The 72,089-nt window shown below is 38.4% G+C and overlaps 2 long non-coding RNA genes across 4 annotated transcripts; both read left to right on the top strand.

Moving 5' to 3' along the window:
- The first annotated feature begins 18,559 nt into the window (after positions 1-18,559).
- On the top strand, positions 18,560-21,250 carry LOC149173363 (uncharacterized). Its single transcript, XR_016259673.1, has 3 exons — positions 18,560-19,525; positions 21,012-21,083; positions 21,218-21,250. It is a non-coding gene; the product is annotated as an uncharacterized LOC149173363 (long non-coding RNA).
- Positions 21,251-21,529: 279 nt separating this feature from the next.
- LOC149173364 (uncharacterized) lies at positions 21,530-25,744 on the top strand. 3 transcript variants are annotated; one of them, XR_016259675.1, is made up of 5 exons: positions 21,530-21,872; positions 22,114-22,208; positions 22,543-22,916; positions 25,188-25,258; positions 25,393-25,744. It is a non-coding gene; the product is annotated as an uncharacterized LOC149173364 (long non-coding RNA). The 3 variants fall into 3 exon arrangements; XR_016259676.1 differs by lacking the exon at positions 22,543-22,916; XR_016259674.1 differs by lacking the exons at positions 25,188-25,258; positions 25,393-25,744 and having other exon boundaries at positions 22,540-22,672.
- The last annotated feature ends 46,345 nt before the right edge of the window (positions 25,745-72,089 follow it).

A 72,089-nucleotide genomic window follows, 5' to 3' on the forward strand; every position in this document is an offset into this window, starting at 1 on the left:
GCAATCATGGAGAAATTGGGTTTGGACATCACTAGAAAGTATCATGACCTTTATTACTTTGATTCTAGGAGAGTGAGATGCATTGGTCTTATTAAAGATTTGGTTGTCAATTTGGATCAGATTCCAGCGAAAAATGTTTTGATGGATGTGGTTGTGGCTGATATTCCTCCTACATTTGGCATGCTTCTTTCCAAATCTTGGGAGCAAAACTTAAAGGCACATTGCAGCTTGATTTCTCCTATGCTACTATTCTCTTGTTTGGTCAGTTAAGAAAATTATACCTGGAGAAAAATATGAAGTACATGATCACTAGCAAGGATAAACCAATAAATCATCCAATCAACTATGTACATACTGATTTAGAATCATTTGTTCTATATTATGATAGTTTTAATGATGTAAATAGCCAATTAGTTGAAGTAGAAGACATTCCAAAGATCACTGAAAATTTCAAAGATGTAGTAAAGCAATAAAAACAAAGGCTTGATAGTACCATTGAGCAATCAGCCTTTCGACAGCAGCAAAATATTGATGGACAACAAGAAAAAGTAGAAGAGCAAACAGAATTTCAGCATTTTGAAGAGGATGAAGCCATTTGTGGAGCATGGATTTTGATGGTGCAGTAGGAAAGGAAGGCACTGGAATTGGCATTTATATACGCAGCCCTATTTTCTCACCAAACAAAGTGCCAAATAATGTAAGGATTTGTTCATATAAATTGGCTTTTGATTGTTCATAATGAGGTTGAATATGAGGCTCTAATTGTTGGTTTGAAAATCCTTAAAAAGTTAAATGCTAAAAGAATTTCAGTATATGGCGGCTCCGAGTTAGTTATCAAGCAAGTGAAAGGGGAATACCAAGCTAAGCATCCTCGAATGCGGCATACCACAATGCGGTATTAGATATCTTGAGATTGTTTCCAGATTACACTTTGACATGTGTCCCTCGTGTACAAAATGTTATTGCAGATTCACTTGAAACAGTAGCAAGTAATTTGAAAATTCTGATGAATTCAAACAATAGGTTTGAAATTAATGTGAAACATCACCCAGCTGTCCCTGATAATCAAAGGTATTAGCAGGTGTTTCAAGATGATAAAGTGATCGAAGAATTTCTGCAAAATGAAGGCAAGTTCAAAGACACAGATATGGAAGTAAATCAGATGGAAGTTTTGCAGCTGAAGGACAATGTCATTCCTAAAGGTCTAATACCTTTAGAGGAGTTGTTTGATCAAGATGATGTAGCCCGAAAACCGAGCTTGCTGCCAACCGAGAAAGGAGTTGAGGATGTGAACATTGGATCAGTGGAAAATCCTAAAATGGTGAAGTTATCAAAGGCGTTTCCTCCACAGGTAAAAGAAAAGTACATCAGTTTATTATCCTCATTTACTGATGTATTTGTATGGAACTATTCAGATTTAAAGGCATATGATAAGAGCATAATTCAGCACATCATTCCGATCAAGCCAAATCAAAAGCCATTCTAACAAAAGCTAAGAAGGATAAATCCAAAGCTTCTGCCCTTAATAGAGAAGGAAGTGAATCAATTGTACAAAGCTGGTATACTCATCCCCATAAGATTTTCAGATTGGATTTCTAATTTGGTGCCCATGCGCAAGAAAACAGGTGAGATTCGATTATGTATTGATTTCAGAAATCTGAATAAAGTATCTTTGAAAGATAACTATCCATTGCCAAAGATGGATCACATACTTCAAAGAGTAGTTGGAGCATCTTGCATGTCTCTACTTGATGGGTATTCCGGTTATAACCAAATTTTGGTCCATGAGGATGATAGGGACAAAACAGCGTTCACTACTCCATGGGGAACATTCCATTATGCCAAGATGTCGTTCGGATTAAAGAATGTTGGTGCGACCTTTTAGTGGGCTATGAATATTGCATTTGCTAATGAAAAAGATGTATTTTTAGTTGTTTATATTGATGATTTGACAGTTTTTTCTAATTCAGATGAAGAGCACCTTTATCATTTGAAGATTGTATTTCAGTGGTGTAGAAAGTATGGCATATATCTCAATCCAAAGAAGAGTTTGTTTTCCATGGATGAAGGCAAGCTTCTCGGTCATATCATATCCAAGGAGGGCATCCACATCGATCCAGCTCAAGTGGAAGCCATTCAGAAGATTGATTTTCTACGAAGTAAAAAGGAGATCCAAGCATTCAATGGTAAGATGAATTTCTTACGTCGTTTTGTGCCCAATTTTGCCAAACATTTGAGGGAAATCACAAACATGTTAAAGAAAGATAGTGTAGTGAAGTGGACCAAGGAAGAAATTAAGTCTTTCAATTTGGTAAAGTTGGCCCTTTCTTCAGCTCTAGTTTTGATCAGCTCGGATTATTCCCAAGATTTCATTTTGTTTTCATTTGCTTCAGATCATACTATGGCAGTGGTCTTAATGCAGAAAAGAGACCAGCTTGAGAAAACAATTGCTTTTTTCAGCAGAACCATAAGGGATGCAGCTTTAAAGTATAATATTATTGAAAAGCAAGCTCTTGCTTTGGTAAAGGCATTGAAATATTTTCAAGTTTATATCTACATTCTCACATCCTTGCTTATGTCCCTAACGATGTCGTCAAAGATGTCTTAGTGCAAACAGATCCAGAAGGGAGACGAGGTAAATGGATCGCAACCTTGTTAGAATATGATGTGGAGATCAAACCGACAAAGCTCATCAAAGGACAGGGACTAGCCAAGCTAATGGTGGTGTAAAATTTGCATGCCTTGGACATTAATCTCATTGCTGCTATGTCTGAAGAAGATGAAGAAAGTTGGTCTGTTCAAGTATCAGAAATTTTTCTTCTTTCTCCTTGGTATTCGGACATCATTTATGTGCTCCAACATCTGTCACCACCACCTGGAATGGCTAAGAACAAAAGTAGGATCCTAAAATTAAAGGCTGCCAAGTTTTGTATAATGAATAATGCACTCTATTGGAAAGATCCCGACGGTGTCTTGCTCAATTGTTTGGTTGAAGAAGAAGCAAAACAGGGCATGGAAGACTTTCACAAGGGATATTGTGGAGGTCATCTATTTTAGAAGACAACAGCCAATAAAATTTTGAGAGCGGGATGTTATTGGCCAACCCTCTTGGTTGATGTGTACAAAACTGTTACAAGCTGCCACGAATGTCAGATTTTCAAGGTAGGAGAAAATTACAGCCTTTACCACTCAAGCCAATTGAAGTAAGTGCTCCATTTCAATAGTGGGGTTTGGACTTTATTGGCAAGATCCATCCTACTTATTCAGCATAGCACAAGTGGATCCTCACAGCGATAGACTATTTCACTAAATGGATTGAGGCGATTCCCACTAGGTAGGCCACTGATTTGGTAATCATTCAATTTCTTGGAAACAATATTTTATCTCGTTTTGGCTGTCTAAACAAGCTGATCACTGATAATGCAACAGCTTTTAAATCTAAAATAATGATTGAATTTTTCAATAAATATCAAATTACCTTGGGGCACTCAACTGCATATTATCCATAAGGTAATGGATTGGTGAAATCCTCAAATAAATCATTGGTCAATATTATCAAAAAGCTGTTGGAAACAAACAAGAAGAGTTGGCACAAAAAACTTGTTAATGCACTTTGGGCAGATAAAGTAAGTCAAAAGAAATCTATAGGCATGTCCCCTTTCAAGCTCGTGTATGGTGTTGACACGGTATTCCCGACCTCTCTCGCAGTCCTGGTGGTTAAACTTCTGCAGGAAGCTGGCAGCGAGGATGATCATTTGCAATGAAGAATTAATCAAATGATCCATTTACAGCAGACTAGAGAGGAGGTTTTTCAGAATACTTTCAAGCTGCAAGAGAGAATCAAGAAAATATATGATCGAAAGGCAAAGGTGGACAAGTTTCAAATAGAAGACATAGTGTTGAAATGGGATGCTCGAAACGAAGACAAAGGTAAGCATGGAAAGTTTGAGAATCTATGGAAAGGTCCATTCAAAATTGCTACATATCGGGGCCAAAATGCTTTCCTGCTGAAAGAAATGAGCGGAGAAGATTGTCCAGGTGGGCCGGTCAATGGTTGGCTGCTCAAACGGTACTATTTCTGAAATGTTTTTTGTTGTCATATGTATCATTGTACATACTGGTTTATTTTATTCATTGCAAGTGTGTACTATCATCATTCATTCAGTTTGGGGCCCGAAGTGAAGGCTATAAAACTGAAGGTCTAATTTCAGTTTTGGTTTGGATTACTTGAGTCAGTTTTCAGTCAATTTCAGTCTTGAAATTGAGTTAGTTTTGAGTCAGATTTCAGTGCTGAAATTGATTCAAGATATTGGTTTTGGTTTGTCGAAGGTATTGACTCCATATCCCAATGGACGAAGGAACTTCCTACTTTCCCAGAGATCTGTAGTTCTTGGCACCTCCAAGGAGCTACCATCCCCATTGGAGCCAATGTTAGTGTCGGTATCTTCATCCCTCCATCAGTGATCAAAATTCTCTTATTGCATTGCATTTTAGGTGTCTCAACCGATCATCTGCATTCCATTAGGATCATGCATCATCTAATGGTAATGCCATTTTATAAATTTTTCCCTCATGATCTTTACCTGTTGGCCCATTTTCAGGTCATTTACAGTCATTTTTGTCTTTACATCTGCAAAAAGTCATTTTTAGGTTTTAGGTCTCATTAGGTCTAGGGTTTGTCCATAAGGTCTTGTAAAAGATCAATAATGGTCAGCAGGTGCATGAGGAGGTCAAATAAAGTCTCAGAAACAAAAATTTCAATAATCACATGCTCAGTGATTGATTTTTCCTCAAAACTCTGTTTTGAGGAAAAACAGAGTTTTTTATGTTTTATGTATAAAATTTTATGTAATTTCATTTTTCCTATATGTAATAATTTCAAGATGCAGCCCTGGTCACTTTGCTAAGCTCCTGCATTCCAGCCCCTACAAAAGAATCAAAAAGTCAAAGCATTTAGTCCATCAAAGGCAAAAAAGCAACTCAAACTACCAAAACAGAGTTTTAAAACAGCAAGTGAAATACAAACATTAGGAAAGTGGGTTTTCATAAGTGAAAAATCAAAATCATTTGTATATAAAGTATTTTCATGTCAAAGAAGCTCATTTGTGTGCCAAAGGAGAAAGAGCAAGTGCTAAATAATGTTTTGGGAGCCAAAGGAGTGAGTTGGCTGCAAATAACGAGAAATTCTGAGGCGGGCGCACCTGGGTCAAGGTGCAGCACACCGAGCCAGCGCGGTGCACAAAAATCCCACTCCACGTTGTAATTTATAACTGGTGCGATGCACCAAAGAGGCGCGGCACATATGTGAGGTGGCACGGCGCACTAGTCTACAAGGCCCGAAATCGTTCACATCTTCCTCCAAAGGCTCTCAAATTGTAAATTCCTCATTGCACAAGTAAGTTCACACTCCCATATGCTCAATGCATGAGTTTGCTTCAGTTTTCATGGTGATTCAATAGGGAAAAATTTAAACCCTAGCTCTTTGCACTGTTTGTTGAAAAAACACTGCCTAGGGTTTACAAATTGTTGTTTTTGCTACTAAATCCTACCCCTATCATTTTCACTCCCTCACTCCCTCACTTCATTTTCTCCCTCCCTTTTCATTCATACTTACCCATTCCCTATTCCCCACATCCCTAAAACTACTAACCCTAATCCCTACCTTCACTTATCCCAAACCCTTCTATTCCCCAAAAACCCTACTAGCAGCATCCCCAATCCCTCATACACAGTCCCTCCACAGTCCTTATCATCAAACCCTTTTTTTAGCAGCAAATACCCATTGACACTATAAAATCTCTTCATACTCATCTAAGTAAAATCAAGCATTGGCAAACATGGAGTCAGATTCTTCTTATGACAGAAATGAGGAAACAGTCAGTGACTCTTCCAGAGAAATTCATGCACCAAGGAGACCTCATAAGAGTGGAAAACATAACTGGGAGGAGCCTACTTCACTTGCTAAGTTGTTGGCTTGTCCTCTTGTTGTCACATGCTTCCAACATCAATCTTGTTACCAATTTTGTGAGATGGTGGAAAGAGTCAAATACCACCATGAGCTTGCCAGACTGTTTGTACTCCATCTTCACAATGGCCAAGTCAATTTGGCAGGTGTGACATTCACCTTGACACCTAAGACTATAGCTCAAGCAACCGGTATTCCGAATGTAGGTGAGCAGTGGAATAAGGGGCAGCTGGTAGACAGAGATCATTATGAGCCTTATATCAAGGCTAGTTTTTAGAGGCAGATTAGTAGATTTTTCCCTTTCAGGTACCTTTAGGACACATATGCTCCATTAATGAAGCTCATAATTAAATATTTCAGCTATGAAGGCAGATTTTCTCGCCTGTATGCCTACCACATCAGATTATTAATGCATTTCACTAGGGTGAGGATGATGAACCTCCCCTATTTCATTTGCCGGAATATTGAGAAGATGACCACATTGGTTCAAAGGAAGCCTCCTCATCAGTAGTATAATAGAATCTATTACTTTTCACTAATCAAAATTGTGGTTTTGCATCAACTTAGTTTATTGAATGTTTCATGGGAGGATTTCATTTCACATGAGGTCTTCATGGGCTCTCAAGTACCCCCACCAATTTTTCATGAGGTAGGAGAGCCTTCACATCGGCAAGAGGTGCATGAGATTCAAACCACCAGTGTGCCAGTGTTTGTCACATACCAAAAGGGAACTAGGAGATTGTTTGCAGTAGTGAGACGAGTACTATCTCCACCCGGGGTGGAAGGGGTCTCGCCTCCTTCAATAGCAAAGCAAGTACAAGACAAGGGTAAGCAGACATTGCATGATGAGGGGCCTTCAGAAGGTCAAGAGAGAGATTTCATTCTCATTCAGGATGATGACATTGATTTGGGCTCTCAAAGCTCAAGGAGATCATTCAGGAATAGCAAGATGACATGCATGATTTGTCTCTCAACCTGGAAAGAGCCAAATGGATAATCAACTATCTAGAGTAAAGGAACAAACAGTTAGAGGATCAGCAAACCATCATGGAGCTCCAAAACATAAGAGAAAACCAGCAAGCTGCCAAGAGGAGGAAACTCAAGTTGACACCACTTGAACAAGAAATTGAAGTTGATCATGAATCTTGCCTTGGGAGGGAAAATATGCACTTGGAAAAGATGCTAGAGAAGTCGAAAAGAAAGAAAAATATGTCGAGGCACATGGCCTATGACTACTTGACGAGAAACAAGGTGTGCAAAGCAAGAATCAGGATTTTGAAGGCCAAGTTGAAGAAAGCATTGAAGAAGAGAAAAGAGCAAGATAGACTCCAGATCTTGGTTGAGGCTTCCTTAGCCCAACACAGCACTTAATGAAGGAAACTCACCCCAAATTTCAAGAAATTTGGGAAACGTTTTGCAAATTTTGAATTTTTGGCCTAAAAAACAAGTTTTTCTGCCTGGTGCACCGCGCCACCTGGCGCGCACTTTTGCTAGGGACCTCCTTTCAAGGAAAACTCGACATTTTGGATTCCTCATGGAAAAATATGAATGCCCTCACATGGCCAAGAAATTTTGATAAGTTTTGAGCTTCCAAAAGGGTCAAAAACACCTCAAAAATGACCTTTCTGCCCCTTTTTGGCCACACGAGAAGCAGTGTTGGGAGAACTCATTTTTGGAGGAGCAAATGGAGACCAAATTCGGAAATTCCACTTGTTATGAAAGGTAGGTAGGCAGAAATTTACAAAAAACCAACTTGGAGAAAATTTAGTGCATGGAAAGGCCTCCAAAATCAGCTCCAAAGTAGTGTAGTGCACAGGGACAGGAGCGCAGCGCACAGGATGAAATTTTGTCATTTTGGCCAAAAAACTCTATTTTTCGCCTAGTTTTTTCTCATTTTGACTTTTCTATCTCTAATAGTCAAAATCATGATGTAATTTTATATAACCTGATGGATTTTGATGTAAATATATTAAATTTTCACTCATAGAGGTCGATTCATCATGAAAAGGTAGTTTGCAACTGAATGAATTAGTTTCCTAGGTTTCGACCTGGTAGGGCTAGCTACCAGGTTAAGCGTGGTATGATGTTACCCTAAATTCTGTCTTTCTCAACCTGAGGTAGATTTAGGCCCTAACAGGTTCTACCTCTTATTTTTTGGATTCTACCTCTTCTTCTTTAGATTCTTCTCCTCCTTCTTCTTCTTCTTCTGCTTCTTCGTCGTCTACTTCTTGTCATCCCATCTCTTCTTCTTCTGCTTCATTGTTTTTTGCTTCTTTTTCTGGTTCTTCTTGTTGAACTGGTGCTTCTTCTTGCACTGGTGTAGGAGGGGATTTCACGCCCTGTGGGGACTGTGGTTCTTTTCCTGCAAAAAATAATTTATTCTTTTTCCGAGGATTTTTTATGAAATCTGCCAACAAAGCATCGTCTTCGACCTCTGCAAGTTTTGCTGCGTCCGTAAGGACTGACAAGTTGTCATTTTCGGGGATCTGTATCTTTGCTAGTGGCGTAGAAGGGGTCTCTTCAACTGGTGCGGTAGTTGTCTTCGTATTTGAAGATGGGGCCTTTTCTGCTTTTTCATATCGTTTCCTTTTTGCACTGGTGCAAGAAGGACTCCCCTTTTCATTTTTACTCGAGCCCTTGCTTGTGCTGGCAGGGTCCTCTATCTCCTTTCTAGTGGTTGTCTCTTTGTGCAGCTGTTTTAACAGTGCCTCCCATGCCATACCTTTAATTTCTAGTTGTTTCAAGACCAAAATTTTTATCAGGCCATGGTGATATAGCCTTGTGTCGGCTTGGTCTACCCATCCGTCCTGCACACTTTTAGTCATTTTCTCCAAGCTCTTGAGCAGAACATGGGGGAAATTCATCCTCCACCGGACATGTCAGTCAGCTTCAAAATGTTGCAGCATTCTAAAATGATATACCAAAGTGCGGGTGTATCTTCCCTTGCAGGTCACAAACTTCTGTAGGATGAAAAGGAGGTCTTTCCACTGACCCAGTAGGGCACTGCGCAAAACTCCTACCTTCCAGTCTACTTCTATCTTTTTTTCGACGACGAACTGCTGTCATCGCTTCCTTTTTAGCTTCTAATTTTTAAACCACTGTTCACCAGTGTTCTCCATGCCCATCTCTGTTTCTACAAATTTCTGCAACTTTGAATTTGAGAGGCCCAATTTTCACTTGGCCATTTCTGAAACTCCTAGCCAACTATAAATCCACTTCTTTATCATGCCCGTCAAACTTCTGCAAGAACTGTAGAAAACCTGAGTCTCGCAATAGTGCAAGACTATTTCGATACTCGGCAGTCTGCTCTACCTTACTGAGAGACGAGGGTTCGTTCTGAACAGGCAACATCGCTGCTTAATGGCTATGAACAGTTAAGAATTATACATGCAATACCAGGGAAATCAGTTCTTATAAAGAGATCCAACTGTCCACCATCCTTTCCACCTTATCACCCGTTCATTCACCGTAGATGCACGACAACTTTGAGGTCAGGCCGGATTGGTACTTGCGGCAGAATTTTAACGACTAGGTGAGGTAATCATTATGAGTGAAAGACATTTAAGATTATGGCGGAGAGGGGTAATTATGTCCAAGCAACGGTTAAAACATTTCTGCATTCCTTCATAATTCAAAAAGAGAACTTAGCATTCATTAAAAAAAATGATCATGATTTCTAACTTAAAAACACCTTGTACTTTAAATAATTTTCTCCTAGTTAGTATGATAACTTAGGTACTCATTGACTAAGTGATAAGACTTCATATAAGTTTTCATAATGACCACTTTCCTATCCCGTATGCTATGAAAAAAATAACTTGTACTATGTTTTTGACAGGGTGCATGCTTGCACTGATCTTCTTGCACCGCTTAAATTATGTTACTCTATTGGTACCATTATGCTTACTTTATCATATAGGACAACATGCTTGCACTAGTGCAAGCATAATATCTAAAAACAGATAATTTAAATAAAATATACGCTGGACTTCCACATGACTTCCTCAACTTATACTGAAAATTTTCTTTGCCCTTTCTTGATGCTTCAGAGCATATCCTTTTGCTCTTTGTGCGGGAGATCTTGCAATAAATTCATGAGGAAATAAAGAAGTGTTAAAAGGGGAATTTCATAATGGGAAGGAAATTTGTTACATGGATTCCAGGAATAGTACCAAAAGAGGGAATAAATAGAAGTGGGATAGGGAAAAAAAATTCAAGGGTAAAGTGGGATTTCTTCGAAGAATGTGGGAAGGTTAATCATTCTAGGATTGAAGAAGAAAACTGAGGGAATATTACAAAAGTGGAATATGAAGAAAGGCAGAAAATTTTCTAGAAGGTTTGCCTACACTGGTGCAAGAAAAAGTAACTGCAGCGAAAATTAAGCGTTACTTGAGTAAAATTATCCATGCTATTTACCCCAACTGTATAAAGGTTGGTTCTACTGAACCTGCTTTTACTTGGTGGTCGCTAGCATATCTAATGGTCAAGCAACATTTTCTTTTTATTAGAAATTTTTTATCTTCCTGCTAGCAAGCTTCTTTTCAGGTTCATTCTTCAACAATCATGTCAGCGAACTGATTTTCATAATTACAGGAAAATATTTTTTCTTTACTTTTTTTGTTTTAAGAAGAAAGAGAATTCATGTTTTCAAAAGGTTGGTATTACCATTCACCACTGCCGTCCAAAATTGTTGTTGGACTTGTTGTGTAAAATCTTTCCTGGTAGGTGGCTGAAAATACTTCTTTAACCTGTGTCCATTTACCAATAATACTGAATTTTTTCCTTCAATAGTTTTAACTTCTACTGCTCCATTCTCAAATACTCAGATCACTTCATAAGGTCCCATCCAACGTGTATGGAATTTCTCTTTAAAGATTTTAAATCTAGAATCATAAAGGAGCACCCAATCACCTGGTTGGAATTGCTTTTTCTTAATATATTTGTCATCCCACCTTTCACGTTGTTAGGTGTGGAGCCTGATTATCTTCTATATTCAAAGGTATCGCCACATAGGACTCCAGTTCGAAATGGGGGCGGCAACGCCGCTTGTAAAATATTCGCTGCAGGGGGGTTCCAGGGGAGGGCGGCTGCGACCTTTGGGAGCCCCCCCCTGGCGGGGGGTTTCAGGGGCAACGGCCCCGAAGCTAAAAACAGCTGTAAAATTGCCTTGTAAAAGTATAGTAATTTCTAGTCAATCTAGGTCGTTCATTAGGCGGATGATCTGACGGTAGAACTTATGTTTAGTTTAGGGTTTTTTGCCCTAGAAGGAAACCCCTCTCTTTGTATGAGGGTATTGTATTTGAGGCTGTGTGATAGATGTGTATTCTGTGAGTGATAAATAGAGAGGTGAGACTGTGAGAGAAAACAGAGGATATTACAGTGGATTTGTTGTAGGTTGTGTCTCTTCATTTTGTTGGATAATAGAAAGGAAGGACTGGCTGTTCGGGGTGGACGTAGCCCAAACTGGGTGAACCACGTATATCTGTGTCTCTCTTGTTTTGTGTTTTTTCTGTGTTTATATTTATGCAATATTTTATGTGTTCCATTGCTCCGTAATATATAATTTTCTGTTGCTACTGAATTAGTATGTTCTGCTAAATAGCATCCCTACGAAATTCATCTAACTCATTTAATTGGAGAAGACGTTGTTGTTGTACCTCAGAGAGATCTAGTCCCAACTGAACTGCAGCTCTGAAAGTTCTGATCTGGAATTCTATTGGTAACAAAACCTGTTTGCCATATACCATCTCATATGGTGTATGTCCCGTGCTATTTCTCCAAGTGGTTATGTATGCCCACAAAGCCTTTGGGAATCGTTCAGCCCAATCCTTGATGAGCCCCAGAAATGGGTAGCTATATGGGCTCATTTTGCCTATGATTTTCATTTAATCCACCATTCTCCATATTTTTGTGCATGTTTTTGAAAGCATTTATGTCAATTGAGTGAATGGGGATAGTCACTTTGCCACATAGTCTAATGAGTGCTTATTGTAGATTTTTGGACAATTTTTGGACAAGGACCAGGCATTTATGAGCAGAATGGCAGCCAAATTCCAGGAAATAGGGCTGAGGACTTATAAGAGGGGTGTCTCCTTCATTAATGACCCCTTCCTCAAGTTCTCCAGCAGCAGCTCGGAGTACAAAGGCCACCACATCAATGATTCCAAGGGGCAGTCGAGCAAGTCAAGTAGGGCTGCTATTATCTCCAATTTTAGGCAGTCGAGTTCCTTAAGTTTATGAGGACTGTTGGGAGTCCTCACTTGTATAAATAAGAAGGCTTCAAGCCTCAGTAGGTTAGCCATTTGATAGTCTATTTTCGCACTTTTGTGAAACCTTCTACTTAGCTCATTTTCGAGCTATTTTTGAAGACAGTTTTGTGATGTAACAACTATTTTTTTTATCAATGAAGATGAATCCAGTTTTGAACCAGCACTGATCTTTTCTAGAGGGCTGAAGCTCTTGGGTTAGGGCCCAACCCAAGTTTCCCAGCACCTCCTTTGTGTATTTATATGTTTTTTCTTGCATTCATAGGATAATTTCTGTTGTTTAGGTTAAATATTGCTTTGGTAAAATAGGTTACCTTTGATGGTTAAAATAGTTATTCTTGCTTCAAGTTGCTTAAGTATTTTGATGTAGTAATAGAGAAAGATCCAAACAGGCTACCAGCAGGTCTTGACCTCCCTTCTCCCTCCCTGGGACCATGATTTGAGGTCAAGGCACTACTGCTGCCACCAAAAACATAGTTTTTACCCTTTATGCAATTGTCAGTGTGATGTTTTGAGTTGGAAAAGTAGATAGCAGTTTGGATTCACATGCTTAGATCATTTCATGCTCATTTACCATGGTTTTCTCATATAATTTTCTGTTCATAAAGTTCTGTTCAGCACTTCTCTGTTTTTAGGTCATATTTTAGGTCAAAATAGACAAACTCTGTTTTTTTTAGTTCTTGCTTAGGTCAGTTTTGGGAAGTAAGTGTGCAGCTCACTTGTAGAACACTCCAGCTTATCATTCCTCCATAGCACAACCTGTACCAGTTCATCTCTCAAGATTTCCCCACTCATTCGCCTCATTTCACCAATCTGCCCTAATTTCTGTGTTTTTGTACAAAGTTGATTTCTTCCCCTTTGAACAAATCCAACCCTTTCTTTCATTCCTGATCTTCATTGACAGAGTCCTAGACCCTCCAAAACCTTCATCCAGCCATCATTCTGTTTCACCTACCATTTTTCCACCTTCAAGCGTCCAAAAACCACTTTTAGCCTCCTCCTGTAGATCCTCTTGTAGAACCTCCTGTAGATCCCCTGCAGCCTCCTGTAGAAGTTCATGCAAGGGATTTTTCAAAGTCTAATCACAATGGAAGTCTCCAGAAGGGTACGAGGGACTTCTTAGGACCTCTCCACACCTTCCTTATCTTCAGAAAAAGCCAACTCCATCTTCCTTTGCCACCAAACCTCTGCACAATCACAATCAGTCAAACCATAAGCATAATAATTCCACATAAAAATACTTAAAGTACAAAAAGATGATTTCTTCTCATCTCTCTTCAGAAGTAGCTTGAATAAATGCAATTTACCTTTTCAGAAGTTAATGGCACCCATTTCAATGTTTTCCATCTCTTTTCTTGCACAACTAGGGTTTGTTAGGGTTTGCATTTCATTTCAGTTTTCCTTCTCTTTCTGCAAGTAGAATAGCCTCTATAGAGTTAGCTTTCTTCCATCACAGTAAAACCTTCTTCTGAGAACTCATAGAAGTTGGCGTAAGCTCCTAGCGAAATTGTGTCAGCTGATCAAGTGACAGCCTGCAGTAAGATCTTGTACTTGTGCATACAGCATCGTCGCTTCCAAGTTTGTTACGAACTACTAAGTTGATAAAAGTAAAGAAGGAAGCCCCAGGAGTTGTAGCATTATTGCTACAATACTAGAGCTCACCACTCTTTTTGACATCGTTGTCGGGGAAGCGTCAGAGTATTTTGTGATTACTTCCTTTCTTCTATTTTCTACTACAACATTCTGCTAAGTAGTTTATTTCAGCAAGAGCAGAGTAGTTGTTTCATTTCAATTCTGCAAAAGTAGATTAGACATTTCCTGCTTTCATTTCAGGTCTACAATTTCATTTCAGCAAGCGTAGATTAGGCATTTCCTACTTTCATTTTAATTCTGCAATTTCATTTCAACAAGAGTAGATTAGGCATTTGTTGGAAATAATACTGAGAGGGGGGGGTGAATCAGTATTATCACATTAATAAAACTTTTTCATTTCCATAATCAGATTCATATATGCTAATTCCACATCTTCTTATGATTCAGTTAGTTGAGTGTATTAGAACATTATCAATCATATTAACAGTAAACTGGTGCAGTAAAATAGAACAGACCATCACACATAAGTCACACACATGAACACCATGATATAAGGTGGAAACCCAATGCGGGAGAAAACCACCTGCTGCAAGTCATCTCAATCTTCTTCTTAATAAGAAAATTCTTTTACAATATTTTGTACTGGTGCAGTCTTATACCAGTACGGGAGCTACAACCCCCTTTTCTCTTGTACTAGCCTATCCATTTACTAGTACGCAGGCTGCTACCTGCTACAATGCTCCAAAGATTTCCTTTAGCTCTTGTACTATCTTAGATACTAGTATGTAGGTGCTGACCTACAATCTTCTCTCCTCCAGGTACCACGTTTCATCAATTTTCAGACTGGATACATTGAAGCACAACACATAATTTGAAAGGCCACGTTTCATCCAATTTTCATACTGGACCCAACAACAACATTGAAGCTCATAATCAAACAACCTTCTGAATCACCCAATCACCAGATCAATACATATACAATGAGAGTTATCAACTAGATCTAGTCCACCAGATCATATAAGGATAAGTCATTATGAACCTGATCCATTCATCTATCAATACTGAAGCTAATCATAATCATTCATAATACCAAACATCACTTCAAAACCCAGAACACAACAATAATAAACAGGAGCAGCTAAATAGATTTCATGAAAAGTCTGCAGCTTCACCCATAGAACACCTGCGTACATCCGCACTGTTTCCAACTGCTTTCCTGCGCACCCACGCACTGTGCCTCACGGACTTCCTGCGTACCTCCGCATCTGCAGCGCTTCTGGGCCTGCGTATCTGTGCACCTGCAGCGCTTCTGCGCCTGCGTATCTGCGCACCTGCAGCGTTTCTGCGCCTACGTATCTGCGCACCTGCAACGCTTCTGCGCCTGCGTATCTCTGCACTTTTCTTTCGCTGCACTTGCGGTCCTGCGGGTATAGACAATTTTCAGACTTCAAGGATAACCCAGACTATCAGATCTACAGATATGATCATGCGCCGAGGAGATATCAACCCATTAGTAGATCCAACTTGTAACCCTCATGTTTCTCTAGAATTTCAGATCTAGCTTCTCTTAAGATCTTCTTCTTTCACAAGTGTCTAGCCAAATAATCTCCTTTGCTTTATATAGGAAAGCTCTTTCTAAAACCATGAGTTAATACCATAGATAAACAATACAAGGGGCCCAAAAACATGGGGCTCAATAATAATAATAATAATATAAAACAATACCACTGACCAAACCATAGGATCAAATACGTCGGGCTAAATACTATGGTCCACCATTGGATTCCCACGTGAGAATACTTTTTCACTGCATGAAAGTGCATGAACTAGGGTCCGCACCTTTTACATGGTGTACCTGCGGGTATGTATGCACTTTATCTATGATATTCCTGCGGGTCCGCGCCTTTTGTACTGTGTACCTGCGTACTTCTTATTTTCTTCATTATTGTGAGCTAATCATCAATCTCTGCTACTGACTGGTTGTACTGTGATCCATCACCTGTATGAGTTGCCATCAAGGACAACACTTTAGCCATAATGCCAACAATCTCCCCCTTTGGACTTGATGGCAAAGCTTACTTGTCATACTAAGAACTTGTCATTTGATTCCTTTGAACTGTCATGCATCCTTGAATTATGTTACATCTGATATCTCTTCTGTAGATTCATCTGAATGTATATAAGTGAGATGTTCTTCTATGAGTGGGTTGCCATCAAGCACAACACATGCATCATAATGCCAACAATCTCCCCCTTTGGACTTGATGGCAACAACACCACATTACTCTCCCCCTTTGACATCAAGGGCAAAGGGTTATGCTCCCCCTGACTATAAATCAGATGAGCTCCCCCTTTGTATATGCCATGGTGCACCAATCTAATCATGCTGAAATGACTGCTCTGTTATATAGTGTTGTTCATGCTCAAGCTCCCCCTGACAGTAAGCAAGGTCTGCAAAAAGATGTTCTACAAGAAGAACATGACTCTATACATCATAAATGACCTTCCTATCACCAAAAGACTCAATACATATATCCATCACCCAACCAAGTGAGGATCATCCACCCAACCAAGTGGGGATACATCAGAAATATTACATCTTCATCCCAGGCATAGTGGGGAAACCAACATAGGCCGTTACATGACCTGAAGAGATCTCATCAAATGACTACAATAGATAGAGACACACTATTACATCATGAGTCTTGATATGACCTTTACAGAGATCAGACACCTAAATAAGATCATGATAAACATCAGAAACAACATTGTATGATTTGCTTCATAGTATCTGTCAATAGCAATTAGTGCATGAATCATAAAGGTATGTCCACATCAACAGAATTTCACATTCTATGTGAGAAACACCATAGCCATCATGATCATCATTTGGGAATATCTGCATCAATCAACATATGTACGAAACAACCTATCATCATTTAGGTAAGAGCTCATCATCATCATGCAACTTTGAATAATCACCCATGTATCCAGCTAACAATCCTCATATGTGCCAAGAATAATACGAATCTTGCATCATAATTCTTCTTATCCTTATGAAGATCACCATGTAAGCACCAGATATGTAGCATCAGAGAATCAACCATAAATCTGATCTGAAAATCAACTATGTAAATCCAAGAATCATATGAGATGGACAACTCATAACCACATCATAGCAAGATATATCATTTAGCCATATAATCTTCATCACCAAGGACTATTAACCATAATTCCAACAATGCATTAAAAACATATGCTCCCCCTAAACTGGTGCCATCTGTCAGATCTTATCAACAAGAAAAGTCAGCCAATAAATGCCTTAAGACAGATCCGCAGTTTCTCATTATATGGCCTGCGTGGCTCCGCACTTCACCTTCCGCTCCTCTGCGTATCCCCGCACTTGACTTTCTGTGTTTCTGCGTATTCCCGCAGAGAGCCTTCTACTACAGCGCGTACCCACGCACTGTTTCTTCAATCATGCCGCGTACTACTACTGTGGCCACACACCCTTAGATGTTATCGGGCCGTGTATCTACACACCTGCGGCTTCTGTAGCGCCGCGTACTTTCACTGTGCCTCCGCACCTGAACCTCTATCACGCCACGTACCTCCGCACTGGAACTGTGCCTTCGCTGCGTATCCTCGCATTTTCACTGTGTATCACCTGCGTTCCTCCGCACAGGAACTTTCGCTCTGCTACGTGCGTCTGCACTTTCACTGAAAATCGTCTGCATACCTCTGACTAGAACCCAATTAACAGTCCTCCTCTGTGCCACTGACAGTCAGATTCGCAGATCTGATCTTGTGCTCGAGAGATCATACTTCATAGATTCACTTCCAACTTCACTTTCCCTACTGCCTTTCTTCAAACAATCATATACGCGATTGTGCAGTATCCAACTCACGTATATACGTGACTTTCCTTTATGGAGTTTGCATATGAGATTCAGGACACTGAAGTTTTGTACTTTCAACTCCCTCTGATTCTGGTATGTCTGTACGTTGTGATGTGCCGCCCTTTTCTGACTGTACTTCCTTTTTCCCCCATATCTTCAAACGTGATGATGACATTTTCTCCTTTTGATATGGTTCCCACACTTTGTTCCTGCATTCCTTAGCTATATGTCCAAGCTTGTTACATGCATAACATCTTACATGTTTCATATTCTTCTTGTAACAGTCAGCAGCTTTATGACCATACATACTGCAAGCAAAGCAATATCCATTAAAGTACCTTGAATGTGATGATCTTTCTGCATAATGGTCTTGAACCCTTCTTCTTCTACATCTAGCTGCAACATGTCCAAGATTATGACATACATAACATTCAACATTATTCGTAGGAGGAGTAAAGGATTTTCTTTGAGGAATCTCTTTCCTTGGTTGATGATGAGATTGATCTTTCATTTCTTCTTTGATCACTTTAGATTTCTCTTTAGAGTTCCTTGCCTCACCTTGTGAACTCGATTCACCTTCAACATTTTCATGGAAGCCAAGACCAGTTTTGATAGCAGGAGACCTTTGACTATTAAGAATATCATCCAAGACTTTAGTACTATCTTGAAATCGTAAGAGCTTACCCTTTTCTTCTAATTACGCCGTAAGGCGTTTCCCTCTGAGATCCATCCCCCAGTTTGCCTACGTGTACTCCTCTCACTCCGTACGATGAGATGTTAGACGATTACAAACACCACAACCGTCGATCAAAAATGTCACTGAGGCGGTCCGGGTAATGAAGAGCGCACAGAGAAGCTAAAACGGTGGTGTCAATGGGATTCACTCACACAGAAAGGCGGCTTTACCAATTGATGTTTGCTGACCGTGAAGAGTCCCTATGAAGAAGAGGCGGTTGTGCTGCTGCACATCAGAAACAGTTCCAAATTGATCTTACAGCACATGCAGATTCTGAGATGAAAAATAGAGAATCTGTCTCGTTGGAGATTATGTTCACATTATGTTCTCTTATTTGTTTGATCATGCGTTACACTGAACTCTGCAGGTAATTAATACTGGTTTCAGTTTTGGATGACTGAACTTTGAATGAATTTATATTGTGTCCATAGATTCCTGGAAGGGACCGAAACGATTGCTCGAGTTCCAATCCTGTGCTGCGGGTAAACAGAAGGCCTCACAAATTGAAAAAGATGGAGCCGAGGCCAAAAGGCAGCGCAGGGCATCAAAGAGCACTGGAGATGATTTTGAGTTTTTTTGTTGCATCAAAGAGCACTGGAGATGATTTTGAGGAATTTGTTGCACTGTTGGAAAAAATTCAATATATGAAGACCTTTCACGGGAACTTCGGAATCTGGGAGGAGGTATCAATGCGACAAGACTCTGATATGAAGGTTATGAAAAGTAAATCGCCCTGGATACCCTCGTTTGAGTGGGAAGACTTTTCTGGATTCGCAGCTAAGGATACCATCAAAAGGATCTCTGCTGATCATTTTAATACGACTTATTCTTCGTATGACAAGCGCCCTGCTGAAAGCTTTGATCTGAACGTAGAGGCCTCCTCAAACCAAAAGATCTCTGCAGGGTTTTAGACATTTGCTTGGGGTTTTTAAATCTCTGCAGGATTTTAGACATTTGCTTGGGGTTTTTAAAAGGGAATCTGTGCAGATGTCATTGTGGTGTAAAAGGATCTGCATATGTTGAGAATCTACAGTGGTATCAGCCATGAATTATTATAGAGACAAAGGTATGATCCTAGGATAAAACTGATGTAAGCTAGCTGGATTGCCCCCTGTTCTATGACGCCATACACCTTTTTTTTTCAGATGAAAAAAGCGATATATTTATCAGTATAGAATTTACATATGATGCAAAATCTGCAGCACAAAGGTGCATATCAGAGTTTTAAATCCGAACAATTCAGCCAACATACTTCAAAATGAAGCTTTAAACCAGACCAGGATACATATAAATTTTCTGCTAATTCTGGTAATGTTTTGTTTGTTCTTAGATGTTCAGCCAGCTTATTCTAGCCTGTGTCAACATACATCTGTATATTTAGACCATCAAGTAAAGCAAGAAGAAAAGTAGAATATTCAAACCGCTATCAAAAAAGAGTATGTCCTGTTGAAGTTACACCGTGCAGGGTAGAGAACTTCTGTAGGTTCATTTTGTGGTTTTCAATGTCTGAGCTAAATAATAATTCTTTTCAGTACTGCTTGTTTTTAAACTGGTTTAAGGATAACCCTGTTCTATGACGCCATACACCTTTTTTTTTCAGATGAAAAAAGCGATATATTTATCAGTATAGAATTTACATATGATGCAAAATCTGCAGCACAAAGGTGCATATCAGAGTATTTCGTGGCAATGTTGATTTGCTCTTTCTGATTTATAAGATTTCTGTTGTTATTTCACGGGAGGTTGCTATGCGCTGTATCATCTCCAAGTGCAGCCGAGGATAGTTAACAACAAATCGTGAACTCCTATGGAAAATGAGCTTTGAAAGGATCTAAAAAAAAGTGAATTCTCAAGGAATTTATAGAACGTCAATTTTGGTGTTCATCCCCTTCTCCAAGTCCATCTACCGCTGTCACTATTCTGTCTGCTCGAGGAAAAGCTGTTGGCACTCTAAACCACTTTGCTATAGGAGAAGTTGTCAGCACTGCAAACCACTTTGCTATAACAAGACACCAAGCTCAAGAAAGAACATATCCACCGTATCTGCTATCTGCTCTACTTTGTATTTTGCCATTGGCATGTCTACCTGTAATATTAGTGTCTATGTAATACATTGTGATTTCGATGACATCAAGGGACTCAATGAGAAAGCTGTAGTTCTAACTCCTAAACTACTATTTTATGTGTGTTGATTCTTGAATACTCCAATTTCTTGTATGTTTGATGTAGGAATTAGTTGCATCAATATTAATATTTTGTAAGTGTTCTAAATTTTTGAATATATATATATCCTTGTCACATTTCGAATGTTGCTGTGTCTTGTGTTGGACGCTCGTATCCACGTCTCTTGCATGTCCCAAGTCCTGGTGTTGTGCGACCTAGAATCCCATGATGAATTGAATCACAGATCCATTTTTAATTTCAAATGAGTAGAATTGAAAGAACATTTGATGTTGAGTCTCTCCAAGTTGTTTGAATCAGTTGTTTTCTTTTGATGCATTGTATACTTGAGATTCAAAGTACTTGAATAAGTTTAAAAAATTTATATGCAGAAATCTTCCAAACTCATCTCTTAAAGGGGTTCTAGCACCAGAATTGGCCCTTCTAGCTTCGCTGCAGACACTGTAAGTGCCTATTACTCAAATGAAGCTTGCACATGAGCCAAGTTTTTGTACAGTTATAAGTTAGTGTAGAAATATGAATATGTTTGCCGAACTGTTGACATGAACAACCTCGAGCAAATTGGTATCTTATGCAGGAACCTTCGTGCAAACAATATACTGGGTACCATACCAAGAGAACTTGGTCAACTAAAGAATCTACAGAATTTGGATCTGGCTTTGAATTGGCTTAGTGGTGCCATTCCCAATGAAATTGGAAATTTTTCAAACATTGCCATAATGTAAGATAAATCCAATCTGGTGCACTTTGATTGAGCCCGACGCTGGATATTATTAACAAATGCATTAGCATGTCTCCCTTTTGATTATTTTAAATGTACTCGCATAAGTATATACCTTCTTGTTCAGATCCCTGGAGGGCAATAATTTGGCAGACACCATACCTCCAGAACAGCAGTTGACTCGGTTTTGGGTGCCAATTCCAACAACTTGGGTAAAAGTGAGCTTACAGTTAGCCATTTGAACAAGCTGTTCACATGGCCAGATTACACAATTTGAAAACTTAATGTGTACAAGATCAAAATTCATTCAGTAAATAGCAACTTTGAGCATTGAAATAGATAATAAGAGCAAGAATTGAGGTGGGGTGTGAAAATCCCATAACTTCAAGTCATAGAGCTATTGGCTCTGAGCACCATGGATCCCTCAATTATGAAAAGTATGGAAGTAAAGTTAGATAAACTACCCAGCAAAGAAATTTTTCAGGCTCCTGATCTGCGCAAAGCATTCCAAGTAAGTATGCTTTTCTACCCTTGGTACAGACTCCAGAGTAGAACATTGGAGATCTTCAATTTCAAATTTCAATCCCAATGATTTAAGTATTATTTACTGAACCGAGTAGAGAGAATTTCATGCTAAACCCACTGCAGTAAATTTTACTTGAAGAAAATGCTGACCCTCCGACTGCTCTGTCTCTTTATATTGATATGGGAATCCCAATTTCTCTCACCTATTAATCTTCATATGCATGCAGACTTTATACAAAGGCAGATCATTTAGAGAGTTTACCAGTGGAGCTTTGTCCAGGGCCAAGGCTAAAACTGCAGTGGGTCCTTTGGAAACTATCTGGTAACTTTTCTTCATTCATTCTTCATTTTATTCAGAGACAAGATGAAATGTTTTTAATCTTTTTATTGGAAATTTCAAGTTGCATTATGCAGACAGCATGGTGCTTACTCTATAAAGTCCAAGATCCTACTGGAAGTTACTGCTTAGTAATGGGAAAAATGGAAAGAAAACTCTTTTCTTTTTTTTCAATATCTATTATTCTTAGTATCCATTTAGGGGTTGGGGGTGATGGGAGGAGGGTTCGGTTCCAGACATTTTTTTTCTTCCTGTTCTTACTGTTTTTTAGGTCTTGGGCTTCCTGAAATTTATAAAGCCTTTTATCTTTTGGCAGCAGAAAAGCCATCATTCAAATTAAGTGTGGCTGATTACAAGGAACTAACTAGAGATGATGCAACGCGGAAATGGTCATTTTCTCATGGGGTTGTTAACAGCTTGGACTGCTCAAAATGTAAACGTTAGAAATACTGATCGAATCCTCTTGAAATAGAAGTTCCAGCTGGCTACGAGAATCCTTGGGTCTGGGAAACCGTGGGTTGTCAGATGAAACCAAGGGAATTTGGATGGTGGAGGATGAATGCTGGGACGAAAATTACCCACTGTCTCTTCCACAGTGCTATCTCGCTTGACCTCTTCTCAATGTTCATGGGATGCTGCAACCATGGTGGGGTGGTGATGATGCTTCTGCATCATTGAACTTGGTGGGAAAAGGTGCTTTTGAAGTAATCTGACTGTTGACATCCACTTTGAATTTGAAGTCAATATCTCTAAACCTTGTATGCATGGCATTGGATAAAGGTGACAGTTACTTGGAGGCTAATTCTCATTTTATCGGTGTTTTTTATTACTTGGAATTTTCTGAATTGGTTGGCCTTGGGAATCACTCCTGCTCAGTTAATTTTCTTCTACACTTGTCTCCATAACCCACAGAATTCAAGGCACTACAGTCACAAACAAAATTTTAAGAGTTTCTCATCATTGCTTTTGAAGATTTACATGTGGGTCTGCAGATTTGAGGTGTTTGAGAGCAGATTTGCACAAAGAATTTTAGCAAATTAATGATTATAAGAGCTGATCTGAACATTAGCTTGATGTCCCATCAATTTCTCAGCAGAATTTAGGTGTAACAATTGAATTACAGTAAACTAATTTTCTGATACCAAGTGTCTTTGTTGGTCAAAGTCATTTTTTTTGCACTTTAGATCACATAAGGATCTCTCCTGAGGGTAGAAAAGCACTAGCCCAAAGTGCAGAGGGAGTATACAATAGGTGACAATGTACCCTCCCTAGTTCCCTTTTAATTGGATGGCTTCTAAGCGTTAATTGTACATAGAACTTGGAACTTGGGAATGTATGCCTTTGTATATGCAACCATTTGCCCTATGAAGCTCTATAGTTGGATCTTCTATGCCTGGCTTCAACCTTGTAAAATTTTGAGCAATCCAATTATTTATCAGGAAAATAACACTTCTCAAACTACATTTCTCTAAAGTTTGTTTACAGAATTTGCAAATCTTATTGCACTCCGAAGTTGCAGGATGCTTTTTTTGCTTTTGTCAAACCTGCAAAGCGCACAAAAATTTCGACCATGTTTTGGCAGGTGCCTAGAACTCACCCACTATGTCACTCTTAAATTGGTGAAAGTCAGTTTGTGTTTCCAGGGAACCTTTATTTTCCCTAGAAAAATGAGGGCAATCAGATGATCATTGTATCTAGTTGCATTGATAATAGAGAGTCAATTTAGAACACAAAAAATAGTGTGCACATTCTAGAGCAGATGTAATGTTATGTTGTGCTTTTATTACTTTAAATAGGACATTTTTTTTCAAAAGCAACATCAACAACAATTGAATGGTTATCATGGTTGTAATATAGTTAATATGGATTCAGAATAGCCAAGAATTGTATAGTGTGAGGCCATGTTATATGTATCTCCTAAGAGGCCAGACACATCCCCCAGGGTTTGCATGTCTGTATCCCATGTCTCAAATACATGACACACTTAGGCATGTGTTGGACATGAGTTTGACACATTTCCTAAAAAAAACAAGACACGTGGAAAACTTGATTCTGACACATGACCTATCATGTCTCGAGTGTTGGACGTGCAAGGAGCCAAAACAGAACTAGAAAAGCAGTTTCACCTCCTTTTTTCACTTCCAGCCACAGGAAAATGCTCTAATATTGTGTAGGTGATTGCGTAGGTAAAGAAGAATGAAGGAGGTGAAATTGTTGTTTCTCCAATTTTAGTGTTCTTCTTTTATACCACAAAGGTCACAGGAAAAAGGGAAGAACGTCAATTTTGGTGTTCATCCCCTTCTCCAAGTCTATCTACCGCTGTCACTATTCTGTCTGCTCGAGGAAAAGCTGTCGGCACTCTAAACCACTTTGCTATAGGAGAAGCTGCCGGCATTGCAAACCACTTTGCTATAACAAGACACCAAGCTCAAGAAAGAACATATCCACCATATCTGCTATCTGCTCTACTTTGTATTTTGCCATTGGCATGTCTACCTGTAATATTAGTGTCTATGTAATACATTGTGATTTCGATGACATCAAGGGACTCAATGAGAAAGCTGTAGTTCTAACTCCTAAACTACTATTTTATGTGTGTTGATTCTTGAATACTCCAATTTCTTGTATGTTTGATGTAGGAATTAGTTGCATCAATATTAATATTTTGTAAATGTTCTAAATTTTTGAATATATATATATATCCTTGTCACATTTCGAATGTTGCTGTGTCCTGTGTTGGACGCTCGTATCCACGTCTCTTGCATGTCCCAAGTCCTGGTGTTGTGCGACCTAGAATCCCATGATGAATTGAATCACAGATCCATTTTTAAGTTCAAATGAGTAGAATTGAAAGAACATTTGATGTTGAGTCTCTCCAAGTTGTTTGAATCAGTTGTTTTCTTTTGATGCATTGTATACTTGAGATTCAAAGTACTTGAATAAGTTTTAAAAATTTATATGCAGAAATCTTCCAAACTCATCTCTTAAAGGGGTTCTAGCACCAGAATTGGCCCTTCTAGCTTCGCTGCAGACCTGTAAGTGCCTATTACTCAAATGAAGCTTGCACATGAGCCAAGTTTTTGTACAGTTATAAGTTAGTCTAGAAATATGAATATGTTTGTCGAACTGTTGACATGAACAACCTTGAGCAAATTGGTATCTTATGCAGGAACCTTCGTGCAAACAATATACTGGGTACCATACCGAGAGAACTTGGTCAACTAAAGAATCTACAGAATTTGGATCTGGCTTTGAATTGGCTTAGTGGTGCCATTCCCAATGAAATTGGAAATTTTTCAAACATTGCCATAATGTAAGATAAATCCAATATGGTGCACTTTGATCGAGCCCGACGCTGGATATTATTAACAAATGCATTAGCATGTCTCCCTTTTGATTATTTTAAATGCACTCGCATAAGTATATACCTTCTTGTGCAGATCCCTGGAGGGCAATAATTTGGCAGGCACCATACCTCCAGAACAGCAGTTGACTCGGTTTTGGGTGCCAATTCCAACAACTTGGGCAAAAGTGAGCTTACAGTTAGCCATTTGAACAAGCTGTTCCCATGGCCAGATTACACAATTTGAAAACTTAATGTGTACAAGATCAAAATTCATTCAGTAAATAGCAACTTTAAGCATTGAAATAGATAATAAGAGCAATAATTCCCATAGCTGACCAATCTCATAGACAATCAGTGAAACCGGTGCAACCAGGACCTCCCTCAAGCCAAAGAAGAAGTGGATCATTTGCTGGATTACTTTCTGACTTCACAGAATAGTATAAAAGTTCTCTTCCATTGGCCTCACTAACTGTCACATACCTGCATGAATATGAAGAAAACACAAAGACTTTCATGCAGTTAATTGTTCATCCAATAGAATATAAGAGTGGTAGAATCACATCTTTAAGCACTCCATATAACAATTTTCGCTCCTAGTCTTTTACATATTTTGAACTCTCCATGCAACAATTTTGACTTTAATATTTTTTAGCTTCAATTGTCACCAAATTTATTAAGTATCCATAGAAATTAAACTCTGTTCAAACATATTCACAGTCTGTGCATAACAATTAGATATATGTATATCTTTTATGTTTTTCTGTCTTTCTTTGTCATATAAGCATGCACTCTACAAGCTATGAACATTCTACAAGCTATGAACTCTTTGGTTATGTTCTTAATCTTTGCATAAGTACACAGCTAATTGTTTATTTACAAACAGGGGCAAATTCATGCATGCTATTTTTGAAAATTTTTGAAAATGACTGTGTTAATGAATAAATATTCTTTCCAGTGAAAAATCTGGCACTTTGAATTTGTTACTTTCAATTATTATTACATTTGAACATGAACTTTATTCATGAATAAATATACTTTACCTTGGATAGATATGGCACGTACCCAGCATATATCTCATAACTAATATTGCCATGATATCCTGGAAAGGACTCCACTCTGGCATTTGCAGGTGCTGCCTTGCAATTCAGCTGAAGTGAGGTGATAATCAGAGATATAATTACATGGGTAGTGAATAAATTAACCACAAATTGCATGGACTTCGTCAGGGAAGACATTGTTATGGAAATACACCCAACCTCACTCCAATTAAAAAGAAAACAGTGTGTCTATACATATATATTTCTCGAGCGCACTTCTAATAGGCCTCGAAATGTTTTGATATATATGGACAGTTCATTAAAGACAACGATAATTCTTATTTAAAATGATTCAGTTATTTTCATGACTCATTTGAACATTTAAAGATTATGTCAAATCGTACGTATCTCTATCAGTGTGAATATCCTCAGGCTAAGTCAACAGAATATTTTCTACATTGCCCCTTCAAGATGATCAAACGTTATCTTCTCTACCTGCCATTCATTTCAGCCCGCCAGCCGGTGTAAAGACTTCTTGTATCCATGTAATGCCTGGAAAATAGCATCCACGTCCATATCCTGGAGCTTATCTGATTGCCGATTTTCTGAATATTTGGCAATTGGATGGACAAGGATATGGGCACGGTTAAAAATTTCACGGTTTTTATGTCCACCAGATTATTAAATATTTGGGGAATTTGCAATCCAGATAAAACACTTAGTCAAAAATTTAACTGCGCCTCCAAATATTTGGGGATTCTGTAATCGAAATAAAAAATGTTGTCAAATATTTAACTGCTCCCCTAAATATTTGGGGAATCTGCAATCAAGATACCATACAAGGCTGTACCCAAATCCACCCAAATCCAAAAGTGAGAAGACTAATTAAGTTGTTGGAAAGAGGATCCACAGTTGGATATTTATGCCATGGGATGTTAGGCAAGCTACATAATTTCTGATAACCAGTTCCTCATTTTTCAGATTTCATAGTTGGAAATCATGTTTTGTCTTTGTATCGAAATGAATGGCACTGAGTGCTATGAATTTCACCTAGATTACTCAGAAGAATTTTGAATACATTTGTGTTTCATCTAGAGTGTAAGTACTCGGTACAAGTAAAGTTAGCTACATGTTCTCACCCATAATGTTTGCCTGGTTCGTGACCAACATCATGATAGGATAGTATAATATTGTGAAATATTATCCTAGAGCATTCAAGGCATTCAACCCATATTATATAGCAAAGTACTCGGTACAAGTAAAGTTAGCTTCATGTTCTCACCCATAATGTTTGCCTGGTTCGTGACCAACATCATGATAGGATAGTATAATATTGTGAAATATTATCCTAGAGCATTCAAGGCATTCAACCCATATTATATATACTATTACTTTCATGAATATCACTAATAAGGATGGGTGATGCTTGTAGGTTTAGTCTTATGTATAACAGGTATTGATTATTCGCATGATGATATGTGTCTCATTTTATCATATAGTATACTTGGAACTGTTTTCTAACTGAATTGATAAATCCATACCAATGATTTTCTCAAACAAAATTCGTAACTTCATCCCAATTATTTATGTTAAAGCTATATAAATAGAAATATATAAATAGAAACACTAACATCAGTGCTTTGTTCTGACTGGATCCAGTGCGGAGGCCATGTTTGCAGACTTGGGCCATTTCAACAGGAAATCAATCCAGGTCCAAGCTATATGTCAAGGACATAATTATTAGTATTTCATCATACCTGCGTGCTTCACCCTCAAGTTTTAGTACCATAATGAGAAATTTGGGTTTTTCGTTGCAGCTTGCTTTCTGTGTGTTGGTTTACCCATCTCTGCTTATCACATATACGAGACAAGTGACTTATTTGATAGAAAACCCAGGGGACATAGGCTCTACATTTTACAAAGCAATACTACAGCCCGTGTATTGGTTAATGTTCATTGTTGCCACTTTAGCAGCCATTGTAGCCAGTCAAGCATTGATTACAACAACATTCTCAATCATAAAACAGTCCATGGCTCTTAGCTGCTTCCCTCGATCTTATTTTCCACCACAGGGATGAAAAATGTTGCCTTATTTCATATCATAATGTACTGATATTCAGTATATAATGAAAATTCTAATCATTTACCATGTTTTAAATATGCATTCATTTTTAAATTTATGGAATTTATGGTAGATTATCTACGTATGAATCATGATTTGAAATCTTGGCATTGTAGAAGAAGAATACCAAAGTTTTGTGATTTTTAGGTTATCATTAGATAGCAAAAGATGGACAAGATATTACAATGTGTTTTTAAATTATGTTTTGGAAGAGATAAAAGTTTTGATAGCGTTTTCAATTTACTTCAGTTTTGACAGTGGATATGTGAGCTTGGCTATATGGAGATAATTAGAGCTATTTAATACTACTCATTGTTTGGTGAATTTGAGATTCAAAGTTTGTCTACCAAATGTTTTACAGCAAATTGACAACATTGGCTAGCTTGCTGCTTGAATTCGCATCAGCTCTTGAAATGTCACCACTTATGAATTACCAACGAAGAATAATAGCATATATATGGTTAGATATTTTATTTTTCTTACTTACATTGTTACTGGTCTTGATGGTGTTGTTTTGTTTGTGGCGAATTTTAAGAAGAATTGATCACGCTCCTTTGGAAGTGCCAACCCTTGATGCTAAGTTGTGATGTAAAATACAGGAAGATAGAAACCTTTGCATTGTTGTATTGATAATATGTTGTTTTTATTGACTTTTGGGGCTTGGAAAAACTTGTTTCCTTCACTGGTGAGAATATTAGAAGGATAATCTATGACAAATAGTGCACGGGACATCGTTTACACAAAATATTTTGCTTATACTACCCTTCACTCTGTTTTTTGCTATCTCTGAAGGCGTTTATCTATCATCTGTATTGAATAAGGTACCACAAGGAGGTTGGTGTCCCTTCCTAATTGCAACAATTTTTCTGACCATAATGTTCTCTTAGAACTATGGAAGGCAGAAAAGTATAAATATTTAGCACGGAGAAAACTCAGCATAGAAGGTTTGAATGGATTGCTTGCGAGGGTGAATTCACGTGTACCAGGAATTTGTTTCTTTTGCACTAACCTTATATTTGGCATGTTGCTATTCTTCCACACACTACTATTACTTACCCATATTCATACACACATCACTAATAGTTTCAAGTGTAACTCAATATCATCCACCCTTGCATTCAACAATGTCCATTCACATGTCATTATTCTTCTACACACTATTATTTATAAAATATCTATATTCAACATACACATAACTAACAATTTCAATTGCAACTCTTTATCATCCACCCTTGCTTTCAACAATGCCCATTCACATGTCTCTATTCTTCCACACTTTATGCCTTACGGCGTTTCCTTTGCAACATCAGGTGCAAATGCTAGTTTACCTTTCAAGATATTTACCTCAACTTGAAGTTGTTCTTCCTTTTCTAGACATTGCTTCTTCATGTCTTCTTCAGCTTTTCTTCCTTCTTCCATTTGTTGCCTTAGTTTGAGTATCTCCTTTTCTTGTTCTTCATTCAGATCCTGCTGCATTTGACGAACTCTGAAGGCACATTCCAGATGGGATTTTAAGCTGATGACTTCGTTGTCTTGTTTTTCAATTGCTTGGTGTAGATCTTCATTCTGCTTCTTTGATTCTTCAAGATATTCCTTTAGTGAGAGGATCGTGGCTTCAAGACTTTCATAATAACTGGATCGATCTCTGAGCTCCTTGATTGTTGTGTTCTTTTCAATGACTTCATTTCTTAGAGATGTTGCTTCAACCTGCAACTTTTGATACTTTTCCTTGAATAACTCTCGATGAGCTTTTTTTCTAGTAACAGCTTCTTTGAGGGCACCACTCTTTATGTTCAGAAGTCTTTCTTTTTCATTAATTTTGTTTGTCAGCCTGTTAATTTATGCCTCTATTTGATATCCTTCTTCCTCACCCATAAGAGCACATTCAGTTGTTTCGTTATCACTTCCATATTTTCCAAATGGATAGATAGTCGGAACATCAGAGGATAGCAAATTCATACCTAATAGTTCATCTTCATTCTGAAATGATTCTGAAACTGATTCTGAATCTGAAGAGCTTCTTATACCTAATCCCCAATCGATTCTCCCACTGTCATAGTTCTTCTGAGATGTCTTCTTCTTCTTATGAGCTTTCTTCTTAAGCTTCTTTCCCATTATTTCACGGATCTCCTTCAAGCGATCAAGCTTCTACCAAAGGACCTGCTCTGATACCAATTGTTGGAAATAATACTGAGAGGGGGGGGGGGTGAATCAGTATTATCACATTAATAAAAAAAATTCATTTCCATAATCAGATTCATATATGCTAATTCCACAGCTTCTTATGATTCAGTTAGTTGAGTGTATTAGAACATTATCAATCATATTAACAGTAAACTGGTGCAGTAAAATAGAACAGACCGTCACACATAAGTCACACACATGAACACCATGATATAAGGTGGAAACCCAATGCGGGAGAAAACCACCTGCTGCAAGTCATCTCAATCTTCTTCTTAATAAGAAAATTCTTTTACAATATTTTGTACTGGTGCAGTCTTATACCAGTACGGGAGCTACAACCACCTTTTCTCTTGTACTAGCCGATCTATTTACTAGTACACAGGCTGCTACCTACTACAATGCTCCAAAGATTTCCTTTAGCTCTTGTACTAGCTTAGATACTAGTACGTAGGTGCTGACCTACAATCTTCTCTCCTCCAGGTACCACGTTTCATCAATTTTCAGACTGGATACACTGAAGCACAACACATAATTTGAAAGGCCACATTTCATCCAATTTTCATACTAGACCCAACAACAACATTGAAGCTCATAATCAAACAACCTTCTGAATCACCCAATCACCAGATCAATACATATACAATGAGAGTTATCAACCAGATCTAGTCCACCAGATCATATAAGGATAAGTCATTATGAACCCGATCCATTCATCTATCAATACTGAAGCTAATCATAATCATTCATAATACCAGACATCACTTCAAAACCCAGAACACAACAATAATAAACAGGGGCAGCTAAATAGATTTCATGAAAAGTCTGCAGCTTCACCCATAGAACACCTGCGTACATCCGCACTGTTTCCAACTGCTTTCCTGCGTACCCACGCACTGTGCCTCACAGACTTCCTGCGTACCTTTGCATCTGCAGCGCTTCTGGGCCTGCGTATCCGCACACCTGCAGCGCTTCTGCGCCTGCGTATCTGCGCACCTGCAACGCTTCTGCGCCTGCGTATCTGCGCACCTGCAACGCTTCTGCGCCTGTGTATCTCCGCACTTTTCTTTCGCTGCACTTGCGGTCCTGCGGGTATAGACAATTTTCAGACTTCAAGGATAACCCAGACTATCAGATCTACAGATCTGATCATTCGCCGAGGAGATATCAACCCATTAGTAGATCCGACTTGTAACCCTCATGTTTCTCCTTGATTTAGATTTAGCTATCTCTCACAAACCCATCACTAGAATTTCAGATCTAGCTTCTCTTAAGATCTTCTTCTTTCACAAGTGTCTAGCCAAATGATCTCCTTTGCTTTATATAGGCAAGCTCTTGCTAAAACCATGAGTTAATACCATAGATAACCAATACAAGGGGCCCAAAAACATGGGGCTCAATAATAATAATAATAATATAAAACAATACCACTGACCAAACCATAGGATCAAATACGTCGGGATAAATACTATGGTCCACCACTGGATTCCCACGTGAGAATACTTTTTCACTGCATGAAAGTGCGTGAACTAGGGTCCGCACCTTTTACATGGTGTACCTGCGGGTATGTACGCACTTTATCTATGATATTCCTGCGGGTCCGCGCCTTTTGTACTGTGTACCTGCATACTTCTTATTTTCTTCATTATTGTGAGCTAATCATCAATCTCTGCTACTGACTGGTTGTACTGTGATCCATCACCTGTATGAGTTGCCATCAAGGACAACACTTTAGCCATAATGCCAACAGCATTCCCTGCTTTCATTTCAATTCTGCAATTTCATTTCAGCAAGCATAAATTAGGCATTTCCTGCTTTCATTCCAATTCTGCAATTTTCATTTCAGCAAAGTAGATTCATTTCAGTTAGTTGCAATTGTTGTTTAATCCATTTCAATTTTTGCAGGTACAAGCAGAAAAAGAAACAAAAAAATCACCCAAAAAAAAGGAGAGATTTTTTTTTATGCCTTGTAGGAACAAAGATAATTCAGGAAAATTCCTACCCAACACCCCCACCACATCACTGAGTCACCCTTCTCTCTTTTTTGGTGGCAGTGATCCAGAAGAACCTATAGGTGAACCTCCAGAGATATACAAAGATCCTATAACAGAAGAAGAGTAAGAAACCATTCCTCTTGAGACCATGGCTGAAAACAGAAACGTTAGAGGAAATGGGGAAAGAATAGAAGGTACCTTTCCTATCCAAGAGACCAATGGGGACACAAAAATGAAAAACATAAGTTCTTCAACCTTACCTCACTTCCATTACCGAAGATCCTGATACTTTCTTGTTTGAATTTGTTGTTCTCTATCAAACCTATGACTATGTAGAAGACGATCAGAAGTTGAAATTGTTCCCTTCTACCCTCAAGGATGCAGCCTTGCGCTGGTTCATGGGGTTACCTGGAAACAATATCACAACTTGGGCTTAGATGCAGCAAGCTTTTAACGACAAATACTGGGACTACTGTAGGTCAAAGGATACTAAGGAAGAGATCTTCTGAATGACCATGGGTAGTGATGAATCTTTAGAAGACTATGAAGAGAGGTTTCAACTCAGTTATAAAAGGGCCAGGTTCACACTTGACCCTAAATCTCTGAAGTTGATACTGCTCAAAGGGGTCCCTGAAGACCTTCTAGACACCCTCCATTTGCTAGCTGGGGGAGACATCTACTAGCTACCTTATGATGACATAAAGACTGTGTTTAGAAACCATTCTAGGTCAGCTAGGAAGAGAAGAAGGGGAAGTCAACCTTTAGCTAGTACATCCTCATTCAGTTCATCCCTTAGAAACGAACTTGAGAATCGACTGGAAGATTTCAAGAGTGAAGTGAGGCAGACTCTTGCCATGCAAATGGATACCTTGCATATCAAAAGGAAACAAGAGGAAGCCGAGAGGGCTTTGGCCATTTTTTGTCCCAGGTGCACTAGAAAGCATCCTAGGAACGAATGTCCATTGCACTCTATAGAAGTGTGTTTATTCTGTGAAGAAGACCATCCTATGAATCAGTGCCCTTCCTTGCCCGGAATCAAAGTTGCATATCAGGGGGCTAAAGGAGCCACTGAACCACTCTATTTCATGAACCAAAGGAGGCCACATGGACCCAGACCTTACTATCTGGGAATGAAAGGGACACCCTAGAGATATTACAACCCAAATCGAGCCACTTCCATGCCTTCTTGGGGACCCCCTGCTCATCATTCCTGGTCCACACCCCCTCCTTGGTCATATCCTCATCAATACCAGGCTCCTCCAGTTGCTCATGCATTTCATCCTTATGCTCAACCACAGCCTCAGTGGAATGCACCTCATCAGGGGTGGAGGCCCCAGTATAACTCTCCTCCCGCTCTTTTGCCTCCACCACCTACTCAACCACAACCATTACCTCCTGCTCCTCCAAGACAACCCCAAATACCTGCTCAAATGAACCTGAACCCCAACAACTGATAGGCCCAGCAGGCATATAGTGGAGAAACATCATGCCTGACCTATGTTGTGGAGATTCAAGAGATTAACCTATGATCTGGGAAGGTTCTCCCAGATCGCGAACCTCCTCGTAAGGAGGATGAGGAAAAAAACAGGAAAATGAACCAAAAGTCTTTCCACCCTTTCCTAAGAGACTAACTGGAACCACACAACCGACCCAAGAAGAAACTGAACTTCTGGGAGAACTGAAACAGTTATGTGTAAAAATACTTCTCCAAGCCATAAATGATGTGCCTATATACAACAAGATGATCAAGGAGAAGTGCTTCAGGCACCCAGGCAGGCGCAAGAGAGATGCCACAACTATCAATGTCATAGGAAAACTGTCTGACCTGATGTTGGGGTAGGTAATCTGTCTGAAATATCTAGACCCTGGGAGTCCTGTAGTTGATGTCCACATCAATGGCACCATAATCCCCCATACCTTGATTGATTTAAGGGTTTCCATTAATGTGATGACCAGGGACACTATGCTCAAGCTCAACCTTCAGGGTTCCCTAAGAAAGACCTCAACAGTACTGTAGTTAGCAGACCGCTCCACCGTGACCCCTGAGGGGATTGTGGAAGATGTCATGGTCTCTATTGATTCCTGGGAGTACCCTGCTGATTTCCTGGTTCTCCAACTAAAAGAAAAGTTCACTGGGTATCCTCTCATCCTAGGAAGACCTTGGTTGGCTACTACAGATGCCTACATCAGCTGTCGAGCTAGGAACATGACAATCAAGAATGGGCATATGTCCAAATAGCTAGTCCTCTATCCTCCTACCCAACCTCTGCTAGAACATGATTTACCTCTCTAGTTGGAGGAGGAAGATGAGGATGAAGTCTATTCCACACCATTGTGTACAGTAGAGGCTACCATGGGGGGTCCACAAACCGAGGATGATCTTATTGAGAACTTGATTCAGAATTCACCCCCCAGCGTGTTTCCCTTAGAAGAGATGGTGGAAGAAACCCAAGCCAATCCCTTAGTTGATCTCTGTGTGGCTGATCCAACCTCTCTTAGAGTTAAGAATGTCGAATTTGGTCTAGAAAAAACCTTGAAAATCAACTCATCTCTACCCACCTCTCAGGAGAAAGAACTTTGTAGCTTGTTGAACAATCACTTGGATTCTTTTGCTTGCAGCTATAAGGAGATGAAGGGAGTTCACCCTTCAGTGTGTACTCATCACATTTATATCAAAGAAGATTGTAAACCAGTCAGGCGGCCCCAAAGGAGGATGAATCTGGCCCTCAAGGACAGTGTCAAAGAAGAACTACAAAATTTGTTAGATGCAGGATTCATCTACCCCATCTCTGACAGCAAATGGGTTTCTCCTTTGGTGCTAGTGCTAAAGAAAAACGGGAAGTGGAGAATTTGTGTAGATTATCGGGAACTAAACAATGCCACCAAGAAGGACCATTTCCCTTTGCCTTTCATAAATCAAGTGTTAGATGGCCTGGCAGGGAAGAAGTTCTTCTCCTTCCTAGATGGGTTTAGCGGGTACAATCAGATCCAAATCAACCCAGAAGACCAAGATAAAACAACTTTCGCTTGTCCATGGGGTACCTTTGCCTACCAAGTCCTTCCTTTTGGGTTGTGCAATGCTCCCACCACTTTCCAGAGAGCAGTACTGAGCATATTTGCTGAACTGGTTCGTGATTCAGTGGAAATCTATATGGATGACTTTACCCCTTATGGTTCTAACTTCCAGGAAGCTTTGACTAACCTGGGGAAGGTTTTAGCCAAGTGTATTCAAATGAACCTATCCCTCAGTCCTGAAAAATGTGAATTCCTGATGACTGAAGGGACCGTGCTAGGTCATATAATTTCTCAACAAGGATTATAGGTGGATCCCAACAAGATTGCTATCATCCAAAGGGTCCCACCTCCTCAAAAGGTAAGAGATGTTTGGAGTTTTCTAGGCTTAGCAAGGTATTATAGAAGATTCATTAACGATTTTAGTAAGCTAGCCTCTCCATTGTTTAGTATTTTGGTAAAAGATGTTGAGTTCTTATGGACTCACAGCTGTCAAGAGGCTCTAGATGCCTTGAAAGGTAAACTTGTAATTGCCCCAATCTTGAGAGGTCCAAACTGGGCCCTACCTTTCCACATTCACACAGATGCCTCAAACAAAGAAATAGGAGTAGCCTTAGGGAAAGTTGAAGAGAAGTTGCCTTATGCCATATACTTTGTCAGTAAAAACCTATCCAAGGAAGAATTAAACTACACTGACCAAAAAGGAGCTCCTAGTTGTAGTCCATTCTCTAAACAAGTTCAGACACTACATCACTGGCTATCAAGCATTCATACACGTTGATCATGCTGCAATTAGGTATTTGATGAATAAAACAGATGTAAATGCTCATATCATTAGATGGTTACTTTTATTGCAGCAATTTGATTTGACAATTGTTGATAAGCCAAGTAAGGAAAATGTTGTTGTTGATTTTTTGTCTAGACTAGATCTGCCTGCAGGTGAAGAAGGAATGGTGGATGATCAAATTCCAGACGAACACGTATTTGCTATTTCAGTACACTCTCCATGGTTTGTTGATATAGAAAATTATTTGGTTTCAGCACACTTTCCGCCACACTTGTCCTCAAAATAAAAGAGCAAGATCATGAGGAAAAGTGACCTATTCACTTGGATTGGGGGCAAACCTTTTAAACTTGGCCTAGATTAAATTTTGAGGCGATGTGTCAAGGAGGAGGAAGTTTTTTGACATCCCCCTAACCTGTCATGATGGGCCTTGTGGGGGCCACTTTGCAGCAAAGAGGACTGCCTTCAAAATTCTGCAAGCAGGTTACTATTGGCCCACTCTTTATCAAGATGTCAGGAGATATATCAGTGAATGTGACCAATGTTAAAGGATGGGAAAACCTACTCCAAGGGATGAGATGCCCCTGCAACCTCAAGTGACTTTCAAGCCATTTGAGAAGTGGGCATGGACTTTGTGAGTCCCATTAACCCTCTTTAAAAATAGAAATCTTACATCATTGTGTGTACTGATTACCTGACAAAATGGGTAGAAACAAAGGCGATCAAGGCCGCAACAAAAGAAAAAGTAGTTGAGTTTTTGAGGGAAAATATCTTCTACAAGTTTGGCTATCCAAGAGAGTTGGTCATTGATCAAGGGAGTCAGTTCACCTCCAATTTGGTTGAAGACCTGCTCACACACCACAAGATTAATCACAGAACTTCCACCCCCTATCATCTGCAAGCAAATGGGCAGGTGGAAGTCACTAACAGAGCTTTGGAAGGGATTTTGACTAAGGTAGTGAGCAACCACAGAAAATATTGGGTAGATCGATTGGTTGAGGCCACCTGGGCCTATAACACCACCTGGAAAACCACCACAGGGTTTACACCCTATGAGCTGGTCTATGGAAAGAAGGCTCTGTTGTCAATATAATTTGAATATAACACATTAAGGATGGCAGCTCAGCTAGACCTAGATCTCAGCCGTGAACAAAAGGAAAGATTGCTTCAGCTAAATGGATTGGATGAACAAAGAATGCAAGCCCTACTCCACTCAGAGGTAGTCCAACCTCAAAGAAAAATATGGGATGACAGACACCTCAAAGAAAAACAATTCCAGCAAGGAGATTGGGCACTGCTGTATGATTCAAGATATAAAGATTTTAAGGGCAAACTGAGAACAAGATGGTTGGGACCATACACAGTAGAAAAATGAAATGACAATGGTTTAGTCCTTATCCAAACCATAGATGAAGAAGCCATCCCCATGCTCATCAATGGGCATAGATTGAACATCTACAGGAAGCCCCTTTCCAAGAAAGAGTTCATTGAGAATCTGGGAAAAACAGTGTTGGTAGTGGAGCAGGTCCCTGTCTCCACTCCACCCACACCCTGAGCAAAAAAAAACAGAGAAAAAAACAAAAAAGGAATAAAATATCCCTGGGTGAAAACCTCTTGGAGGCGCCCAAGGCAGGCAGTGAGGGTGAAAACCTCCTGGAGGCACCCCAGCTATCTCAAAAAAAAAAAAAAAAAAAACCTAACTTCTTTTGAATAAATTGCAGGTTGCAGGAGGGTCACACAAGAGAAAAAGACATGACCAGGCTGCATACACCCTTCATAGTCCATCCCTCCATCGTTTTATTCCTTTCCCAAGCCTTAGTCTCATTTGTGCTGAAAATTTCGCATCCTACAGGAGACTCTATGTATTCTACAGGAGGCTCTTGTAGAAATCACAGAGAGGCCAAAATCAAGTTTAGAGAAGAACCCGAGGGCTGGAAATTTGCCTAGAAGGCCTATGAACCTCCCTTCCACCATCCATCTACCTAACTCTCCATTCCATCCCTACACACCCACATTCCCACTTGTTTTTCTTTCCTTGCACAGACAAATACATAAATTCTGTTTCTTTCATTCTGTAAACACAAAAAAAATGACAAATAAAGTAGCAGCGTTCCTTGCTTATTCCTACCTTATACCTTCTATCTACTATTTCTTTTCATTCGAGACCTTATTTAGTAGTCTTCTCAGCCCTACTCAAGCATCAACCTGAATTTCAGAAGGAGAAGCAGCTACAAGAAATCCTGCAGGATTCCTGTAGCAGTTGATCCCTTTGAAAAACAAACTCCAGAGACAAGGTCAGCGCAGCAGGATGTATGAAGCATGCAAGGAGTAGAGCTTGATCGAGAAATCACCAGCATAAGCCAAAGGCCAAGCATGCAGAGCACCAATAGCAACAGCAATGAGGAAATAAAGTGCCGAGGTCCGAAGCATGCACAACACAACAGCGACTAGCAGGTAAGTGGCTAAACCTATTCCTCAATTGCATGAATATTACTTACAAACTGCATGAACTATGGGAATGGTCACAATTAAACGGAATCTTCAGTTCACACACCCTCGTGGAGTTCAAACGAGCCTCATCCAATGCAAATCACAGATCAGATACGCAGTTAGCACATGTGGCCTGTCAACTTGGAAAGAAAAAACTCACAATCGATAGTGGTGGTGGCGTATAACGGGATCAGGGAGGTGATGGCCGTCATGCGACATGCAGAACCATAATTACACTAGAGTAGGACCAACAGTCCAGATGGGGATAACGTACCCATCCAGCCACCTCACCTCCTCACTGCGGATTACGCCATCATTTAAGTACAGTGCGGTCTAAGCCTCCACCACCCTTTGTTTCATTCTCATTCACGAAGTTATCGACTACAGTACTCACCTACCACCTTCATAACAGCGAACCAGTCGTTTTCTGCCAGTTTTTCAAAACCTTCCCGCCTATGGAGCTCTACAAGAGCACTACTGCATTCTACAGGAGCAGGAACACTGTCTACAGGAGGCTTTCTATAGGAAGGCCAGAGAGCAGCTCTGTAGCAGAAAAAGTTGAAATTTTTTTCAAATTCGAGCTTGAAAAGAGGTAGGCTCGGGAAACTGCTCTACATATGATATATTTATATAAGGTGGTGGATTAAAAATACAGTTTTGGGTTGGAAAAAAGAAAGGAAAGTGAAGCTTAAAAGTCTGCCTATATTTTTCTGAGTTCTACACAGTCTCTCTGTTTCCTTCTCTGCATTCAAAATCTGTCCTTTGTCTTCCTCACATTCTTCTGAAAAAATGAATTTTCAAGTCCTTCTACTCTCTGAAGAAAAAACACTACGTTATACATTCTTTGTTCTGTCAAAGTCTTAATTATTTTTCCAAAAACCGAGAAGAAAATTTAGGTTAAGAAGAGTTTGAAGGGGGGAGAATTGCAAATTGATGTTGTAAAGAAGAAGCACATGGGAAATTCCTCCTACAGTTTCAAAAAAAAAAAAAACTGTGCCTTTGTTTCTGGTTTTGAAAATTGTTTTTTCCCCACCTGATCACTTTCAGAAACCACTAAACACCATGCCAGGAGGTTTTATGAGAAAGGAGCCTTTGAACTCCAGCAAATTTCATGAGCACCCCGAGGTGGTGGCCCTCTTCACCAGGGCAAACTAGATGTCCTTTTTTAAGAGAATTCATGGACATGATGAGGAGGTGACTGAATAATTTTTGATGTCCTTAAGACCCCACTCAAAAACACATGCTACAGATAGTTTTAGGGGTCTGACCCTAGAGCTTACACTAGATTTTATTAGCAAAATCACAGGTCTTCCACTTTAGCTCCCCTGGAGCAAAGAGGAAAACCCGTTGGGACAAGTTGCTAAAAAGACATTCTTTCAGCTTAATGAACATCCTATAGAGTATAAGAATGGGGTCAGAAGGACAAGCTTACCTCCTCCATGGGGTGAATTCAGCTACCAAATCATGAAATACATCACTTGTGAAGGAAGATTTAGTATAGTTTATGGATATCACTTCAGGTTATTTCATGAATTAAGATATGGGATGGACCTACCGGCTGTTAGGAAACTCAGTCTCCCATATTTTCACCTCCATTCTTTGATAGAATGCGGCACCAAGTTGAATGCAAGGGTTCCAGACCAGCTGGCCCACCATGGCCTCATTAAATTATTGGTGGAAGATGCCCTACACACATACACCATCCCCATAGCTTGGGAAATTTTTAGGAATATGTCTAGAGGAGATGGCATCAAAACTTTAAATGAGGACATTAGCCCATCTGGCAGTGAGGAGGAGGAGCAGAAAAAGACAATTGAGACGAAAATTCATGAGGAGGCACAAAACGTTCAAACAGAAGAAGAACCAGAGGAAGCAAAAATAAGAGGAGAAACTTGTTGAGCCTAAGGCAGAAAAGAAAACAACCTCAAAAACATGGAAGAGGAAGAGGACAAGGCTGAGAAGAAAAAGCCCAAGAAAGCTCAAAAAAATATTTCCACAGGAAAGGCAGGGAGTCAGCAAGATAAGGAGAAAACACCACCAGAGGCAGCAAAGGCAAAATCAGAAACAGCAGACACAGGAAAAGTTGCAGGAAATGAAGGAGAAGAATAGAAGGAAGAAACAACCCCTGAAACACTGGCAAGGGAAGCAGCAGTTGAGCACTCCAACTAAGCAAAAGGGAAAGAGAATAAGACATACATCTATGTATTTCAAATCCTAGAGGAGCACCGGGATTAAAGTAGGCGAGCCCCAGCTGTTGGAAATAATACTGAGAGGGGGGGGGGGGTGAATCAGTATTATCAGATCATAAAACTTTTTCAATGCTCAGAAACATATACGCTACTTTAGTTAAGTGAACCAGCGTGTACACGCTACTGTGTCTAAAGAAAACAGCGTATAACCAGAAAACTTAAAATTCAGTTAGTTTATCTTCAGTTAAGTGCATCAGGTCATCATTCAGCATATTAAGAGTAAACAGATGCAGTATAACAGAACAGATCATCACACAAAAGCCACACACATGAACACCATGATATAAGTTGGAAACCCAATGTGGGTGAAAACCACCTGCTGCAAGTCGTCTCTATCTTTCTTTAATAAGAATTTCAGTTTACAATCTTTTGTACTGGTGCAGCCTTATGCCAGTACGCAGGCTACAACCAGCAGAAGGCTTCAACCTTCTCTCGTTCTCCAATCTTCCTTGGAAGGGAGCTCCAACCCCCTTTGCTCTTGTGCTAGCTAAGATACTAGTACGTAGGTGCTGGCCTACAATCTTCTTTCCTTCAGGTACCACTTTTCATCAATTTTCAGACTGGATACTCCTGAAGCACAACATTACAATCTGAAGACCATGATTCATTCACAAATCATATAAAACAACCAATACTAGCATCATCAATCTTTGAATCACTGAACCACTGAAACCCTGTCAAACCCAGTCACCAGAACACAGAGCAGACTACAGAACTCTGTAATAACAGCCAGATCCAGCTGCAACCCAAAAATCAAGCTCCAAGAGATATACGCTACTGCTATTAAGGCAACCCGCGTATACACACGGTTTTACTGAAGACAACCTGCGTACAGATCTAAAAATACTTTTTCATAACTTGCAGCTGTACCAGATTTCAGTTATACCCAGAACATAACATTGCGTCAGTATGCAGATCTAGAAATACGCATAATCAACCATATAAAGATAGTTCATTTCAAACCATTTGATCCCAATCTCTCGTTAGATCTTGTTCTCCATCAACAGATGAGATCTCTCCTTAGCTCAGATCAAGCAATACACCATCAACCAATAACCTGCATACTGGATCTAATGCTTCATCAGATATTCAAGACATTTCAGATACCTTTGCCTAATGATCTTCTTCTCCTTATATATCCTTAGGCCTTGCTCAATACCACGAGCCAAAACCATAGAAATCCAAAACCATCAACTCAACACTAGGGATCGACACGTCCGTCGAGACACCATGGTCCGAAACCATAGGCACAATTTCCAAGGAATAACCGCCACGGACCAAAAAAGAGTTTTCCACATACACGCGCTTTTACTGAAGCCAACCTGCGTGTACACGCGACTTGGGCTTGATGAACCTGCGTATATGAATTTTCTCTTCTTCTTATAGTCTGATCATCAATTCCTTGCTGCTGACCTTCTGCACTATGATTTGTCATCAGTGAGGTTTGCCATCAAGGACAACACTTGTCTCATAATGCCAACAATCTCCCCCTTTGGACTTGATGGCAACCCCAAGATCTTTAGAATCATTCTCCCCCTTTGTCATCAAGGGCAAAGGGATGTGCTCCCCCTGGGTACATGCTGATTTCTCTGCTCTGCTGTGCTGAACATGCTCCCCCTGACTGTAGGCAAGATCTGCAAAAGATGTTCTTCAAACGAACCAAGACTTATACATCATAAAGGACCTTCCTATCACCAAAAGACTCAATGCATGCATCCATACTCCCAACCAAGAGGAGGTACATAAGAAATATAATAACCAATAACATTACATCATTCATCCATCCCAGGCATAGTGGGGAAATCATAGGTCGTTACATGACCTTGACACTATAAAAGTAATATGACATAGAGACAACAAATCTAGACCAAGACTTCTGAAAGACACCAGCAGTATCTGATACACCTCTTTTAGATCAGCATCCAAGATTTCCTTCTGAGCTCCTTCTCCTGAAACCAACAACAGTTGTGTACTAGAACCAAAAGCATCTAAATGCCAACAATGCTTTATGAAACATTAATCTTCTCCCCCTGAACCTGTGCCTGTTGCACCCCCTGAAACTATGCCTGAAGCATTCTGGCATACCCATCTCAGACCTTCTTCAACCAGAGTCTACCCTTGCTGTTCAGAACTCCATATATGCGACTTATCCTGCATAAAACAGCGTATGCACGCGGATATTCTTTCTGCAACACGCGTACTCCATACACGCGAATTTTCCAGCATAGATCAGCGTATATACGTGGATATCCCTTACGAAACTTGCGTATGCCAACTTTTCTATAGAAAAGACAAGCTTCAATAGCAGGATGAAGCATCAACTACTCCCAGCTTTTGTCTGAGATATTCAAAAGTTTCCCTGGGCAGTGGTTTTGTGAGAATGTCAGCAACTTGTTCCTTAGAAGGAACATACTCCAACTTGACCTTCTGCTCAAGCACTTGTTCCCGAAGAAAATGGTACTTGATTGGTATGTGCTTGGTTTTTGAGTGCATGACTGGATTCTTTGAAATGCTGATTGCACTTGTATTATCACATAAGATAGAGACTGGTGAAGTGCAGGTGATTTGAAATCCTGCAAGGTCTGCATCATCCAAAGAAGTTGTGTGCAACAAGATGCCGCAGCCACATATTCTGCTTCAGTTGTAGATAAGGCAATCGAGCTCTGTTTCTTGCTGAACCAAGATACTAATCTGGAGCCCATAAAGAATGCACCACCACTTGTGCTCTTCCTGTCATCCACGCTTCCGGCCCAATCTGCATCTGTATAAGCATGAAGTGTGAGATCTGTATCTCTAGGATACCATAAGCCATAATTTTGTGTCCCTTGAAGATATTTGAAAATTCTCTTCACTACCTGAAGATGAGTCTCCTTTGGATTTGCTTGAAATCTTCCAACTATTCCGACTGCATGCATGATGTCTGGTCTGGTACCTGTCAAATAAAGCAAACTCCCAATCATGGATCTATAAGTTGGTTGATGAACTGCTGTTGATTCATCATTTTCACTGAGGCTGCATCCTGTAACCATGGGTGTACATACAGGTTTTGAATCTTCCATGCCATACTTCTTCAAGATCTGCTTGAGGTACTTGGTTTGAGACAAGAAGATACCTCCTTCATTTTGTTGGATTTGCAATCCAAGAAAGTATGTCAATTCTCCAAGAAGTGACATTTCAAATTCTTTTTGCATAACCAAGGCAAAGTTTTGACTCATAGTCTCTTCATTGCTGCCAAAAATAATATCATCAACATAAACAACAAGTATTAGCAATTTGTTATTTTCAACTTTTATATAGAGATTGCTATCTGCTGATCCTTTTGAAAAGCCTTGTTGGTGAAGATATTTGTCCAACCAATAGTACCAAGCCCTTGGAGCTTGTTTGAGACCATAGAGAGCCTTTTTCAATCTGCATACAAGGTTTGGATCATTCCCAAGAATGAAACCATATGGCTGCTCAATATAAACTTCTTCTTCTAAGTCTCCATTCAGAAAGGCTGATTTTACGTCCATTTGAAATACCTTGAAATTTTGAAAACTTGAGAGAGCAAGGAACATTCGGATGGCCTCAAGTCTTGCAACAGGAGCAAAAGTCTCTTCAAAATCTATCCCTTCTTGCTGCGCATACCCTTTACAAACAAGTCTGGCCTTGTTTCTAATTACTTCTCCATTTTCATTCAATTTATTCTTGAAGACCCATTTTGTTCCTATGACATTCTTATCTTTTGGTCTAGGAACCAGTTCCCAAGTGTTGTTCTTTTCTATCTGCTCAAGTTCTTCATCCATTGCCTTAACCCAACATTCATCTTTGCATGCTTCTTTCACATTTTGTGGTTCAGTGGAAGATAGTAACGCCAAAAAGCTTGAAGCTTCTGCAATTCTTCTTCTTGTTTGTATTCCTGCTTCTTTCTGCCCCACAATCTGAGATTCTGGATGATTCTTTTGAACATATCTGGATGGAGTCTTCTCTTCTATTCTTGTCTGCTCCTCTGGTTCTTCTTGAGGTTCTTCCTCTTCTTGAGGTTCTTCTTCTTCATCATTCTGCCTTTGAGGATAGTCTTCATCTTCTTCAATGTCTTCACGATGAATTTGCCTAGTAATGTATCCCTTCTCATCAACCACTACATCAATACTATCCACAATTCTCCCAAGTCTTTTATTGTAGCATTTGTATGCTTTGCTATATGGAGAATAACCAAGAAGAATACCTTCATCTGCTCTTGGTTCAAGTTTTCCAAATTGCTCATCAGTATTCTTAATATAACATTTGCTCCCAAAGATTTTGAAGTGCTTCACCGAAGGAGTCTCACCACTCCAGAGCTCATGAGGTGTTTGAGTGTTGTTTACCCGGACATTTGTTTTGTTAAGAATAATAACAGTAGCATGTGCAGCTTCACCCCAGAAAGTTGCGGGAGTACCTGATTCATCAAGCATAGCACGAGCCATTTGTTGGATTGTTCTGTTCATTCTTTCCACCACCCCATTTTGTTGAGGAGTTCTAGCTGTAGAGAATTCTCTTCTTATCCCATGTTCTTCACAGAAATCGAAAAATTCATTTGAGGTAAACTCCCCACCTCTGTCAGATCTGAGGCACTTAATTTTGTGTCCTGATTCATTTTCAACCAAGGCTTTGAAGGATTTGAATTTTTCGAATGCTTCATCTTTGTGCTTCATAAGTCCTATCTAGACAAACCTGGAGAAATCGTCAATGAATAATATCAAGTATTCTTCTCCTCGAGGTGTTCTTTTTCTGAATGGACCACATGTATCTGTATGTACTAGCTCAAGAGGCATGCTAGCTGATCCTTCCTTCTCTGGAAAGTTAGTTCTGGTTTGCTTTCCAAACTGACAAGATTTGCATATAGTGTTGTCTGGAATTTTGATATCTGGAAGACCACGAACTGCCTGATATTTGCATGCTTTCCTTATTTGTGAAAAGCTTAGATGCCCCATCCTTCGATTCCATAGCCAGTGTTCATCATCCTTGGTCAAATAGCATTGTTGTCTTTCCTCAAAGGTATATAGATTATTTGGAGTCCTTCTTCCCTTGAGCACTGTTTCACCTGTATCAAGATCGCGAACACAACATCCATTTGATCTAAACATTACCTATGTTCCTTGATCGCACATCTGACTGACACTCAGAAGATTATGCTTCAATCCATCAACATATAAAACATTTCTTGCTTTGACCTTCTCTTTCAATGGAGCAACACCTTTTCCTTTTATGGCTGCAGAGATATCGTTTCCAAAAGAAACTTTCTTCCCCTTTTCTAATGCGGTATATGACTCAAGCTTTTCTTTGTCCCCTGTCATATGCTTCGAACAACCACTGTCAATGTACCATATACTTTCTTGACCTTCTGCATAAAAGGCTATCCCACATCTTTCTGGTTGCGGTTCCTTTATTCTCCATGTTCTGACATTTGAAGTTTGTTCCTTCTGAGTTGTCTTCCGGAACCTGCTCCTGCATTCAGAGTCTTCATGACCAAAGTTATTACAAATAGAGCATTCAACTTCATTTTCAAGAACCGAAAAGTTGTTATAAGTTCTCTTCATGGTTTCAGTCATTCTCCCTTACTTTTGAGCTTCCCTAGTCATGATTGTCTTGTAGGCAACACATTGAGTTGCTTTGTGACCAAAGTTATGGCAAGAAAAGCATTGGCCATTAAAGAAACTTCTGCGATAATCAGATCTATCATCCAACCGATTGTAGCTTCTATTCACATTCATTCTTGGAGAAAATTGGGAAGATTTTACCTGTGGCTGATTGTAGCTTCTGTTTGTCCTTAAGATGGATTGCCCCTGATAGTTTCTGTTTGCAATTCGTCCCTGCTTTACCTGATGGTCTTCATTGTGCTTTTTCTCATTTCTTCTTGCTGCATCAAGATAACTTTTAGAGGTAGAGGCTTGAGATGTTTCTCCATTATATCCCAGACCTGTCTTGATCAGAGGAGATCGCTGCACATTGATAATCTCATCCAAGGTTTCAGATCCTTTAACAAATTTGAGATTAATAGCTTTTGTTTTCTCAATCTCTTTTCTAAGACCAACAATTTCACCTTCTAATTTTTCAAGATGTCTTTCCTTTTCATCAATTTGAAATTGTAGAGTATCAATGATCATATTCTTCTCTTCTATACATCTCTTAAGTCTACTAATTTCTTCATGAAAATAATCCACATCTATAGCATCCATATATTCATCATCTTCAAATGCCATTAACAATTTATATTCATTACCTCGTTCATCTTCATCACTGTTCGATAGACCATCACTATCTTCATGAGTGTAGTAGATTTTCTTATTTGCACTTTGTTTCTTGTTCCATCTAGCAGGTTCCTTTCCTTTATCCTTATAAGGAAATTTTGCAGCATAATGACCTACTCTTCCACAAGCAAAGCATTTAAAAGGCAACTTACCTCTGAACCTTCCAGAACCCCTTTGAAGATTTCTGACAAAGTTTGATTCTTCTTCTTCTTCTGGGACGTGGCTTGCTTCATAATAATCTCCTTTCCCTGATGCCTTGAAAGCAGCTTCTCTTCTATTTGATGGACCTCCCTTTCTCATTTCATAAGCAGTTAGAATTCCATGTAGCTGAGACATAGTAAGAATTCGTAGATTTTCTTTTTCTTCTATTGCAGATACTTTAGATTCAAACTTGGGGGACAATGATCTTAGAACCTTTTCAACCACTATAGCCTCTTTTATTTCTTCACCCAAATTTTTCATACAATTAACAATCTCATCTACCCGAAGAAAATAGTTAGCCACACTTTCATCATTATACATCGTGAGAGTCTCATATTGAATCCTGAGAGTTTGAAGTTTAGCACGCTTTACCTGTTCATCTCCTTCATAGCTTGTGACAATTTTTTCCCATATCTCTTTTGCGGATTTGTAGTGCATTACCTTCATGAATTCTGTTTGGGATATACATCCTAATAGGGTACTGACTGCTTTCGCATTTGTTTCATACTTCTTTTTCTCAGCTGCATCTGTAGGAGTAGCTGAAGGAAAAGTGTAGCCTGTTTCTACGATATCCCAAACTTCTGTACCAAGAGATTGAAGATAGGCAGTAACTCTTACCTTCCAATAATTGAAGTTTGTCCCATCAAAAACCCGTGGCCTGATTGATGCTTCTCTCTCATAGTTGCTCATGATGAACGATCTACCTTCAAGCGATCAAGCTTCTCTGAAGGACCGGCTCTGATACCACTTGTTGGAAATAATACTGAGAGGGAGGGGGGTGAATCAGTATTATCAGATCAATAAAACTTTTTCAATGCTCAGAAACATATACGCTACTTTAGTTAAGTGAACCAGCGTGTACACGCTACTGTGTCTAAAGAAAACAGGGTATAACCAGAAAACTTAAAATTCAGTTAGTTTATCTTCAGTTAAGTGCATCAGGTCATCATTCACCATATTAAGAGTAAACAGATGCAGTATAACAGAACAGATCATCACACAAAAGCCACACACATGAACACCATGATATAAGGTGGAAACCCAATGTGGGTGAAAACCACCTGCTGCAAGTCGTCTCTATCTTTCTTTAATAAGAATTTCAGTTTACAATCTTTTGTACTGGTGCAGCCTTATGCCAGTACGCAGGCTACAACCTGCAGAAGGCTTCAACCTTCTCTCGTTCTCCAATCTTCCTTGGAAGGGAGCTCCAAACCCCTTTGCTCTTGTGCTAGCTAAGATACTAGTACGTAGGTGCTGGCCTACAATCTTCTTTCCTTCAGGTACCACTTTTCATCAATTTTCAGACTGGATACTCCTGAAGCACAACATTACAATCTGAAGACCATGATTCATTCACAAATCATATAAAACAACCAATACTAGCATCATCAATCTTTGAATCACTGAACCACTGAAACCTTGTCAAACCCAGTCACCAGAACACAGAGCAGACTACAGAACTCTGCAATAACAGCCAGATCCAGCTGCAACCCAAAAATCAAGCTCCAAAAGATATACGCTACTGCTATGAAGGCAACCCGCGTATACACGCGGTTTTACCGAAGACAACCTGCGTACAGATCTAAAAATACTTTTTCATAACTTGCAGCTGTACTAGATTTCAGTTATACCCAGAACATAACATTGCGTCAGTATGCAGATCTAGAAATTCGCATAATCAACCATATAAAGATAGTTCATTTCAAACCATTTGATCCCGATCTCTCGTTAGATCTTGTTCTCCATCAACCGATGAGATCTCTCCTTAGCTCAGATCAAGCAATACACCATCAACCAATAACCTGCATACTGGATCTAATGCTTCATCAGATATTCAAGACATTTCAGATACTTTTGCCTAATGATCTTCTTCTCCTTATATATCCTTAGGCCTTGCTCAATACCACGAGCCAAAACCATAGAAATCCAAAACCATCAACTCAACACTAGGGATCGACACGTCCGTCGAGACACCATGGTCTGAAACCATAGGCACAATTTCCAAGGAATAACCGCCACGGACCAAAAAAGAGTTTTCCACATACACGCGCTTTTACTGAAGCCAACCTGTGTGTACACGCGACTTGGGCTTGATGAACCTGCGTATATGAATTTTCTCTTCTTCTTATAGTCTGATCATCAATTCCTTGTTGTTGACCTTCTGCACTATGATTTGTCATCAGTGAGGTTTGCCATCAAGGACAACACTTGTCTCATAATGCCAACACCAGCCACCATCAAAAGAACCCATAATCATTGAGGATGCACCTACTAAGAAAAAGGAGGAATCTCCCTCCAAAATCTCTATCACCTATGGGAGAGGGAGTCCCCAAACCTCCACCTAGAAGGAAAGAACTGAATTGATGGACTTCAAGGCAATCCTATAGGAAGCCCAAACTTCTTTACAGGAGACACTAGCCAAGCTGAAAGACACTGAACAATTGGAAAAGAAGGCAGTAGAACAGTCACAAGAGGAAGGTAAGGCAAAAGAAATACCTGAGCCAAGCCCTCAACCTAATTTAGGCTCATATTACAATCTTATAGAAGGTGGGAAAATCATCCCACAAAAATTCGTTGTGCCTCTTTTCTTTGAATTAGAAAAATAAAGGGTCAGAACCCATACCTGGATGCAGATTGCTAAATCTAAAGGAGTGGAAGATATAGGGCACCTGGAAGACAAGTTGAGAGAGTTGAGAAGGGAGTTGGGCATGGTAAGGCACATAGAGAGCATTAGAAGATCCCAACTACAAGAAGAAAATGAATTGTTGAAAAAGCAGTTACAGGAACGGGAAACTCAAGGGGGAGACAAGTTGCCAATTTTTGAAGGACAGCAACAACAAGAAAGTCCCCTAGTAGATAATGAAGTAGTATAGAAACAGCAGCAAGAGGAAGAGCCACAGACTGATGTTGAAACGCTAATGAAACAACAGCAAGAAAAAGAATCTCAGGCAGCAACTAAAGTACTGATTTTGAAACAACAGTTGAAGGAAAAGGAAGCCCAGATAACCTGCATGGCTAGCTGGGCAATGGAGGCCTTGCAGTGCAGACAACCAGCTAGATCCTATGCACTATATCTCAAATATCAATGGCTCCAATTCCATATCAAAACATTTTCCCAGAGGCGCACAATCCCATTCCAAAATTATGATCAGTTTATGCATTTATGTGATAATAGTTCAGTCGAGGATAGAGCCAAATTAGTAGAATTTTACCTCCATAATATGGCACTACCAGACATGAACTTATGGGATCTGAATGTTGCACTAAGAGACCTACAACTCATGGCTATGGATTCTTGGTTGAGCCATGAAGAATAGAGGGTAGTGGAAATTCAGAAGATCATGACAAAGGAGCTAAGTGAACCCCTCATGATAAAGGCAGAACTAGAAAGCCCCTTAGCTCTCATTTATGCCCATCAACACCTTGTATAAAATCCTCAAGTTCTCCCTGATTTTGTTGACAGAAAAGAACAAGCTATCGCTCATTTTCAAGATATGGAGAGACTATTTGGCAATGACTACCTTCATGCATGCATGAGAAGGTGGAATACCCTGTCACATAACCTAAAGATCAAGGAGTATCACTCCCCAACCAGAATGAGGGAGGCTATTGTGAGGTGCCCCTATATAAACAATCAATGCAAAACTTGAAGGCCAATTGGATTGGCCTTAAGTTCAGTCCTCCACTACTGCTAGGACTGTTGGAAGGGGTTAAAGAGGAGGAAGAATAGAAAAATTGGGAGGAAGCGAACAAAAAAGTAGGTTTCCATGACAGAGAAGAGGATATAACATCAGAGGCTTGGGATGTCAGGGAAGTTGTTAAAGCTATTAAAGATGAAGAATTGGATTAATTTCTCAGAGGATGAGCAACCCATTCAATAAGGGGGTGATGATGAGCCCCAAAAATGGGTAACTATATGGGCTCATTTTGCCTATTATTTTCATTTAATCCACCATTCTCCATAGTTTTGTGCATGTTTTTGAATGTATTTATGTCAATTGAGTGAATGGGGATAGTCACTTTGCCACATAGTCTAATGAGTGTTTATTGCTTATTTTTGGACAAGGACCACGCATTTATGAGTAGAATGGCAGCCAAATTCGAGGAAACAGGGCTGAGGAGTTATAGGAGGGGTGTCTCCTTCATTAATGACCCCCTCCTCGAGTTCTCCATCAGCAGCTCGGAGTACAAAGGCCACCACATCGACGATTCCAAGGGTCAGCCGAGCAAGTCAAGTAGGGCTACTGTTACCTCCATTTTTAGGCAGTCGAGTTCCTTAATTTTAGGAGGACTGTTGGGAGTCCTCACTTGTATAAATAAGAAGGCTTCAAGCCTCAATATGTTAGCCATTTGATAGTCTATTTTCGCACTTTTTTGCAGCCTTGTACTCAGCTCATTTTCGAGCTCTTTTTGAAGACAGTTTTGTGATGTAACAGCTATTTTTTTTATCAATGAAGATGAATCCAGTTTTGAACCAGCACTGATATTTTCTAAAGGGCTTAAGCCCTTGGGTAAGGGCCCAACCCAAGTTTCCCAGCACCTCCTTTGTGTATTTATATGTTTTTGCTTGCATTCATAGGATAATTTCTATTGTTTAGGTTAAATCTTGCTTTGGTAAAATAGGTTGCTTTTGATGGTTAAAATAGTTATTCTTGCTTCAAGTTGCTTAAGTAGTTTGTTGTAGTAACAAAGAAAGATCCAAAAAGGCTACCAGTAGGTCTTGACCTCCTTTCTCCCTCCTTGGGACCATGATTTGAGGTCAAGGCACTATTGCTGCCACCAAAAACATAGTTTTTGCCCTTTATGCAATTGCTAGTGTGATGTTTTGAGTTGGAAAAGTAGATATTAGTTTGGATTAACATGCTTAGATCATTTCATGCTCATTTACCATGGTTTTCTTGCATATTTTTCTGTTCATAAAGTTTTGTTCAGCACTTCTCTATTTTTAGGTCAGATTTTAGGTCAAAATAGACAAACTCTATTTTTTTTGTTTTGGGAAGTAAGTGTGCAGCTCACTTGTAGAACACTCCAGCTTATCATTCCTCCATAGCACAACCTGTACTAGTTCATCTCTCAAGATTTCCCCACTCATTCGCCTCATTTCGCCAATCTGCCTTAATTTCTACGTTTTTGTACAAAGTTGCTTTCTTCCCCTTTAAACAAATCCAACCCTCTCTTTCGTTCCTGATCTTCATTGACAGAGTCCTAGACCCTCCAACACCTTCATCCAGCCTTCATTTCCCTTTTCCCACCATTTTTCCACCTTCAAACCTCCAAAAACCACTTTCGGCCTCCTCTTATAGATCCTCCTGTAGAACCTCCTGTAGATCCCCTGCAACCTCCTGTAGAAGTTCATGTGAGCAATTTTTCGAAGTCTGATCACAATGGAAGTCTCTAGAAGGGTACGAGGGACTTCTTAGGACCTCTCCACACCTTCCTCATCTTCAACAAAAGCCAACTCCATCCTCCTTTTCCACCAAACCTCTGCACAGTCACAATCAGTCAAACCATAAGCATAATAATTCCACATAAAAATACTCAAAAATACAAAAAGATGATTTCTTCCCATCTCTCTTCAGAAGTAGCTTGAATAAATGGAATTTACCTTTTCAAAAGTTAATGGCACCCATTTCAATAGTTTCCATCTCTTTTCTTGCACAACTAGGGTTTGATAGGGTTTGCGTTTCATTTCATTTTTCCTTCTCTTTTTGCAAGTAGAATAGCCTCTCTAGAGTTAGATTTCTTCCATCACAGTAAAAGCTTCTTCTGAGAATTCATAGAAGTTGGCTTAAGCTCCTAGCGAACTTGCGCCAGCTGATCAAGTGACAGCGTGCAGTAAGAGCTAGTACTTGTGCATATAGCACCATCGCTTCCAAGTTTGTTACGAACTACAGGGTTGATAAAAGTAAAGAAGGAAGCCCCAGGAGTTGCAGCATTATTGTTGCAATACTAGAGCTCACCAGTCCTTCCGATGCATATTTATTTTCTTTGTCAAAATGGACTCGATCACTTTGTTCGTGGAATCCACCTGGCCATTTGCTTGCGGGTGATACGACGTGGATTTCTTATGCCGGATCTTATACTGCTCCATCACACCCTGTACCAGATTAGAAATAAACTGCGAAACATTGTTAGAAACAATTTCTCTAGGCACACCAAATCTAGTAAAGATTTCAGTAAAAATAAAATCAACAATAACTTTTTCTGTAGCAAAAGAAATAGCTTTAACTTCTACCCATTTCGTAACAAAATCTGTACAAACCAAGATATGCTTTTTACTTAATGACGTTGGATTTATTGGCCCTATAAAATCAATAGCCCATTTTTCAAATGGCTCAATCATAACTTGGGGGCATAAAAGCATTTCATTGGTTTGATTAGGCTGGCCTATTCGCTGACAGCTATCACAATGCTTGACATACTGTTTGGCATCCTTAAACATGGAAGACCAAAAGTAACCAGCACGCAATATTTTATATGCAGTCCACTTATCAGCGAAGTGGCCTCCACAAGGTTCATCATGAGCAAATTTCAATATGTCAAACACTTCCTCCTCTCTTACACAGCTACGGATAATTAGATCTGGACCAGTGTAAAAGAGATCTCCTTGAATCCAGGAATATATAGCACTTTTCTAAACAATACTCCGCTTTTCATGAGCAGACAAGTGGGGTGGTGTTTTCCCAGTAACCAAGTAATTAACAATGTCAGAAAACCACGGGGAATCTATTGACATAGAAAAATTATGTTCATCTGGAAAATCATCATTAACAGGAGTTGCTTCACCAGGATTATCTAATCTAGAAAGAAAATATGCTATAGCATTAGATTTTCCTAGTCTATCAACAATAGTAATTTTAAATTTCCTACAACAATAGTAACCACCTAGTCACTCTACCACTAGTTAATGGTTTATTCATAAAATATTTAATCGTGGAATGATCAGTATGTACAAATACTTCATATCCTGTAATATAGTTCCTGAACTTATTAATTGCAAAAATTACAGCTAAAAGCTCCTTCTCTGTAACTGTATAATTTAATTCAGCGGAAGAAAAATTCTTACTAATATAATAAATAGCATAGGATTGTTTATTTTCCTCTTGTCCTAAAGTTGCACCAATAGACAAATCTGAAGCATCAGAGGAAATATGAAAAGGCAGAGACCAGTTAAGACCTCTTAAAACTAGTGCATGTATTAACTTTTCCTTCAACGTTTCAAAAGACTGTTGGCAAGCTGTGGTCTAAGAAAATTCACTATCCTTAGCTAGAAGTCGGAAAAGAGGAGCAGCTATCTTAGAAAGAATTTCAATGAATCTCCTACAGTAACCAGCATGTCCTAAAAAACCTCTTACTTCCCTTTGAGCTTTGGGTGCAGGAAGATGAAGAATGATTTCGATACCTTTACTAGAAATCAAATGGCCAAGTACCACTCTCGCTTTGCACATTAATCTACATTTCTTGTCACTCAAGGCGAGATGGACTTCCTAACAACGAAGAAGTACTTTTTCCATATTTTCAAGAGCTTCCTAAAAAGAATCACCAAACACAAAAAATTCATCCATATAAATTTCTATAAATTCTAGATCAGCAAAAATGGCCAGGGCTGCCCTTTGAAAGGTAGCCAGGGCATTACATAAACCAAAGGGGAGAACTCTATAAGAAAATGTACCCCATGGACATGTAAAAGTAGTTTTATCCTGATCTTCGGGTGCAATTTGTATCTGGTTATAACCACTGAAGCCATCCAAAAAGGAAAAATATTTCTTTCCTGCAAGGGTATCAAGCACCTAGTCAATAAAAGGGAGAGGAAAGTAATCTTTGAGAGTGGCTTTGTTTAATTCTCGATAATAAATACAATTACGCCATCTTCCATCATTCTTAGGTACTAGCACTAATGGAGAGACCCACTAACTGTCGAAAATAGGATAGATAAAACCAGCATCCAAGAGTTTATGTACTTCTTCCTTCACAATATCTTTTAGAGCTAGATTCATTCACCTTTGGGGTTGTCGGACAGGTCAAGCTCCATCCTGAATATAGATATGATGTATACAAGTTTTAGGAGGAATACCCTTCTTGTCTTCATATCCCCATGCAAAGGCACTAAGATGGTTTTGCAACAAATTCACAAGTTGCTCTCGCTGAGATGAGTCCAAATCTGAACTAATATACAAGGATTTACGGGGCTAATCTCAACAACAGTAGTATCAAGCTTAGGAGTACTCACAGGGGTGGTCAAATGTAGCAGTACAGAAGAATGAGAATCATGGTTATCATGAAAATCTATGTTGAAAATCTAGCTTAATAGCTCAAAATTAGGCATAGTGTCTAGATTATTCAAGAAATCTTGAATCTCATCTTCTTGTGAAGACCCAGTATGATAATGGATAAAGGAAATGGGTTGAGACTCCTCATCACTGCTCTGATCCAACCATAAAGTATCTTTAAGGTCCTCAATGGATCTGGAAGGGGGGTATAAGGTAACTTTCTTCCTAGAATCTCCATGCGAAATATACATATCATTGGAGCAACATCCAATATACGCATCGGCTGTAGCTAGCCATGTTTGACCCAAGATCAAGGGATGTCCTCCTACTGGGTTCTTTGGTTGAAGCACAATGAAATTAGCAGGATATTCCTAAGAATCTAATGAGATGATCACATCGTCCAATAATCCTTCTGGCTTAATTTTAGATCTATCTGCTAATTCAAGCACAGTAGGAGTAGGGTGAAGATTAGATAACCGAAGTTGATCCATGGTTTGCTTAGTCATGACATTAATGGCTGCCCCCAGGTCTATAAGAACATTAGAGACAAGGAAATTACCAATCTGAACTGAGACAACAGGGTTTCCGAGATCAGTATATTTTTCCATAGACACACATCCCGCCATAAACTTTGCTGCCCTACCAACAAATTGAATGGTTTGGGGTTCCAATCTCTTCCTCCCGGGTTTCTTGAGACAAAGTTCCTTAATAATCTTGGTACAAATAGGGATCTCTTTGATGGCTTGGAGCAAAGGTATCTTAATGAAAAGATTTCGAAGCTCTGATGCCAAGCTAGTCTCAGAAATAGGCTCATTTCTTTCCACTACTAGCCTCTCTAGGAAGGGAGGCTGGTTGGAAGAAGATGGCAAGGATTCAGAGGATAAGAGCTGCTTAGTGACAGCTTTCGGAGAATTATTAATAGTTTCCTCTTCTTCTTTCTCTTCAACAATCACTCTAGGTTGCTTCTGATTTTCTGATGTTACAGTCCTTCCCGATCTTAATTGAATATCATGAACCCCAACTGGAATAGACTGGTACTCGAATAAAGGTGGGTTTGTTACATAGATCATTTGCACTACTTTATTATTGTTAGGATTGGGCATAGGTTGAGCAGGCAATTGAGGAGGTCGAAAAGGTGGAGGTAAAGGTAATGGTGGAGTAGACTGACTCAGAGGTTGAGGCATTGAATAAGGTGTATGTGTAGATGGATATGACTGCATGGGTGGCTGGTAGGAATATGGAGAATGAGTTGGACTTCTCCAACCTTGTTGCCATGGTTGAGAAGGCTGCCCATGCTGATATTGGTTCCCATACTGCCACTACTGATAGTGTTAGGATAAGAATACGCATGTGAATTATAACCAAAATAGTGTGGAGAAAATTCAGGAGCCATACCTACACCTACCTGAGGCCAATTTCTTTTTGCTCCCATAACATACAAGTATTCAGCTTCAGGTTGTCCCCCTGTAAATACAGCTTTAAGTCCTGGTATAGAGGGACATTTTTCTGTGACATGGTCTTCTGCACAAATAGCACACTTATTAGTTTCTTTCAAATTAAGAGGACATTCTTTAGGAGGATGCTTGTCTCTACATTTAGGACAGAAAATACTTAATGACTCTTGTTCCTTCATGAGTTTTTGTTGAAATTTTAAAGAGTCCAACTGTTTGGTAACAGTATTCATTATATCAATTTTCATGTTTTCCATTTTATTTTCTAGTCCAATCATCATAGCATCAGTAGATTTTATTTTTCTACTTCTATTTCAAGTTCCTCTACTGGATCTATACTGATTTCTTGAAAATTTCCTGCATAATTCACAAATTTGTTCAAAAGTTTGCTGAGAAATATCACCTTTTCCTAACAGATTTAAATTATTTCTAGCATTATCAGTAAGTCCTCTTAAGAACAAGGTTCTAATAGTATTGGAATCAAGCTTAAGTTTCGACCTTTGTAAAATATACAAAAATCTTTCTAAGTAATTTTCAAGAGTTTCATCATCATCCTATATGATTGTAAAAATCTCATCCTGCATGTCCCGAGTTTTGCAATATTCTTGATATTTAGATAAAAACACTCTCTTCATCTGATCCCAAGAGGCTATAGTGTTTCCTCCTAACCCCATAAACTAGTGTAAAGCTGAGTCCTTGAGAGTAACAAGAAATAATCTTAGATTCTGAGCATCGGTTGAATAATAATAACTTCTAGACAAAATATCAAACTCGAATAAAAAAGATTCAGGATCTTCATGAACTTTACCATGGAAATGAGGGAGAGCTGATGGTGAAATATTCTTCATTTTTGCCACAGTAACGGGGTCCACAATTTGAGACACAAAAGTGGATTTTTCCCCACCTACCTGTTTTTCACCAGTCCCTTCCACATGATCTTCATGGTCTGCCATTGTTTCGCTTTTTCTCCCAACAGACTGAACCACACCTAAACTATTGTCACCAGAATCTAGGTGGATTGTTCCTGCGTGATGGGTTTGAATTGGACTGGGCTTCCCGCTCACATAAGGAGACCCAATATGAGAATTGTTTTCAGAATTCTTTCAGACCTAAGTGGGATTTAAATCCCTCCCTTTTCTAGGCATTCATTTCAAAAAGAAAGAAAAATAACAAAACAATTTCTAATAAAAAATTTTGTCAAAAACAAATCAACACCAGTAAAATTCCTTCAAAGAAGTTTTTCCTGCAAAAAATAAAGGAAAAATTACCTCTGTTGTATAATCAGAAAATTCTTACCAAATCAAATCATCTCCCCGACAACGGCGCCAAAATGTTGGGTGTAGGAATTACACTTAAGCAAACTCCTCAACACTTAAATTGTCAACTAGGGTGATTCGTAAACTTAGAGACGAAGCACAGGCAATGCCAAAGATGGTATGAATATTTCTAATGTCAATCCCTACTTTCTTTAAAGGAAAGATTTGCAGAATCAAACTAAAAAGAGAAAAAGGAAACTTGAACCATCAAAATAATCTAAGACTGGAACAAGGAAAAATGCATTTGCAAAGAGGGATTTAGAAATAAAGGGGAAATCACTCTAGCTAACTATTGATTAACTACTGAGTGTGTATTTTTCTTTAGCAAAGACACTTAGCAGTCTCATCATATGGGCCCTTCAAACCTACTTATATAAAGATTTCCTTCTTGCACTAATCTGTCTTGCACTATCGCAGTCTCCTTGCACTAGTGCATGAACAAAGATTTATGCAGAGGGTATAAATGGTGTCTTTACTAAAAACGTTTTACTTTGTGCAAGGGCTTGAACTTTTTCAGGTTCAGAGCACTCAGATCGCGTGACAAGAAACTAGTTCTTGCACCAGATCAGAGCTTCTTGCACTTAGCATTTAATTCTTGAAATAAGTGCTTAGTCACTGCAAGTGTATTATACTGTGAAATCAAATTGCACACATAAAAATGAATGTTTCTTATTTTAACACAGTGCAGAAATAGAGAAACAATCCATATAATTTATCATGTCATGAAGTATTTGATGAAAGCAAGAAAACTGTTGGAAGTAAACTAAAAATGCTTGCTGCATCACACCAACGTGCACTGGTGCAAGTTCATTTCTCCTACTTGGACCAGGCGGGGAAAACCAATCAAACAAAACTGCAGAAAATGAATAGCACACCAATGTGCACTGGTGCAGGTTTATTTCTCCTGCTTGGACCAGGCGGGAAAACCAATCAAACAAAACTGCAGAAAATGAATAGCACACCAACATGCACTGGTGTAGGCTTATTTCTCCTGCTTGGACCAGGCGGGGAAAACCAATCTGAAATCAAGTGCAAGAAAATGAATAGCACACCAATGTGCACTGGTGCAGGTTTATTTCTCCTGCTTGGACCAGGCGGGAAAACCAATCCGAAATCAGGTGCAGGAAAATGAAATTTAACTACTTCACACAACGGATCCGCTTTCACTCAAACAGGAATACATGTGCTGGAAATTAAATCACACTTGACAATATAAGCATAAATTACAAGAACAGAAAATAGGGTAAACATGTTGGGTTGGTTGGGCCCTAGCCAACCAGCGCATTTCCCTTTCAAATAGAAACACTGGTTAGTACTTTATCAATTCATCAGCTTTCAAAAATAGAAATGTGATTTATGAAACATGAGGCGGGGCTCCCTTTCTTATTAATTAATTGAGGCAAATACATGTGTGAATACATAGTCCAGCCCAGATTCGGGCGATAACAAAATACAAGCATGTTACCACCTCCCCAGCTATATCTCTGTTCTATACAAACTCTACCAAAAACTATCTCGTCCTATTTACATTCTTCATTATATAGATCTTTGGCCAAAGGCCAAAAATATTGTTTAACCAATTACATAACTGATATGCAGAATTTAGCTTCTTGGCCTTCAAAATTAGGCAGTTCAACAAAACTAGTTGTAGCCAATATCCAGTTGTTCATTCTTCATAATTTCGATATTGGCTGCCTTTAGATTGATCTTGTTGTTGTGGCTGGAGCTCGGTTTCCTTCAAATCTATCCTATTTTCATAGCTGAAGCTGTGTAAAACGAGGCAGTGATCAAGGAGGTCTGGATATGTTGCAAGGATTCGTTGTGTTGGCACCAGTGCAAGATCCGATCCTTCACTAGGATCAGCGGTCACAGTAAGCACTTGACTACCAAATAAACATTGGAGATATCGATAAGTTACAAGAATGATTATAAGCAAGAAATCATGTAATGAATAATTAATTAATGCTAAGTTAAGTTAAAAATATGAAATATAAAGTTCATATGAAATATGTCATCGTTCTTGGACTAGTGCAAGATGTGGGTGTGTAAGAGAGGTAAAACAACGGTAAATGGTTATAATTTAGGATGGGAAAAATGGCCAAAAGAGAGCAAATTATGGGGCGAACAATCATCAGTATAGATGTGGTGGATACATGTGTTTGGATGAATCCCCTGCATGTCTTAATCCCAGGAAAAATCTTTTGATTATTTCTGTGACAATGCTATTACCTCTTGTTCTTGTGACAATTATAAGTTATTACCAATATTCAAATGCTCTCCAGGATAAATCTCAATGGTTTTAGTTTTTGAATTGGTAATTGAGTTAACGAGAAAAATATTTGTGAATGAATCTTGCAATGATTGAATTGTGTAGGTTTCCTGAAAACAGTGATTCGAAATATTACTTGCAGCTTCATATTGAGTTACTCTAATCTACTCTGAAATATTTGGTTCTGATATGAAAAGGTCTAATAGATCTCATTCTCTCCTTCTTCTCTAAGGTCAAAGACTTGGTTAATACTAAGAACTAATTTAGTTTGTTGTTGTTCTTGTCCTTCAAGCCATGATAATAAAGAAGGTGCTTGTGCTAGAGAATAAAGTGTGATGTGCTTCCTTTCATCCCCATGTGCAATAATCATACTTCTCGATTTGCATCTAATAAAGGCATCTGCTGTGGCTAAGCACGGTCTGCCTAAGATTAGAGGATGTCCTCCTAGATTTGTTTTTTAATGCAAAATGAGGAAGTCTACATGATACTCCCATGAATCCAGAGAGACAATGATATCTTCTAATATTCCTTCTGGTACAACCTTAGATATGTCTGCTAACTCTCAAATGGTAGTATTAGACCTAATGTTGTTCAGATTCAAATGTTTCATTGCCTCTGTAGTCATAGCATTTATATCTGCTCCAAAATCTATTAAATTGTTTGGAACTGAAAAATTATTAATTGAATTGGTAACCATAGGGATACCAGGGTCAATATATTTTTCGACTGTTGTCTTTGTAGACATCAGGCTATCTAGTTTTCCAATGACTTGGATTGTAGTAGGATCCTTTTTATTTTTACCAATTTTCTTTATGCATAACTCCTTTATTGTTTTTGCATAAATTGGAATTTCTTTTGTTGCCTATAACAAAGGAATTTTGACATAAGTATTTTTCAATTCATCCAAAATATCAAATTCAAGAAGAGACATTTGAATTTTCTTCTCTATTAACCTCTCTGGATAGGGTGGTGTTTGAGTTATTACAGTTTTTCCTTTCTAACTTTGATTTTATGAATGTGATGTTTCAGGTTGTTCTCCTTGTTCAGTTGGTTCTTCTATGATCAGAGGAGAATTTTTATGCAATACTTTCCCAGACCTTAAATGGACATCATTTATGGGAAGAATGGAGTATGTTGGAAAATATGTTGCTTCTTCCACCTTTTATGTAGGTTTATCCATTTTGTTACTCGGATTTGCTACTGGTTGAGCTAGTAGTTGAGTTGGTCTAGGCTGGTTCGAAGGCAGATGAAGTTGTTGTGGTTGAGTTAGTATGGAAATGGTTGTTGATATTGTTGTTGGTATTGTTGTTAGTATTGTTGAGGATACATTTGTTGAGGGTTGGTTTCCATAACTATATCCTCTCCAACCTTGTGTGGGTTGGTTTTGATATTGTTGTGGAGGCCAAGCTTGCCATGGAATTGGGGTATTTCAAGAACTTTGAGGAGAATACTGATAGTTTTATTGAGGGAATTTCTAAGGTAATGGTTGAGGAATCCTTGGCTCCCAAGGTCTTCTTGGTCTCATTAAAGTAAAGGCCATTTTCCCCTTGTACTTCTTCCATTGGATTCATTTGTAATTATTTCAACTTTAGACAGTTTTATGTTGAATGGTTTTCTGTTCAAAGGCCACATACCTAAATACTATCCAAGGGACATTCTCTTAATTGGTGTTTCTTAATACATTTGGGACAAAATATTGCTAATATTTGCTCTTGTTCTTCTTTCTTTTTGTTATCTTTCAAAACATCTACTCATGTCCCTAATGTGCTTAGAAGATTGGTTTTGAAGTTTTCCAGTAAGTTCCCTATCTTTGATCATGTTACCCCTCCTGCTGCTAATTTAGAAGCTTTTGAACTAATATCTCTCCTTCTAGTTTTTTATCTTCCTCTAGAATATTTTTGACATATTTCTGCAATTTCATTAAATGGCAAGTTTGAAATATCACACTTGCCCATTACATTTAGAATCTCAAGGTATTCATCTCGTATACCTTTAAAAAATATTGTACAGATGGTATCAGGGTTCCGAGAGTGTTGTTTAGATTTTGAATATTGTAATAAAATCTTTCCAAATACTCTTCTAAACTTTCATCTTCTTGTTGTGTCATTCTAAAAACATCCTCTTTCAAGTCCCTAAGCCCACAATAGGCTTGATACTTTTTAAGAAATATTTTCTTCATGTCATCCTAAGAAGTGATTGTACATTCTCCTAAACCCATAAACTATTTTAATGTTGTTTCTTTCAAAGTAGAAGGAAAGAGGCGAAGCTTGTGTGTGTCATTTGTGTATCCATAAGTTCTACACAATATATCGAATTCAAACATAAATGGGTTAGGATTTTTTGTTGACATTCCATAAAATTTAGGTAATACAGAAGGTGTAATATTTTTCATTTTCACTTCTTCTCCTAATATTGCACTTGTATCTAATATTGGAAAGCCAAAAGTACCTTCTTGATCATCAGTATTTTCTTGTTTATTATCATTTAGTATTTTGTTATCATACTCTGTTTTTCTTTCTTCTTCTCTCTTTATTTCAGCTTCTCTTTTTGCCTCTTCCTCCCTGTCGTTTCCATTCTCTATGTTGTTTTTCATATTGAAGTCTTTGTTCTGGAGTGAGGATAGTGGATCCTTTCCCTTCTTCTGTCATAATTTCAACTATTTTGTTAGCAATTTGAGATTCAAGTTGTTGTTTGTTTTTTAAAATAGGTTGATATGTTGGTTCAAGAATGGTTTGATCTATTTGTTTAACAATTTTCCTTGTTTCCTTTCGTTTTTCTAAAGTTGGTGTTGCTTTTGGAGTTTGTTTTCTTTTTACTTCCCAAGCTAACAAGGTTTGTCTTTCAATTAAAGTCAATATTTGTCCTGATCTTTGTTTTTCTTCTAATTCCTCTAGAGTTGGTTTACCAGCAACCGGTGTTGTTAGTCCTAATGGTCCTACCTCTATGGATGGGGGGTTTTGTTTAATAAATCTACTTTTCTGATCTCTATTTCTAGGCATAAACAAACATAACTAAGAGAAACATAACATAACTAAATTTTTGTTGTTTTTGTTTGTATTTTTTTATCTTTTAGATTTTGTTTTTATCCTTTAATTGACTAAGTTAATGAATTCTTCCCCGACAATGGAGCCAAAATGTTGGGCTAATTTATTGAGTAAATTAACACAAGTATTTCATTATCAATCAAGGTTTGTAGAACTTAGAAGCATGTCTAAAATGTATGGATATCAACTATAATCGGTTTTAGAAGATAAGTTATGGAAATTGAAAGAAATGAAACTATAAACTAATTAAAAGTGCATATTACAAATATAAAATTCAACTAAGTAATTTCTAATTCATTATGTAATATGTAGGAGAAGTGGCTCCTAACTTAGGAGAACCAGATTTGTCCTTTTTCTAAAATACTACTTTATGAACAGAAATTAAAAACCACTAATGGAGAGTAGCTTAAGATGCATAAACAAATAATGAAAGAGGCTCCTAACTAAGGAGTTCCTTGCTATTCTTCATCACAAATTCAATCATCATTAATGCCATTGTTATAAAACTGGAAATTTAGAAAATCACTTGAAAGCAAGAAAGATGAATTTTAGTTTCTATTCATTAATCCAATAGAATGAGGGTTCAACTTGAACACTGGGTTGTCCCTTCATATAAAGATGATAAATAAACTAAGATTCATTATAAAACATAATAAATCATCATACATCAAATCAAATAAACAAATTTGAAGCAAAACTAGTTTATGAAAATCAAGCTAGATTAACCATGAAGTGTACTTAGCTTGGAGTGGGGGCCCTCCACCCTTGCCTTGCACACTTGAAGAGATTATCAGCTACTGAAAAATGAGTTAATCGTCCACACCATTGAACAGAAAAATGAAGGTAGAATAGGTTCCTAAAATTAACTCAAAGTATTTAGAAGTCTCAATATGAAATTATACAAATTCTGCATACCATAAGCCTTCAATGTTTTGGCTTAAATAGAAAAATATGAAACAAATTGATCTAAAATGTCTCTAACAGCTATTTCTATCGATATCTCATCTATCCAAGTCAAACTCATCCATCCCATCACTAAAAATATGGAAAATCTCATGAAATCATAAAACTGCCCTATTTCCTAGGGATTTCCTGAATGACTAGTCATGTTTGACCAACTTTGACCGGGCCTATTTAAGCTTGGTTTAACCAAACCAATAGGATTTAGTTTAATCTTAGTTCCCAAGCTTTCTAGAAATGTTCTCATCTCATGCCCAGGTGTCCTGCAAATATGACATCCATGAAGCCATTACGGGAATTTCTGATTCCGTCCAAAAATGCACTTAAAATTCAATTTTCATAAAAACATATATAAATTGCAAAACTAAATTTATATACCTGAATATGCATAAATACATCAAAATGGCGTGTATATGATGGCAAATGGATGGATAATATAGAAATTAAGTGTATTTTCTTAAGGAAAATTGAATAAAAAATGAGGGCCAACATAGCCTTTGAAATTTTGGCACAAGTTTGAGGTTCCTTTTTTTTAAATTGAGGTATGTTAACAAACTTTAAATGCAATAGATCATTGGTCAAAATATTTTACTGTGGGTCCAAATTATAGGGATGTGATTGTAGGTTCATAGAGCCAAATTTATAAGTGCCACAATTTTGGAATTTTTTGTGTATAAGCCTACAATAAAACCCAAAGAAAGAAGGTCGAGAAGAGTTAACTACATAGCTTACGGGTCTGAAAAAACTGCTTTAGGATAGATGAATTTTTTGAAGCTCTTCACAGTTTTCTATAGGTCAAATCCACAAGGATCAACAAAAGTGTCAAGTTGTTTCCCAAGAAAGGTATGCCAAGAACTAATTGAAAACTTAGAAGACTTTATCTCCTCCCTTTTGCTTTGTTGTACTTCTTTTTTTTCTTGACTGAATTATCTAAGCTTGAATTTACTTCCTAAGTAAACTGTACAAGGTTTATATATAGTGATTTTCCATTTTAAAGGGACGCAATTGTTAGAGTTAAGGAGCCGACTTGTGTAGGCTCACATCAGCTTGACACATATTTTTTTTTTACTTTAAAATTATTATATCTCTCTAAAGACAAGGAATTAGAGGTTGTATGAATACTTGTTAGAAAGGTATTTAAGCTTTCTATAAGCAAATGTAATCATCTTTTCAAGACATTGTTTCTAATGTCAAAAATATTTTTTTTTCGTTCATGAAAATGTCTTTTTATGATAGATTGATGGGGTTTTGGTCAATTTTAACGTGGATAGGGTTCATTTATTTAAGCTTTTATGTCATTATGGTCATTATTCTAGGATTTTAAGATTGTGGTAATTTAATCATAGGGAAATAAGGTATGGGATAAGAGTTAGGTTTAGGGTTTTGCATCATCTTTAATTATGTTAGGTAAAGAATACTTAGGGTTTTCATTTCAACATTTCAAGGGTTTACTTGAATGTTAGGGCTTCCAATACAACGGTGTTTTCACATGAGACCTTAATCCATTACGGTTATTTTCAACAAGGCTATGGTTTCATCATTTTCAACAATGAACCCAAGTTTCCATCTAATTGACATCTACGACAACTTTATCCAACACATTTCATTTTTTATAATGGTTGAAATCTTATTGTATGAGGATCAATTTCCTATCCATGTATGTTATTAAGAGTTTGTGCAGTAAGCAGTAGTTGTGGAGTATAATTCTCTCAAAAGGAGATTTATTAGAACATTGATTATCATGCCCTTGGATCATGAAGTGATGGCACATGCTCATGGGGAGTTTGACATGATTCTTATGGTTTGCTTATCTAACATTGATTTAATGCAAGATAACTTGTCTTCCATGGAGAAATTGATGATGCTTTAAATGGAAATGTATAAACATTGTTAATCATTTTGAAACCCTGATTCATTGTATTTCATTAGATAGTCCTTTTCACATGAAGGGTGGGTTGTTGATGCATGTGTGTTAGATGGTTGTTGGTCGAAATTGTGTATTGTTAGAGGAGGTTTGCTAAAACTTCCTTGTATTTTGTATTGTTGGAAAGCCCGTATATTATGGCTGGTGTGTTACCAAGAATCCATATTTATGTGTCTGCCATGTATCCTCATGAATCATATATTGCCACAATATTCTCATTCTATTGTCATGAGGTCAATTCATTTTGTTACTATCATGTATTGTGTCAAACCATGCAAATTTGAGTCAAGGTATAAGCATTGAAGTGTCTAAGTTTGAATCTTGCTTATGAGGATCGTACATTGAAGACTGCTACTACAAGAGTTTGGAATTTCTACATTTGATAATATATGTGTACATGTTGATGATGATGGGTAGTGTTTTTTTTTTATGCCTACTGACATGCTTTCCAAAGATGAATTTTTTGCTTGTTATTATTGGAGAGCTTTTTTTTTGTTGATGTACATTTTATATCAAGAGAGTGTGGCTAGGGTTTGTATAGCAAATTCTTCACTAGTGTTGATGGTCAGAAAAGATGAAGTTGTCAAGTCGTTTACGCCTACAGGTATTGCTGCAAAAATATAGTTGCATGATTGTTGTTGTTGATTTAGGTTGCATTTGTTGACAATGATGTTATGTTGTGTTGCTTGCTCTTCAAAACTAGAGGTTATGTTATTGTTTGTTACTAGATGCATATGGATCTGTGTTATGTGATTAATTACAGGAGGATGGATAATGGTATATTGTTGGTCATTGTTATGTGTTGATGGAGAGTTATTACTACAGTTGATTTATAGAGCCTTATGATGTTTGCTAGTGTTAACATTTGTTGTTGATGACAGGAACTAAGGCGTTGGCTCTGTGAGGGTTGTGCATACTCTTTTTGGTATGTAGATGTTTATTCCTTGATAACTGATCATTAATTGTTGCTGCTAATTATGATTTTGAAAAGATTCATGGAGAGTTATCATATATCACCCATGTATTAGTTTTTATATGCAGTGTTTCAACATTGTGCCTTGAGTGGTATATCCTTGTACTATCATTATAAAGCCTCGTATAATTATTATTTATAATTTTTTTGTTGGTTGAGTGGTATTAGTGCTAGCATGCATAGAGGAGAGAGTGATATTAGTGTTGACATTCATAAAGGAGAGATTATTTAGTATTATTTCAGCCATATGTGGGCTAATGGAGTCATTGTTGTAACTTTGTATTTCTTATGATATTTCTTATGATATAGCACTATAAATCAAAACATAGTCCGATATTTTCATGTCATTATTTGGTCATGAGTGATTATGGACTCAAGTGTCACACTTGGAGTAGCCTCTTGCATGTAGCAAGGAGGAAATAGTAGTGGTAGAAGTGTTTATACAGCAGCTTGGATGAAATATTTTCAACCCCTAGTACATCTTTAGGAGGAGCATATTCGGTGACAAAAAGGCATGATTTTGACCAAAAGGAGAGCATGTCGGCATGATGGAAAGTTTATTTTTTGGCATTGATGTCAACCTAATTATAGTGGTTCTCATGATGTTTATGTTTTGTGGTCTACTAGAGATGAGTGATCATTATCTTGATGCATAAGTACTTGTCCAACTAGGTTCTCATGATCCATGCTGAGATGTTTGACCATCTAGGCTTTCTTGATCTTAACTAATACAAAGATGTTAGTGCCTAATGTTGGTACCCTTAATTCTTGTAGAGGAGTTCCAGAGATTTGGACAGGGTTGGAAGATATTACAGGATATCTAACATGTCTTGGAGATGCTTGCAATTAAAGTTTTAGGCAAAAAAGGGACTAAATTCAGGGTAACACAGGTAATAGAAAGGAAAATTTCATTGGTAACTCGTGTTTTGCATATAATACTTGTGTTTCCCCTCCATATAACGTTTTTCCCAAAGGGAGAGGCTTCTCTATGGTCTATAGGGCGAGAGAATGGAATATATCCTTCAGAAAATCAATGATTTGCCTTTGGTAATTAAAAGAAGGTTCGATGTAGTGGTTGATTTACTTACACCTGATCATTTATTGTTATAAAATTATATATTACAGATAAATGGAACACATAAAATATTGTGGAAACCCAAATATAGAAACGCAAAAAACAAGAGAGACGCATATATACGTGGTTCACCCAATTTGAGCTACATCCATGGAGAAATAACCAGTCCTTCCTTTTATATTATCCAGCAAAATGAAGAGATACAACCTATAGTAGACCCGCTATAATTTCCTCTTCTCTCTCACACAAACTCCTCTCTCTCTCTCTCTCTGAATAATCATGCGCAACCGCAATACAATTCCCTCATATAAACTTAGGGTTTGCTTCTAGGGCAAAAGACCCTAAATCAACATAATTTATATTGTTGGATCATTCGCCAAATGAATGGCTCAGATTGACTACAAAATTACAATATTTTACAAGGTAAATCTTCATCTATTTTTAGCTGCGAGGGTGTTTCCCCAAAACCCCCACCCCGGGGGGGTCTTTAAAAGTATTCATCATCACCCCCCCCCCCCAATAGCTATCATACAGGCATAGTTTCTACCATGTTTAGGCATTGGGATCCAACACACCTGAAACCTCTAAGTCAAGAAGATAATCAGGCTCCACACCCAACATTCTCCCACTTGGAGACTGATTATAATAACTCCATCGTTGCTTCATTTTTTGGACAATGCTTCCACTTTGGACCTGGTTGCAGTTTCTAATCTTCATCATCATACTTGAAGACCAATTAAAATTAAGCAGGATCCCAGTTTCTCCCTAGTTACAACTTTTGTTAACATGTCTTTAGGATTCTGGCTAGTGTGTATCTTTTCCAGCTTCAATTGGCCATCTTCCAACATTAACTGTATGAAATGGTACTTGAGTTGTATATGTTTAGTCTTGGAATGAAATGTTGAACTCTTTGAAAGATGAATGGAACTCTGGCTATCATTGTATAACCTACCCATCTCCTACTTCTTTACCAACTCATCCATAAACCTTTGTAACCAAATCATTTCTTTACTAGCCTCTGTAGCAACAACATACTCTACTTCTGTTGTTGAAAGTGCAACAATGTTTTGAAATTTTGAAACCCAACTAACAGTTGTTCCACCTACAGTAAACAAATACCCTGTGGTGCTCCTCATGTTATCTCTATCACCTGTCATATTTGCATCAACATATCCCTGTAGAGAAATGTTTGAACCACCAAAGCATAATGCTTGATTTGTGGTACCTCTCAAATATTTGAGAATCCACTTCACTGCCATCCAATGCTCTTTTCATGGATTTTTCATATACCTTCTTACAACTCCCATTACATGTGAAATATTAGGTCTTGTGCAGACCATTGCATACATTAATCTTCCAAGTGTTGATGCATATGGAACTTTACACATATAATCCATCCCTTCTTGGGCCTTGGGACAAAGCTCATTACTTAGTTTTAAATGGCTAGCCAAATATGTACTAATTGGTTTTGCATTCTGCATATTAAATCTTTCCAACATATTTTATATGTACTCACTCTGAGACAATGTTAATTTGAGATTTTTCTTGTCTCTGGTTATTCTCATACCAAGGATTTTTTTTGCAGCACCCAAATCCTTCATTGCAAATGAAGTTGTCAATTTTCTTTTGAGCACATTTATTTCCCGCATGTTAGACCCTGCAACAATCATGTGATCTACATACAATAGCAATATAATATAACTACCATCATTTTGTTTCTTAAGATAAACACAGTGATCAGAATGACATCTAGTATAACCTTTTTCAGACATAAACTTCTCAAATTTTAGATACCATTGTCTTGGAGCATGTTTTAGGCCATACAAGCTCTTCTTCAACCTGCACACTAAGTTCTCCTTCCATTTGACCCCGTGCCATTATGGTTGCTGCATATATATTTCTTCCTCCAAATCCCCATGGAAAAAAGTTATCTTTACATCTAAATGCTCAAGATGCAAATCTTCTGCTACCACTAGACTTATAATAGTTCTAATTGAAGTCATTTTAACAACAAGAGAAAAAAATATCAAAGTCTAGAAATTTCTTTTGTGCAAACCCTCTCACCACAAGTCTAGACTTATATATATGTTTTCCTCCATCTCCTTCCTTCAACTTGTAAATCCATTTATTCTGCAATGTTGTTTTACTTGCAGGAAACTTGACTAAGTCCTAAGTCTGGTTATGCATCAAGGATTCCATCTCTTCTTCCATGGCTTGCTCTCACTTCTTCCTGGTTTCTATTTTCATTTCTTCTTCATGTCTTTCTGGTTCACCAGAATCATTCGACAATACATAATATAATGAAGGAGAGTATCGTTCAGGGGGTCTACTTATCTTGGTAGATATTTTAACACCACTTTTAGGTGTTTGAGGTGTTTGTTGTTGTTGTGGTTGTTGATCATTATGATTTTCACACACATTTACTTTTCCTATTATCTTGTCAAGCACTAAATATTATTTGTTTTACTTTTCCTATTTCTTTTCATGCATTTCATCCTTATACAAGACTTTTTAATTGAATATGACATCTCTGCTCCTGATGATTTTGTGATTTTCATAATCATATAAGCGATAACCAAAACCATTAACACCATATCCAATAAAGGTACATTTCTTTGATTTTGCCTCATGCTTTGTTCTATTTTCTTTATTAATGTGGAGAAAGGCTTCACAGCCAAAAGTCTTAGATAAACAATAGTATCTACGTTTATTAGATAAACAGTAGTATCTACACCATCTACCCAAAACTATAAGGGAAATCCTGTATGAAATCTGATTTGGATCTTGGGAGGACGCCCCCAACATTTAAAAAATTGAAATGGATCTTGGGGCAGGGAGGCACCCAAGGTATGAAAAATTGAAATGCCAAAAAACAAAAACAAAAAAAGAGAACACACAG

Source organism: Pinus tabuliformis, chromosome 4_2 (genome assembly GCF_031772625.1).
Source record: "Pinus tabuliformis cultivar Carrire ecotype Pingquan chromosome 4_2, CPIR1, whole genome shotgun sequence".
In the NCBI taxonomy this organism is placed as follows: Eukaryota; Viridiplantae; Streptophyta; class Pinopsida; order Pinales; family Pinaceae; genus Pinus; species Pinus tabuliformis.